We start from the raw sequence: 71,486 nt of genomic DNA, 5'->3' as shown, positions 1-71,486 counted from the left end.
GGTTTGCTAGTTGACTTTGAATAATATACCGATGTCTGACCAAAACGTACATGCATTAACTATCCTTAAATGAATTTTAAGTAAAATCGACCAGTCAAGAAACAATTACAGCCAATAGTTGAATTTTGTTCATTTAATAACAACACTTCCAGGACTGAAAATACTTTACATATAACAAAACATACATTTTGCCGATCACAAATTCTAAATAATTATTATGCCGGTTGATTTGTTTCGTGTCCAATATTAAATTATTATAAATAAAATATACTTTAGACATGTTATGGTTATTTGATGACAGAGATATGTACTGAACCCTCAACTGAAGTGTGCAATTGTTTGTATAATTTGCCAAAATGTACAACGCAACACAACAATCCACGACTTAATAGAAATACTTGAGGTTAGGCCTGATATCCACATACTTTTTATCAACATAGTTACACTCAAATATACATAAGAAGCAATACAGTATGTAGACACACCAATTATCGCTAGTTTAAACTAAAACTTTAACGGAAATCGGTCGGGAGATACGACAGCTATTTGATACAATTCGATATTTACTTCACATGATCCCGAGTACTCGGGTACTGTGTGATTAATTGCTGTATTAAAGAAAATCATATAAATACAATAGCTCATTGTTGGCGTTCTCCCGTTACGCGGTGATGGATTTTTAAATTCTATTTTGATAACATAATGGCTAGGAAACAGATGTGTAGAACAAAATGACGATGAAACAGATGTGTAGTTCAAATATACAGTATTAAAATGGTGCACATGCTTATAAACGTTCACATGTAACAATAGGCACAATTGTTAGTGTTGAAGATGTGAGAGCCTCAGATTAACTAAAGTTATTATTGAAAAACTAATAAACGTTCATTCTGTCCATACCCTTCATGACAATAGCGTAACCTTGACACCACAAAGAAGCTCTCTCTACAATATTTACTCTGGTGATTCACATTATAATAGACAAGCATGCTTCACTCACGGCCATGTTCACATGCTTCAGACAAAGATATTATTTCTCTTGTTCAACAAGGTCGTCAATTACACTCTATTAATAAATACTCGACGCTGACAGCACATAGTACGTATACCCGTGTATTGCGAAATCTTGAAGGCCAGTATTTAAAGTGGGATATCAATTCAATGATCACTATTAAATGCATTTCGAAATATCCCTAGGTGGTGTGCAATGAATTAAACATGGTTCATAATTGAAGAAAATATTAAATGAGTTATGAAACATATATCTAGACATAGTATTCTTTTCATATATTTTAGGGGTATTTTCTCATCAACTTTGTAATGATTTAAAATGTTTCTAAATGACATTTGCAAATTTGCTGCTTGTGGGAAGTAACAGTCGTTTTGCTGCTCGACTGCTTAAATGTAAGAGGTGGATAACTTTAGAATCTGATCGATTTTTAGTCCTCCTGTCTGCCTTTACATCCTCATATCTGGTCTCGCTTTTTCTCTTCTGAGGAAAGTTCAAAATTTGGTACATTATGAGATGATTGACTGAAAAGCTCTGCCATCTGTGAAGACCATAGATACCATAGGAAAATAGTTTTATACTTAATATATTAACATCATTAACTCATATTGGGGGTCTCCGCACTATTTTTTTTCAAATAAGACGAGGAAAACCGTTTATCAACGACGATTTAATCCACAAGATGGATCAGCCATTGTGACGGCGAAAAGTTGACGTACATGCCAACATTAGTGACGTTATAATGGTCACGTTTTGGGTGTCAGTTATACCGCATTCGACTTCACTTTTCCTTTATTAGTTATGTGGTAAAGTGGCGAGTGAATCGTAATATTTGGGGCCGCGGTGGCCGAGTGGTTAAGATGTCCCGACATATTACCACAAGCCCTCCACCTCTGGGATGCGGGTTCGAATCCCATGTGGGGCAGTTGCCAGGTACTGACCGCTGGTCGGTGGTTTTTCTCCGGGTACTCCGGCTTTCCTCCACCAACAAACCTGGCACGTCCTTACATGACCCTGGCTGTTAATAGGACGTAAAAATAAATAAACCAAACCAAAGAATCGCAATATGTATCTTTATGTGGAAATATTCATGCAGAAATCACTCTTCAATTACAATTATTAATAACACAGTCAAAATGTGAAATAAAACTGTAAACCACAACATGACTTTATTGTCACACCGAATGTACCCAATCCACTGCACTTTCAGCTCTTATTTGTACCTCTTTGATACATATCCGTAGCACCTTTTATTGAATTGTATTACATACACATTCTAATTTGCTGCAGTCATGTACTTATGACGTAAGATGACTCACAATGAATTAAGAATGTTAAAATATAGAACGTCTGTGAGCGATCATTCCAGCCAATGGGTGATTAACCATTAGTTTTCAAAACACTCTTTATATTTGTATTGGTTCACTCAAAATCGAAACACATTTTTAGCCTGAACATACGGCAGCATAAAATGGTAATTAATTGATAAATCATGTTCTGGGGTAATTCTAATTAAGTTGTATAAAGTATGGTTATCGATTATTAGTTATTGCAATAGGTTTCTAAACACTGCATTCATCATATTCAAGTCCATATTGATTTTAAAGCCTTAGTCTGTATACCCAGTACCTAGAATATGTAAACAAATTGACCAATGTCTACACTAGAAACCTATAAAATGTAAACATTCAACCCGGTTCGTCGAATGGTGTCCGGGGTGTTAAAGCAACACCGCCTGGTATATAGATCGAGGTCCGTTAGATTTCACGTTACCAGCAAGTACGGAAACCGCGTAGTGTCATCAGCATGATTTAATTACAAACATATACCGTATTTCACCAGTGTCAATTTCATAATGTTACAAACTAATCCAAACTGTGTCCATGGTTTTATTATTATCATTTTAGTTTTACCGTTTCTTTGTCGGAATTGAGTTTGCTGAGCTGGGCTTTTGACTTGTATTTGTTTTACAGCTATTGTAAAACAAACTTATCAACGATAAGGCACTTGTCCAGAGCTTCAATACTGAAGTGGTAAGAAATTCAGCTAGATGATCATCACACAGAGTTTTTACATGCTATTACTACAGATTAAACGATCGAGCATTATTGTCTATATCTAAAAGGTAAATCGGTAAACTATCTTCAACATGATGGTAGATTAGTTAAGAAGAGAAGATATAGATAGAGAGAAATATTCAAATAAAGATATAATTTCTTTGTAATTATATTAAAGCTAATCGAAAATACATGTATTTAAAGGTACACATGTTATTAGTGATTTATATTGCGTATGTTCACTCTTCATAAGATTTCAGCACAACTTGTCTTAATAGCCTAAGTAATTACACTCACTAAAGAGGTGCACTAGCACCTTACATTATCTACATGTATGTTTAATATAACGACATCGCTTTAACCCTCTCAACATACCAACTTGCTGTAAATACGTCCATACCTTCATTACATGCTCTCTAAGTATAAATATCATAAAGTATAGGCAATCTGATATCATCACCATTATCATCATCATTTCTTCAATGTATTAAATTAAAACATGTCTTCTTTAAATGCATTTAATAGCCAAGAATTGATAGATAGATAATCATATATGTAATTATACTTGTACTGTAAACGTGCCCACATTGCCGCAAATTTTGAGTTTGTGTGATAATTTTACGCTTTCGTTATAATAGCTATCCTTACAGTAGATAATAAACTAAACACAATCATTGTTAGCGTAAGAAGCCCAGCGCGAAATGTGCCTAACTCTGATTACCGCTAAAATATATCATTTACAATGGGTATCACATAATCCGCCTGATATCCAGTGATTTCGCCGGTGTAATATTTTGGCAGATGTCACTAGTGTAATATGACCTGAATAATTTTTCATTGGCTGGAAATTCATTGTTACGTCAAGATGAAAATAACAAAATATCGTGACGTCAGGATTTCGAGAATGGGTGAACAAAATGACGGCTTCCACTAGATTTTCAATATTGTTCGAAATGTGTATTGTTGTAGTTATGTGATAAAAAGAACATTAAAGTTGCGTTCATTTCATATGAAATTTTATGAAACTTGCTAAGGCTATAAAAAAATCTCATGAAGCACCCAATGTTATGATTGAAAAGTAAATTGATTCAAATATCTAATCCAGTTGATAAAACAGGAATTATTACACTCCTTTGAACACTTTGAAAGGTATATACAGTTGAGCACCTCGAGTGATTAAATGTATCTAGCGAAAAACCCACAATCTGTAGTTCTACTGAAATTTCTCTATCTCTTGTTGTTTATAGGCTACGGTAATCAGGTAATTAAACACTGGTAATCAGGTAATAAGCATAGGTAATAATGTTATAAACACCGGTAATCAGGTAATAAACATCGGTAATCAAGAAATAAGAATCGGTAATCAGGTAATAAACATAGGTATTCACGTAATAAACATCGGTTATCAAGTATGTAATAAACATCCGTAATCAGGTAATAAGAATAGGTAATCAGGTAATAAGCATCGGTGATCAGATTATAAACATAGGTAATCAGGTAATAAACATCGGTAATCTGGAAATGAGCATAGGTAATCAGGTAATAAGCATAGGTAATCAGGTAATAAACATCGGTCATCAGGTAATAAGAATAGGTAATCAGGAATTAAACGTTTTTAATCAGGTAATAAGTAGCGGTAATAAGGTAATAAACATTTGATAAGCATTGCGGTTAAACCCGAAGACCCAGGTCACTTCGCGGCTGCCTTAGTTTTGGTGCGTCACAATTAAATACGAGTATATTAGGTATAATAATCAAACTCATCGTCAACTCTCTCAGTGCGTCGTTAGCCCTTACACCTTCAACATGCCTGCCGACGATATCATTGGAACATGGAAAGCAACCGGGCCTGCTGGAAAAGCAACTGGGTTCGACGGTTTCGTCAAGGAGATGGGTATGTATATATACCGTTACCATCATTGTGAACGGATAGTTATATTCTTTTCATTAGAGTTATTTGTTTTTTAATCCGGATTCGAGAGCGGCACACAAACTGTTCACAATATTAGTGTTTTATGATTTTTGGTTTGGTTTGTTTAGTTTTACGTCCTATTAACAACCAGGGTCATGTAAGGACTTGCCAGGTTTGTTGGTGGAGGAAAGCCGGAGTACCCGGAGAAAAACCACCAATCAGCGGTCAGTACCTGGCAACTGCCCCACATGGGATTCGAACCCGCATCCCAGTGTTTTATGATAAATGAATCATCGTTGCATTAATCAGAGACAATTTTTGTAACAGTTTGCTATAATTAGCATAAAATGAATAATTAAACACATTGTAATATTATTATTAGTGTACATGGAACGGGTGTGGTTTAGACTAAGCAATAAAAAAGATAGCTTTCTGATTGTGGAGAATGCTTCTTTATAAATTGGCAAAGTCGGCTTTTGTTTCATCAGGATACCAGGACTCGATTCTTGGTCGCGGATCGGTCGACATTTGCATTTTCCCAATTTTTCTTTATTGGCGCCCAACTTTATACCAACGTCGAAAGGAGGATTGGGAGTTATCCGGATTGAAATTTAGGATCGCCTATTTCCTTTGTTCTTGTGTGTTTGATAGTAAGATTTTATGATTCATCTGTAGTGGTTCCAAGTGAGTTTAGGACTAGGTTCTATATTGACGCTTTTCGTTCTAATGTCTAAGGTATATTGATGAAAGGATGGCACCTATAAAATATGTTTATAACAATAAAGTATCCATTTGTTACGCAATGTGACATAATAGACGTTTTCTAATGTAGTTGCTGTGGTAATCATATGAATTAAACATATTGAATTAAGCAAATGAACAGTGTGTCATTTTTTACATATTTAAAAAAAGTTTTTGTCTCAGAAAGAGTAAAGGATAAAAACAAGACATTGTGTTTTGCAGTAAGTTAATTTTAGCTTCAGAAATTATCAGCTATAAATAAACCTACTGTTAACCCACCGTTAGGGGCGTAAAAGTAGACGTAAAACTTAATACTTTGCGAACACTACATGGCGACAAGTGTTATTGTTAAACTGAGAACTGACGTAGTTAGATATAAATTGGAATCCTTTCATAAACTGGTCGCTTTTGCAATATACATTGTAATGGAGTGCGATAGTTTATTATATAAATCTAAGCTATATGATCACTGCAATTTAAACGAAAAGATAGATTTCAAATTATTGTTGAGTGCTCCTGTGATAGTAATACCTATCGGATTATAAGACTTTTTTATATGAGGGTATGGATGAGAGGTGTATTCCATCCGAGGGTTTTACCTCCCTTAGTGATTCTGAAGGTGAAAAATCCCTAACACTGATACCCACAATATCATATTACTTATGGAAATAGTTTACTCTCATTATTACTTCTACTGCCTCCTAGTTCCCCATTGTATTTACGTCACACTGTATGAAGATTATATAACGTTTTTTGACGTCATAATTAGGATTTCATACCTAGGCGCTTATGCAGTAAACATAACCTGGCTCGGCCAATTTATTCCTGAACATACAAATAAAATGAGTTTCGTCTGATGAAACATATGTCTGAGGTTTCCCCGATATGAAACTATAAATCGTGTTAATCATCTGATGTTACAAACTCGGCGTCCGATTCAAACCGCCTGCGTCAAGGTGTGGCGAACAGAGAGTTTCTTTGTAATGACTTAAGTTTTACTTTTATCAGTTTACTTTAGAATTGTTTGAATGCATGGATGTTATATTGTAAACATGTCATCATTTCCGGATTTTGGAGGTTTTCTATTGAATAGTTCGTCGGTCGAGGTCCATGCAAAAATACAGGTAGGCACACTATACTGTAAACCTTATAGGTTGCCGCTCTCTAAATATTAGCATATATTTGCATGGTTGTTTCAATCAGGTCAATGCATTCCACACATATCGATTATATCGTCAACGCTACTGTAACAATACTAGGTATCAGTTCCATTAATACTTCGAGCCATCCAAATTTGTGTAGGGCCTAGTCTCCGGTGATCACGGTAGATCAGGAGTTGCTTTATCAGTACCCAGAGTTGAATACAATGCATTGCCGTGCGACTAGCATCAAGCGTCGTTTTGGTTAAAGCATATCTCAATCAAAGATTGTTGTTGTCCTTGCATAAATTAACCGTTTGTATGCAACGAAAATGTTATAAATGCAACGAAAATGTTACAAACACAAATAGGATGTGTACATGGTGTAGCGAACACATGTAAACATTGCGGCGTCATCGGAATGTGCAAAACTGAGCATTGTACAACTTTGTAGATTCATCATACGCACGGATGTATTGCCCAAATAGATACGGTAGTAACATTAGCAACGTAACGTTGCTACATTTGTATTTACACTCGTGTATATATATTTATATATATATATATATGTGTGTGTGTGTGTGTGTGTTTTAACCTAATTTGATATATGTCCATATGCAGATGAGGACCATCATTTAGTCATCCGCACGCCTCCTAATTGCGCGTGACTCACCCAATCTATCGAGAAATAAAGTTGATTATTAGCCTTTTTTAAATCAACGGGTTTATACTATCGTTTCACCACTGACTGTTAATATCCAATTTTTGTTTGTTGTTTTCCCTGGTAAACAAACGGAAACATGTATAAATTTGCTATCACAATATTGTTTTACAGAGGTTGAACCGAACTTCATTGATCAATACAAGGAAACAGTCTTTGGGGCAATATACTCAAAAGAGGGTGACACGTGGAAGGCATCCGTAACAGCTAACGGAAACGTCATTAAAACAGTAACGTTTACATCAGGTGTTGAATTTGAGATGGATGGAATGGACGGAAAAAAATATAAGGTATATATAAGAATACATATCGAAATGGCATATTTATTATGGAACTGTCGTATCTGGATATAAGATTAACGTAATAAAAGACAAAGCCAAGTAAAGAAAGGACCGGTGAGAAGGCAGGGGTAGAATACAGCCTTCAGATTTTAAAGAACAATAACTCTTGTATCAACTGGAGGTTTGAACTGAGTAGCCATATGTACACTTAAACACCAATCATTATGTAATATTCCAGAAATTGTCTCCGTAGAAATAATATTTTAAAAAAAATTCCCGAGGGATGATTCTGATGCGGAAACTGTATTTCGCTGTTTTGTGTGCATTCAAATGTAAATTAGTTTGTTAAGTAGTCTGAAAAAAATCACTATGTAAGCATTGATGCGGCCATGTGTTAGTTTCAGCAGGTTTTGTAGCAAAAGCTGTTTTCAATATTTTTTTTGCCATACCACTATGAAATTATCAAGTATTGTGAAATAAATGCGTGCAATCATTTTTTATTCCTTGACTAAAGAATAAACAAAGCTATCTAATGTACAGAGAATAGCTAAATTAGTTTCTCGGAAATAAATAAGTTCATATGTATGCAATTGAGAACAACAGTAAGTGCTACTTCTCATTGCATTATATTATAATGCCGATCTGCTTTCTTGGTTGCTTACTTTCATTTTCGTTTCCCTTTCACTAAGGTAAAGGCCATAATAGATGGTAACGAAAACACAGAAGTATCTGTACCCTTAGACAAACCCGGTGCACAAGGAACAACGACTACCCGCACTATAAATGGTGATGAAATGAAAGTTGTAAGTATAGATAGTATAACACCAAAACAAAAATATCACACAGATCAACTTATGATTTATTTTCGGTGAGACTTAATACGGTAATTACTGTAAGTGGCACAAAAGAACGTGCTGATGAACAATGGGTCGTATAGGAAGGTCAGAGTATCGAACCTACCAATTCAAATCAGAGACATTGGTAGTAATTCAACATTCTATGGTCAATCAGACAAAACAAAAATACAAAAAAACGAAACAGTAATTCTCAGCCTATATAACATGTATACTAAAAAAGGAATATTCGATAATAAATGCCCTTATGAGATTTGCATGTAATGATTTTTATTTTCTATAAAATATATCTCACATGATGTGTTCTCTTTTGCTGATACTATATTTATCACATTGCAGACTGTGAAGTCCAATAAAAACACAAATATCGAAATGAAGTACACAATGAAGAAGCAGTAGAGCTGGTTTAGAATGAGATCAATGTCGTTGACCATTGTTGTGCCAATATGAAGGAGTTCCAAGTGACATCATCATATATGAACTGGTCGCTCATCATTTTAAAATGTTACTGGTTGCTTTTGAAATTGGTGTACTCCGGCATTATGTAAAGAGATAAGCTGCTTATAAATCAATTCAATTTTGTTTGACTCTTTTCATGCAATAAAAAGTGTTTTGCTACAGAAAATAAGATTCATTCTCTGTTTTATCCGCAGAACTTGTAAATATATCAACGTTTCCCAGGCGTTGTCGTTCTTTATTAACATTAAAAAAAGATTTGAAATAGCTTCCAGCAAATGTTCAATTATGTAATTCCTCTAAAAAACTAATTGGAATAATACACTAGGCATAAATCCAGGATATGGCTCGGCTAGTGAGAGGACTTTCTACCACAAAAGGCAATGTTATTCAACTCTCATGACATTGAATAAACACTGCAGCTGTTGATTAACAATTTGTCAATACCATTCGCGGTATAAACTCTGTACGCATTCTGATTGGCTGAAATGGTGACCTTTGACTGAACTACATTGAGTCACATCATCATTGTCAACGTCATCAATAATCAAATGACGTCATTCTATGTTGTGATCGCCGCTTGACGTCCAAAACTGCTGGTGGAAAGCGTATGCATTGTGGTCGTTGTGTCAAAATATGTGACGTTAAATTGACCTTTATTACTATTAATACATCTTGACGGTTAAGAATTTCACTGATGAGTTTCGTAGATTTAACGTGTATGAAACGAACTTGATCTTAATGGAAATGGCTTGATGATTATCTCGCGAGAAGTAGAGGATGCCGTGTCATGCGAATGCTTTTACATGTTTACATGTAGTTCAACATTGCATTTTATTTTCTGGAAGCAACAAGATTCTTACTCAAAAAGACCTAAAATGATTATTATTTAACCCTAAAAGATGTTCTCAATTACAAGAATTTGATATCGGTGGATTCTTTATCAAACGATGACTTTTGAATACTAATAAGTGTCTTTTTGCTTATGAAAATATTACTACACCTCATTTGCATATATCGGTAAATACACGTTACCGTATCCCTGCCGTATTTCTATCGGCTTAAAACGAATATGATTGTGGTAGAAACCGGTCACACTACTCGTGGTGGTTGAATATTTGATTTATCTACACTCGTAAGTAATTTTCAAAAGTTACAAAAGACACTCGCTAAAGCTCGTGTATTTTGAAACTTTTAAAAAATAACTCGCTCGTGTGGAATAAATTCAGTATTCAACAACCACTCATTGTGTATCACATGATTCGCGGCCAGTCTAATATCAATGTATCATCGAAAGTCCTCAGTAAAATAATGATATATATATATGTACTAAATGCTTTATAAACTATTTTACAAGACTTCTAACATACTGAAATGGCGTTAAGAGCTCATTGATATGTAAAAGACCAAGTTCTTGTTAAAAGCTAACACAAAGATAAATCAAATCTCTTATTTTCGTAACTGTAATTATTAAAGCAGATGAGTAAAGATACATTGTAAAAGTGACCTCAGGTGAAAACACATGTTCATGAGGAAAAAAATGACAAGTCTGTTTAGGGTTACCCGGCCGACCCTAATATTTTAACCTCGACCTTACAAAAAATGATAATAACTAAAAGTCGGGATTTCGATCTCAGAGTCCGGTTTCGGCCATTACTTTAGAGTGAAAGATAAAAAAAAAATAAAAAAAATCGCGACCTACCGATCCTATTTTTTGCCAATGTAACCATTAACAGACATATATATATATTTTGACCTAATTAACCTTTAAATTTAAGGGTTCTGCTGACTTGAAGTATTTGCACTAATGATACACAAAACTGTCTTCTTTGGTTTTTTATGTTTATGTATACATGTATACAGTCCTCATCATTAATCGTCAGTTCGATGCAATAATTTAAGCCTACTTAAGTAAAAAGATTAAGAGAAATAAAGCATCAAGTGATCTGAAAATAGTAATGGCCAAAGCTGAACCTAATGACTAGTTTTACACGGAAACCTGTACTTTGATAGATGCAGTCTCTGTTAAGTAAGTGGCTCAGACTCAGTGAAGTGAGTGGTTCAGACTCATAATTAGAAAAGTGAGTGGTTCAGACTCAAACTCAGACAAGTGACTGGCACAAACTCAGACTCAGGCTCAGACCCAGTCAAGTCAGTTGTTCAGACTCGAACTCAGTCAAGTGAGTGTTTAAGACTCAGACTCAGTCAAGTGAGTTGTTCAGACTCAGACAAGTGATTGGTATAGACTCATGCTCAGACAAGTGAGTGGTTCAAACATGAGCTAACTCTCACTTTCGCAATGTCCATTTTTCATAGCAAACCTGAATGCTGTTCAAGAGGACATAATTGACCAATCAGATGCCTGTCAATGCTTCCTTTGAAGTTTAACAGAGATCGACGCTCACATTCAAAGCCATATAATGCACCGCTATTCGATTCTATCAAATTCTTTGTACTTTCCTTTTTTGGATTCATATATACATCAGCTGCACTAAAGTGGTACAACTGGGTATTTTTTAGGCATAACACTTTTATATAATATGGAGGATATAAAATGCATTCGAGTTTGAAGACAGATTGAAAGTGACAAAATAATAGTACAGTTCATTGAAATTATAAGGTTACTGATAAAGATTATTAAAAGCATATCTCGCATGTAAGGCCGTCGTTATCATCATTCCATTACACTGTAAAGGATTTACATGCAACAAATACTAATGTCATGAAGAAAGGCAGACGAATCGTGCGTCTTCAACAATTGAGGCTTAAAATGATTTGAAAACCAAATAATCAGGTTGTGGTTCTGTTACCATCTCCCTCGGCATGAACATCTGATGATGCCGCAGTTTGGTTTGATCTTATCAATACTGTCTCATCGGTTTACACGCGTCTACTACTGGTTTCGAAAACAAAATATAATAGCCACTTCATTATCATTGTGACGCCCCAATTATCGTGCCAACGATCACAGAAAACGCTGTTCAAATGGATGTTCCATCCTTGACGATAACGAATGATAAATCCATTATAGATGCAATATATCCCATGGGATTTCATCATAAAATGTAACCAAATGTAAATACAAGCATTAAACGTCTTTCAGCTGGCATTCATAGCCAATATGAATATCAACTACACAGAGGTAAATTCAATATGAAAGGCTAGCGCGCTTTATGGAATTTGCCTCTGTCTAGTTGGCATTCATTTTGGCAATGAATGTCAACTGAAAGACGTTCAATGCTTAAATGAACAAGATAAAACACTGGAAAACGCTCCAATTCACTTTGAAATTAGACCAATGTTGACGAAAATGTTGAGTGTCCGCTCGCAACATCAACGTACCTTCCTAGTTCTCTTTTTGAAATGCATGTCAGGTTTTTGTAGCGAAATTACCTTTTTATTCATAAGAGATAATTTCTCCATATAGCGGACGATGCATAAACTCTGGAACGGAAGTTGACCTTTCAATGGAGCAGTTTTGCAATGAGCAATTGGATTGGTCAATTAAATTAGTAAGTATCTAATTGACCAATGGGATTGATTGTTGCAAAGCTGTTAGCTTGAATGGTCAACTTCCTTTCCACAGTTGATGCATCGGAGTGTATCACCTTGTTTATATAGTAGGGGAAGGATTTTTTTCCAAACCAAGTCTCGACTTTTAACCTCCCGCTGACGTGTTTTGTTTTCAGGGCCTCGCCTAAACCTACTTCAGAACGTGCCTCTGCCTCTTATTGGCCAATATCAAATAATTGTTCATGGGTAACAGTACTACAAAATATCAATCAGATGATTGCATCAAAAGTGTATTATAAGGTACATGTTCTTAGATGTTTATACTACTTATCACGTTTTAGTTAGTAAATTCTGCTGTAATACATCCTACCTATACTGAAAACCACAAAACTTAATGTTCATTATACATTGATAATGTTCATTACACATTGATAAATCGGGATGCAAATGTGGTTTTCACCAAAATTATTTGTTGTAGTTCCCGGGTTCAACTATTCACAATATCCATTGGTGTGCTACATGATTTCAACGCTGAAGAAAATTGATATTTTATGAATATTTTGTTTCTGGAGCCATTTATTTCATTGTACAAGAACCGCAACAACGATTTCGTATTATCTAATGTTACGCTTTTATTCTCGACAATCGGAAATCAATGAAAGCAATGGTTGCCATATTTTTGACATTAGCGCGCTATATATGCTAGAACAATGTATGTTACACACTAATGCATGTCTAAAATATGACAACCAATGCTAATATTTACATTTATATAGTCATTCCCTTTATAAAAAGAAGAAGGGTGAAAAATAAAGTATGAAAATAAAAGTTATACGTTTTTTTTTGTAAACGTATAGTGAAAAATATAATTTGAAAGAAACCCAGCCAATTATTTGGCGAGAAAGAGTTTTGAGTTCTTGCAACATCCGGTATGTTGTCACGGACAACCGACTAAACAATAACAGTAGATGGAATAGTCCCATCAATAAAACAGTATATACAACGAGAAGTACAATATTTTAATCGATTTCATATAATTTAATAAAAAATTATTTCCATATTTATCAGTGTTCAAAATATGTTATATTCTTCAGTGAATTATCATACTGACGTAAAACCCAGTCATTTCTTGACCTTTTGAACTCTGATTGTGGTATAATTACGCCAGAGCCTAACTGCCAAAGGTGATACTGGAAAACATCATACACTGGTCTTAGTTGCAACATATAGCTACTATGCAGTGGTAATGTAAATAATATTAATATCGAGGAAGAAGTAGACCAAAGTATTACGGAAACCTTCTTGGATTGCTTAAACTGGACTGGCAGCACTAACCATGAAGTTGAAGTATATATCAGGCGTGAAAGCAAATCCACCAATATCAACTTAGTATATTCAACTATAACAACTGCATCATTGCTTATTGTTTCAATTGTTTAAGTAGGGCTCTAAAATGTCATAATTAATTTTGCCTTTAGTGCATGCGCAATCAGTACTTAATTCCATATAGGATAGAGTGCCATGGAATTTTTTCGGGATTCAATTAATTATTTTTTGTAACTTAAACTTGAAGTAAAATTAGAAGCTCAAACTTTTCAATGGTGGTAATGGTGTAAAGCAAGTAACTTTTGTAACTGAAGAGAAATACTAAATCGTCTGCTCGTGTTTTTGATAGTGAAAAAATACCATTTGTCAGCGGTGGAGCATTTTTAAGTAGGGCACTAAAATGTCAACTTTACACTTGTATATGTCCCCATTACATATTCCGATATTTTCCCATTGAAATTGACTTTTTCAGTAATAGGTAAGAACGGATTTTTAAATCATATCGTTTAATTCTAACGTAAGACATAAAAGGCAAAAACATATGATACTCGCCTGTAGAAAACATGTTGATAATACCAAAGGAGTAAGATTGTTTAAGGGGTATCTGAAGGACAGGCATGCCAGTGTTTGGTAGCTAAGAATCTTACCATGAAGGTGTGAAGACCTTGTTTCATACTGATGGAGTAAATGTTGTTCTCTCTCAACTTCAGAGCTTGATCTTGGTAACATAAATTACCATGTTATCTTCACAAGCGGTGTTTATGTATCTGACCATGTAGTTTAATTTTATAAGACTCTTACATACATGTATGTGGATATGAAGAATAGGATATTCTATCCGAGGGACACAAAATGTTGCAAAACCCGAGGCTTGAGGGTTTTACAACATTTTGTGATCCTGAGGGTAGAATATCCCTATCCTTCATATCCAGGTATGAGAGAGTATTTTTCTCTCATACCTCGACTTTTTATCGCAGTTTTACTACTATTTTTGAAATAAATTAAAAAAAAAACAACGCAACTGCAAGTCAATTTTCCATACATAAAAAATTGCATGATATTTTCAACGCAAATTCCGTTGTTTGCATGTTGTTGAGTTTGTTTGTTTGTTTGATTTATTAACGTCCTATTAACAGCTATGGTCATGTAAGGACGGCCTCCCATGTATGCGGTGTGTTGCGTGTATGTTGTGCGAGGTGAGTGTACTGGGAGACTGCGGTTTAATAAATCCTAGTTTCTGAAAAAAATGTTAAAATTGTACCTAAAAAATAGTAATTTTGTTGACGCTGTGACGTCACGAGGCTTTATTACAGCCTCAGAACACATGAGCATATTGCCCTAGACCAGCCAGTATTACACGTGTATGTATGAGAGAAAAAAAGATATATCATTATGAAGGAGGCATTGAATATATATCTTGTTGTTTTAAATATAGCAATCACAAGCGGATAATTATCTATCTATAGTTGGTAAACATAATATTTCCCTGTAAATTACAATAAACTTACCATGACAGTAATATTTCGGTGTTCGGAGTTCATTAAAACAATTCACATAAGTGGAGATAAGTTTTATTTTATTTTTGAGATGCAGAGTGAACAAAACTTAATGAAATGATTATTATGAGTTTGATGACCCGAGCTGGTTTCCGATTCACTCATATTTTCTTTTCATCATTACAATCTTCGTTCCGTCCCCGAATCAGTCGTCGGAAAATGGTGCTTTTAATTCCTGTATCGAGGACGTTTTCCAGATGTCCATCTGTGGAAGTCATTCATACCATTCAAAGCAGCGTTACTGCTTTTTCATGATATACGTCATAGAACAATCTGGGTGCTCATTCGGTACCGTTGTCTGAAAAAATGTATTACAAAAAAGGGTTGAAAATATACTTATTTCGTATCAAAACACGGGATCGAATTATAGATTCGCTGAATATTATGATATTAAAACGCTCATCTGCTTGTAACACAGCTCAAATATTAATGGAAAATATTTAGTTGAAAATTGAAATTAGATTGAGAAATTTGCATTGCAAATGTTCAATATTGTTAGTCAATTTTAAGGGTAAAACATGAAGGAAACAAAATATTAAAGCTTACTAACATTGGTTTAGCACAGATTGAACAATACCTCGTTAATCAACCTTATTAAGAATCGATACAAAACGAGATTACTTAAATCTTTAATAAAATTGCCAAAATTACATTAAGAATAAATGATTCGTCTTCTTTAATGGCAGTAGAGAAGGAGAATCATGAAATAGTACAGTCTATTACATTTAATAACGGTGATTACGACACAACAAGAAACCGAATTGTCCTATTTTAGTGAGACGTAAGAGTACACATACTCAAAAGTATACTCTCGTTTTTCCTACGAAGAATCGAAAAAGTTTTTTTTTTTTTAAATCTTAAAATAGTTTTCATAAAGAAATAGTTAGGTAATATGTAAAATAATGTATTTACTCTCCAGTGAAGGCTTAAAGCATTTCAAATACATGTAATAACTCATATCAAATAGCTACATTATCAATTATATATTTTGTTCTATTGAATACTATTTCAGATAAAATACCGCATACATCATACCGGTCTAAGATGCATGCTGAAATATATAGGACTTTAAGGGAGTGTTAAATATATTTATTGTATAACATCATCTGTATATGATAATTTTGCATATATGTTTTTTTATTTTTTATTTTTTCAAGACTTTTGACATAGATATTCTGAAAATTGAAGGTTGTTGAGGTTACGCAATGCAAAGTATAGCATTTGTTTATTTGTTTGGAAGTGTATTTGTATACATGTTGTCCCGGACCTTTAATATGCTTCCGGAATAAATAATGTTAAAACTTTTTTCATGAATATCATATAATTTCTCCATGATACTCTCTCGTTTGTTTTGCTATTCACTACTTACAGCTGTCATTTCCCCGTCCTTGACCAGTCTAGTGGTTATTGTTCCCTTAGTACTGCCATCAACTGGCACCGTGGATTCCGTGATTTTACAGCCATCGATTGTGATAGTCGTCTTAAAAAAGAGTAGAAATAGTATTATAATGTTAATAGTAATATTCCATGTCGCGTCTAGACCATAATTCATAATTAGAAACCGGGACTATATCGTTCTGAGTACTTAAAAAAATGATGATATAACAAAGTTAAAACAGAACCTATGAATCTCTAAAGATGATGATCATAAGCAACATTTTAAGGTAAGCATACCGTTATTTTGATCCAATTATTGTTTTTTCTAGAGATATCAGAGACATTGACGTTGCGCAGTGATATGGAAAATAATCCTTTGGAAAATTAAAGGAATCGTACGTAATTTTGTTTGCAAATTTCATTGAGAATCCGCTACGCGAATTCCAAGTTTGTACACAATATTTATTTGATATTCCGAAAAAAATAGTAACATCATTGTTTGAAAATAGTCTTCAAATTAATGATAAACATTGATAGACTTATTTCTAATTTCATAAAAAATAATATTTGCAAACTTTTGTGCTACGCAAAAAGAAAATTGTTTTCCATACCTCGATGAATTTAAAAAACCAGCAAATAAATAATGTAAGACTTTTTCTTAATCACATTCAAATAAAATTTAAAACATGTATTTCATATTACGCTCTTTTTGCGAAAACGCATAAGCAATATTATCTTTGAAAGCGTTATCCAAAACTAGATTTTGAAACATTCGTAATACATTCTGTACGTAACTGTGACTCGTTATATAGATTGTTGTCAACAAGAACAAGTTATATTCTTCTGACGATTTCAATATACGAATTTTCCACATTGCCTTTATTTTATAATTAAGTTTATTTATGTTGACCATAAGAGAAGTAATTTGACCCCCATTCCCCCTCACACACACACACACACACATACACACCCTCTCACACACACACACACACACATACACACCCTCTCACACTAAATCTCACATCAAACGTTTTTGATTTTACGTAGAATGCAGCATTATGATATTATTTTTTTAACGTTACAAAATGGGCTTACCTTATATGCCTTTTGATCAAGGCCTTTGGACTCGAATTCTTTCCCTGATTCAAATGAAGTTGATTTTACTGATTTTCCGCTGACTAGAGATTCCACGGTCCATTTATCACCTTCATTTGAATATGTTACTCCGAAGATCACGCTTCCATACTGCTGAAGCATTTCCTCTTTAATATCTAGGAATTATATTCAGGAGATTAATTTCAGTTCAAGAGAAAATGCATGTGTGAATAAGCATTACCATTTTGCATAGCAACATTCTTTTAAAAAATGTCTTTTTATCGGCTCTCAGGAATATTTTCAATAAACATTCACGAAACAGTCAGCATTTCCAATGACTTATTATGTGTGACCAATTATTTAGGCGGGATTTTACGAAGTCAAATATATACAATATTATTTTTAAAATTGTGTCAATCGGAGGTATATAAGACCACAAGAGTCTATATACCGAAATTAAATCATCGTGAATAAGTCGTTCGGCGATAATACGTTGGTATATAGTATGCCACATACGACCATTATAATTATAACTACAGTAAACATTTAACTCAGATTAAATTAATTCTTAATTTAAGTCAGCGAGAGCATGGGAAACAATTCGAATGATAGAGTTCATTATGTTTGATATATAGTGAAAAAAAAACACTTTAATTGGACCAACGCATCGTTCTAAATTAACAGCAAATTAGAGTTTTACCCGTATGAGGAAGGAAACCAGATGTATTACGTGATATGAAAATATATGCATAGTTCAATCGTCAACTTGTATCTAACCTTCGTAATGCGAGTGACACAGAAGATAAGTATGATAAAATAAACCAGTATCTAGATACCACCCACCGTATACACACTTTACTACAACATTAACATGTCTTAAAACATGAATGATGCAGTGATTTGTTTCACACAGTATTACCTTGATTTTGTGAATGGAGCAGCTTATCATTGACACAAAAGAATTATTCAGTATCTCATAGAGCTTCTAATACTTAACGCTATAGGAAACATGATACAATTCTGTATAACGCACCTGGTACACGGTAATCATACCCTGTACAAACGGGTATAAAGGTGGGTGGGTACTAGTGCATCAAATAGTTTCGATAGTTAGACAAGCAACATCCTAGTATATATCAGTAGAGGAAGATATTATCAAGCTTTTTTTCACAATTTATAATATTATTTAATAGATCCCAGAATTAGTAGAAAAGCGATAGATCTTGCGACATTTTAACAATTAGTGTTATAATAATGATTAAATATCGGCAGTATGAAATTCAGAAAAATAATAAAATATAATTTATACATACTCATTGCTTTGGAAAATTTGACGAATCCATCTGTTTCGCTAGCCGGCTTGGTAGCCATCCATGTGCCGATGAATTCGTTAGCCATGCTGATTTTTAGAGTTGCCGTCGAGTTGACTACAGCAAGGTGAATGAGGTAGAGTGTGTTTCGACGTGTAGTTTTATCAAGGTAGACGTGACGCACACGTACAAACTCTGATAAGTGATATGAAGCATGACTAAATAGAACGAGCTTAAGCATGAATCAATTATTGAGGTAGGCCCTCCCTTTTATTCTAATTTAACATTTGGGCCTTTCATTGGTTATGTTTAATGCTATATAGCATTGTCGGACAGTTTTAACTAATCCGAGAGAGAGTGTTGTGCGACTAGCAAATACTTATAATAATAGCGTTATCACAACGTATGTATATATGTATATCTAAATTAAAATCATTAATACATAATTACATAAAAATATTTTTTATCGAGTTAAGGTCGATTTACATACTTAACGTTTTGCGATATTGATAATTTGATAATTAAAGCTATCCTCACTTTTAGGGTAAAACACTAAGGATAGCGCGGCGAGATATTTTGAATGGAATAATTCTGTTGTTAAGCATTTCGATTATTAAATAGAGAAAGTTTAGATTATCATATAATGCTCTCGCCTAAGAAATAATATTATTGTATCACTTCAAGTCCTTTAGTTGTCCGTTAGAACTAGTGCAGTGTAGTGCTACCGTGATAGGTCGGAGCCGCACATGACAGTATTCTACAGTTAATTAACGACCATCGTGGGCAAACTCTATCCAAACAAAAGACATGTCCAAATGGCAGTTCAAGGGCATAGGGACATCTATGAGGCATTAAGATTTAGCTAACACTTTTGTCGTATCTTGATCTCGGGTGATCAGGCTAGGGACAATTTAGAGATTATAAAGGAGAGAAACGAAGAGATAAAGTCTTATTTTCACAATTTGTCTTGAATCATTATATTAATTGTGTTGTCGTCTACGTTATTGGGTACCTCATACTTTAAAATCTACCAAGCCAACCTAGCAAGAAAGTATTTGACATCTGGAGTGACAGGTCATCTTGGTTGTCCTTCACGATGGTTTTTTTCAGATGTAATGATTATGAAATACATTCGATGTTAACTTTATATAAAGTTTATATAAAGTATCCTCACTTTTGGCCTTGAGTTGAGCGTTCGCCCCTGTGAGGAAGGCTCTGGGTTCTGTCCCCTGGCCGAGACACACCAAAGTCTATAAAAGTGGTAGTTTCTGCTCCTGCTTGGCGTTCAGCATACAGGGAGTGGGACGACTGGTTCGCCCGTTGTCAGTATAATGTGACCGGGTGTGGTGTGTTGCTTGGTGTCTTCGGTGGCATGCTTCAGTGATAAAGCACTATAAAAAGGGCAACAGTTCCACTATACAAGAAGACACAACACGAACATACCGCAGTCTCCCAGTACACTCACCTTGCACAACATACACGCAACTCATCGCATACATGGGAGGCCGCCTTACATGACCATAGCTGTTAATAGGACGTTAATAAATCAAACAAACAAACAAATGTGTAGCATGTCACGGCATCAACAAAGTGAAAGGTTATACATGTGTTTTCATTCTGCTTGTATCTCAATGACGTCTTTACAGTTGGTAGAAGTGAAAATATGAAAGGAGATGATACTTCCTTTCGACGTTTTAATCTCCATCTTTATAAAGAATACCTTCAATATGTTTAAATACATATACAAATATTTTGAATATTTTCTTCAAAATCCTATATTACACCCTTTCCGAAGCCCGGGAAGGATGCTACTGATGCCGATAACTATCGTCCTATTTCATTGATGAGCTGCATTTGTAAATTTTAGAAGGTAAGATAAATACTAGATTAGTTTGGTTCCTGGAATCAAACAATATTAAAAGATCCTTTGCAAAGCGGCTTTAGAAACCGCAGGGGAACGATAGACCACTTAGTTAGACTAGAAACATTTATACGAGAAGCCTTTGCTAAGAAAGAACATCTTCTGGCCGTATTCTTTGACCTTGAAAAGGCACACGACAGATCTTGGCAATATGGAATCATGAACGATCTCCATGATATCGGTATACGTGGTAATTTGCCAAAGTTTATTTCAAAGTTTATATCTGACAGGCATTTCAAAGTTAGAACGGGTTCGACTTATTCAGAAAAAGAAACACATGAGATGGGTGTCCCTCAGGGTAGTATCCTATCTGTCACACCTTTTGGATTAAAAAGTAACAGCCTAACCAAATGTCTTGGTCAATCTTCGGAATGGTCTCTATTTGTGGATAATTTCTTGATCTGTTACAGATAAAAAAAAACATGCACACTATAGAAGGACAACTACAACAATGCTTAGGCAAATTACAAAATTGGAATGACGAAAATGGCTTTAGATTCTCAAGATAAAAAACTGTCTGTATGCACTTCTGTCAAAAACGAAAACAACACAATGATCCAGACATCACACTCAATGGAATTAAAATTCCAATAGATGAACAAACTAAATCTTTTGGACTAATATTTGATTCGAAACTGTCCTTTATTCAACATATCAAACATCTGAAGGATAAGTGTTCGAAGGCGCTGCACATTCTAGGTGTTCTTTCCCACTCTGATTGGGGTGCAGACCGTAAAATGCTTCTACGTATCTACCGGGCACTTCTTAGATCTAAACTTGAATACGGCTCGATTATCTATGGATCGGCTCACACCTCCTATCTACAGGTGCCTGACCCTATCCAGAATCATGGACTGCGTCTCGCACTTGGAGCTTTTCGAACACCTGTGAAGAGTATTCATGTGGAAGCTAATGAGCCATCTCTAGACGATCGACGATAGAAATTATCCTTACAGTATGTTGCTCAACTGAAATCCAATCACAAAAATCCCGCAGTTTACCTTGTATTTAATACACAACATCAACAAATATTTACACAAAATCAAAAGCTCATACCAACATTTGGTATCAGAATTTCATTTTTTTTTGCAGGAACTAAATATAAATTTCGACACCATTGACGAGTACATAGTATCGGATGTACCACCATGGCTCATTCAAACACCTGATATCAATTTATCTCTACATTACGCAAAATTCAGTGCATTACCCGAACAACACAAATCCTCCTTTCGGGAATGCATTAGAGCTTCCTCTAACCATGTTCAGATCTACACTGACGGCTCAAAAGAATGGTGATAATGTTGCGGCAGCATGCTGTACATCTAATCACTGCTCCTCTCTCCGACTTCCGGTTGTTGCCTCCATTTTCTCTGCGGAAGCATGTGCTATCGGTCTGGCGCTTGACCATATCGAAGAACACCGCATTGAAAAGGCAATCATCTGTTTCGACTCTCTTTCGGTTCTTCAGGCTTTGAAATCAAGAAACCCTAGAAACACACTAATTCAAAATCTTTCGATCTTAACATTTCGAATATCTTCTAAAACTCAAATTACTTATCTCTGGATTCCCAGTCAAGTGGGTATAAAGGAGAATGAAAAGGCCGATATAGCAGCTAAGACTGCTCTTCGCCTAGCACTAACAGATTTGAAACTATCTTACACCGGCATCAAACCTTCAATTCAATCAGCCATTAAACACCATTGGCAACAAAGGTGGTCTACCGAAACAAACAATTAACTGTTTAAAATATAACCTTCACTTAATCCGAAACTGTCCAGTCGGAGAGACCGCAGAGGAAGTTGTTCTCTCTCGTTTCCGAACTGGACACACATATTTTACACATTCCTATCTATTAAGAGGGGAGGATCCTCCTACATGCCATGCATGTGATTCTCCTCTCACAGTGGAACATATTTTATTGCATTGTATTGATTTTAAACATATACGAGATAATTATAACGATGTCTCCGACATGTACACATTGTTCCATGTCGTGAGACATAATCGTATTTTCAACTGTTTCAAGGGATCGGCATTTTTAACAAAATTTGAACGTTTTCTCATCTTATAATCATATAAACGCAACACTCATCGTTTCATCAACATAGTGCATGAATTTTCTCATGTTTTACCCAAAACTATTTGATCCTATGCAACTCTTTTCATTAAATCAACATTTTCAATTTGTGTTTTAGTTTTTACTGGCCTTTTTCTTACCCTGATATGTTAAATACAGTCCTTGTTTATATCCTAATACTAATGCCTGCCTTGTAGTTTGGCCCTAAATGACCTTAGTTGTCGATGGGCCGTAAAAACTCAACAAACAAATGTATGAATACATTGTATATGCTTTATATGGTCATAGTGGGCAATAGTTGGACACCCAAACACACCAAGATGTCCGGTGCGAAGTGTGTCGTAAAAGGTGTTACGTATTCAATTTGATTTTAGGATTAATATAACTCCCAGAACATTCGTGTTTAATTGAAACGTGTATTAAAGTAGGGCATCAAATTTGTCACGTTTGTCTGACCAGTGCACGTGTCGAGCTGAGGACGTACATGGATAAATGAACATGAATAAGAGATCTCAGAACAATTCTAAATCTAAAAATAGAATCATTATATGACGCGTACATCAACCCCTAAGATATGGTATAAAACAATGGGTGATCAGAAATTTGAAATATGAATAAACATATCTCATGCTATCTCGGCTACCGTAATAATTTGGTATTACGTTATCTCTTTATAACCCCACGAGCGAATACACGCTTTCTCGTCTTATTCAACTCGTCTGTAGCTCCCAACAGTTAAACATGGCAAGTGAGTTCATTGGAACATGGAAAGCAACCAAGCCTGCTGGCGAAGCAGAGGGATTCGACAAATTCTTCAAAGAGATGAGTATGTTTGTGAAGTATTATCATCCAGCAGATTCATGAATAAATAATCGATAATGTGCTATGTGGTTAAAATAAATATTGTCGTGTATGTCCGCACCTCATCATCATCATCTGCAAATAACAAAGGGAAAATGTTAAAATTATTTTTAAGCGGCTACGGAAGAAGCACACCTGAAATACCGATTTCTGGTGTTTGGTGATTTGCTAACAAAATAAAACAAAATTTCTTATTTTTGGGTATGACGATTTTGATTGGTATCAAACGTTAACTATAACGGAAGAATCGTATTTTGCTAAGTTGCAGTAAATACAAATCACACATATTGCCTTTATTATATATCTTTTCTGTCTAGGACATTTGATTTTTCTTTAAAGTGTATCATGTGTTGTGCATTGTTTGTTTTATCTTACTTTTTCTTCAACATATCCGACGTGTCATGTAGCCCTGCAGTGTAGGTGTCATGGTGATAGAACCATGTGAACACTTAAAAAATGCAATCTCATCAAACCGAATCACAGTTAAATTCTACCGTATCTACCGTATTTAAAATTTAAAAATATTTCGTGGTTATTTGTATGACATTCTTTCATTTTTGAGGAAGCTAGAAGAAAACAAACCTAAAAATATAGATATCGTAAACAAAAGCGTAGACAACGACAACAAGTAAAACATAATATTCAATAACAATATTTTTATGATCAGCTCTAGTGGAAATATGAACGAAGATTATGTATATATATTCTTTTTATTTTATACGTCGACAATTTCCGCTGTATAAATATATTGCATTATTTGTCAACAATTAAACTACCCAATGCCATTGGTAACCAATATGCAACATTTACAAACTATCAACAGTTAGTCCCCTTGAACTGGTGCACTGCCCATATACTCTTCTATCTAGCAACTGTGTCCAAATGTGTTCTTCAAGCTCTCTATAAGGTTTTTACGACAAGGCGGAAATCGAAAGGCATATTTTTTCTACTTTACTTAGACCTGCCAAATGGTAAATGCTTATTTCCTAGTAGTGTGTTATACCTGTATAAATGTGTAACTTTGAAGTTTGACAATCAAACGGGCGGTATTGTTAATGCTTAAAACTGTAAATGAATTCTTTAATCATCATTTTGCCCATAAAATTAGATATGAGGTCTTCTATTTTTCGTAAACACGAAGAGAGTAATATAAATTGAATCGAAACCTCCAAAGACATCTTTATACACTAAAATTCATATTTCAGGAAATACATTAAATTACTTTAATTTTCTAACGAGCATATTTCGCTTCTCATGCGTACAATCATAATATGTACATATTGCGTTATTGATCTACGTTTGTTTGTTTGTTTGTACTATTTTGCTGTAGAAGTGGAAGAGGGGATGATTGAGCATTTCAAAAACATCATTTTTGGATCATCGCTCTCCTTGGAGAAAGGTATATGGACATTGGATCTTTTAGCCGACGGCCAAGTAGTCAAATCAACAACTTTTGAATCTGGGAAGGAATACGAAACGAAAGGTTTCGACGAGAAAATGCACAGGGTAGGTATTTGGTTTTCTACGATACTTTGTAAGAAATGCTAGGATAAAGTGAGTCATAAGAATTCCATTTTTACAGCTATATGAATAATGTACCATTAAATATGGTCATTACGATATCTTTCTTCTACCCTCTGCCTAAGACCCATCCAAGCCCATGTGTATGTGGTACTCAGCATATGTGAGGTTTTAAAGTTGTGTGTGCCGTAAATTTCGTACTCGTGAATCAAGAAGTCTTAGAGCTTTTGATATTTTATTCACTACCACAAATTGCTAATATTTTTAGCATTGTAATACTTACGATACTTTTTTTTAATTTAAATTTAATTCAACAAATTTAAAAAGAGTTGAAAATTATGTTTGGAAGTAATGTCAAACATAATTATTAATATAATTATGGCACATGGCAGTGAAATGAATATTTACGGTTAGGCTATGATTCAAAATGCTGATCTACAATTTCATTATAAATTTGTATTTGCATGTATGTTTTCATCTAACTTTAAGGCATAAAAAATAATTTTACACTGCATCGATTTTGTGTTGTAACTAATGTTTATAAGGCATCATAATGTTTGTCAGTGCTTTTGAATCACTTTTACATCTAAATCATCAAACGTTATAGTTTCGATTAGATCATTAAAGAAAAAATAACGTGTCGTTGATTGCCCAATTATAGCATATATAACTTTAACATAATTTGATCGACCGAACATCGTGTGCTGATTGGTTGTTTCGGTGGTATGCTTCATCGATATAGCAACAGAAAATAAAGAAAAGATGGTGGCATCATGTTTGAGAACACAACATTTTTATACCACAGTCTCTCAAAACACACACTAAACCACACACAACATACCGAAATGACGTTCAGCGATATAAAAAAATATCCATTTTCTTTCCAGATGACTATAACAGTTGACGGCTGTAAAAGCGTTGAAAAGTCGGCTCCAGTCGATGGAAGTACAAAAGGAACATCGACTACCCGAGTTGTAAAGGACGGTGTTATGACAGTTGTAAGTCTTGTATAGCGAGCCAAGTTACCCTACTAGTGTGCAAAGTGTAATGTTTTGTAGATGATCTCGTATCATGTATTTATATACTTTTTAATTTAATATACAGAATGCAATTCATATAGCAAAAAATGTAACGATTACGTTTCAGTTTCATTAAAGCTTTAGGCAAATGATAAGTTAGCGCCGTAATGTATCGTTACGGTATTAGTATTTTGTTAACTTGTATATTATTCGTCTATATATATTTTATGCAAAGTCACTATATGCCTTCAGGAACTTTTGTATGATACATGCTATTACAACAACAATTGCTTTAATTAAGTTTTGTAAGAACAAGAATAAAGATAATTGAATTTCGAAATCACGAATTCACTGACAGGAAAAAATTGTTGAAATGTTGTAAAACTTAAAAAAAGGATTTCCACGCGAACTGCCTTCATATGTTACACAATTGGTAGTGACGTCATTATCAGATGACTTGTGAAGAAAGATGATACCTTCTTGTACCACGTACTTATACAGGAAGAGTATACTATTTTCTAGGTACAACCAAATTACACAGAAATGCAATGCTATGTTTTAATTTCTATGATTTGATTTGATACAATAGTTCCTGGTTTGAATTTCATTTCATATTAAAAAAAATTATAGAATTCAATCGTCGAATCAAACTGAATTATTGTACAAAATACAATCAATTACATTTCTACTTTTTCATTATTTTCAGACGAGTTTGTCTATTGAGAATCCGGCATGTTCTATGACGTATACAATGAAAAAGCAGTAAAGCTGTTTTGAATCGCATTGATGAACAATTTGACAACTGTTCAGTATCACATGGACTACACTGGACAACAACGGACGAAGAGATCAAACGTCACGAGGACGATTCACGACCTACCGCACGTCAGTAACAGTTCGAATGAGAATGTTTTATTGTCTGAATAGTAATTAACTTTTACAACTGGAATTCAGACGATGAACAGTTCAACCATTGACCTAGTTACGAAGGCGTTCAGTTTATTTCATTACTAAAATTAAATTAACAGATTTGCTTCTTTGATTTTGTTTTTATTGTTTATAATATATGAAATGAGAGCACGATATATTTATGTATACCACATTAAAATACTGTCTGGTATTTCATTTAATTATCACATGTTAGGAAGTCATCATTTTAGATAGACACATGCTTTATTGAATAGCCCCTCTTCTAACACATAGAGCAAACACATCATTTCAAATCTGCAGTTTGTATCGGCCAAGGGACAAACAGTACAGGGGAATTTCCTACTACAAAAAGAAAAGATGATACACACAATTTTATACAATACATCTTACATGTACGGCTGAATAGGTTTTTTTATTATTAAATTCACGTACTATTACCAGTCATGTAAGGACGACTTCAGAATAGAATCTTACTTTCGAACTATTTATCTACTGCTTATGGTAGGTGAAACAGCAATTGAGAATTGTAACACCCAGATCGGACCGATTCTCAAATCATTAAAACTCTTTCTCCTATAGAATACTTTTATTTACGACAATAGCTTCGGAACTCGGGTATCAGTTTGTTCAGCATAGGTCCGTTGTTTAGATCGGGGGTTGACAGACTCGTCTAAATATTATTTTATGTAAATATTTGTTTGTTTGATTTATTAACGTTCTATTAACAGCTATGGTCATGTAAGGACGTCCTCCCATGCATGCGGTGTGTTGCATGTATGTTGTGCGAGGTGTGTGTTTTGGGAGACTGCGGTATATTCATGTTGTGTCTTCTTGTATAGTGGAACTGTTGCCCTTTTTATAGTGCTATATCACTGAAGCATGCCGCCGAAGACACCAAGCAACACACTCCACCTGGTCACATTATACTGACAACGGGCGAACCAGTCGTCCCACTCCCTGTATGCTGAACGCTTAGCAGGAGCAGAAACTACCACTTTTATAGACTTTGGTGTGTCTCGGCCAGGGGACAGAACCCAGATCCTTCCTAACAGGGGCGAACGCTCTACTCAAGGCCAAAAGTGAGGCATTAGGAAAGATAAAGTCAGTTAGGAAGAAGAGAAAATATAAGATCCTAAATTTAGTCGCCTTTTACGATCATGCAATAGGGGCAGCAGGTACAATTCTAAAGCCCTATGTAAATAAAATACAGTCAAACTGTAATTTGAATCGCAACAATTAAGTAACATCCAAAAGGAGGTTCAACACATCCGACTATCTGATCGTCAATTCACGTACAGAACCATTTAAATCGCTTCCTTCCATCGCAGCTGTCACATATCACCGAGCAAGGTTACCTTATATCCTTTCCTGTCGTAGACGCCTGAATTTAATAATGTCGAACGGATTTATAGGAACGTGGATAGGAACAAAAAAATGTGGAGAATCCGAAGGGTTCGATGACTATTGCAAAGAAATGAGTAAGTATTCATCGTATTGGTGATTTATTATTACTTTGTGTTCCACAGACCTGGGGTTAAGCCAGGCTAAATCTGGCATATTTTACTAGTGCAAAAAGGCTAGCAATGGTAGACTGTAAAGCATTGATAATAAAGGTCCATTGCTTTACCTTACAGCATTTATACACAGCCAAATATACTGTTAACAATTCACCCATTGCACAAATTTAGTGTAAAGAAGAAATATGTATGAAAGGGGTGAAAATATAGACCGCCCGTATACTTGTGTGCTACCCTGTATCGCCAGACATATAACGTATTAGATTACAGCACTAAACAAATATATCTTGTAACGAGGTTTTTTACGGTGATGTCGTATCGCCTCTTTAAACAAGATTTCTTGATTACAGAAACGCTCCTTTAAGTCATTTGGTCATTCACGTATTACGCAAGAACTACAGCTGAGTAATTCCGGATTGGTTTGGTTTGTTTTGTCTAACGTCCTATTAACACTCAGGGTCCGTTAAGGACATACCAATTTTAGAGGTGAAGTAGAGCCGGACTACACGTTGAAAAAACAAATGACGAGCCTACGATTAACCTTAATTTTGTTGTTGTTTTACTTAAAATGCAATGTATCATATATTGTACCAACACTATTCGAATTGATATGCCTATAAGATTAGCAAGTCTGGGATTTTGTCGGTTTGTTTATTTGTTTGAATTATTTTAACGTCCTATTACCAGCCAGGGTTATTTAAGGACCCATACATGTATATGCAGTGTGTAGCGTGTGTGAAGTGTGAGGTGCGTGTTTTGGGAGACTGTGGTATGTTCGTGTTGTGTCTTCTTGTATAGTGGAACTGTTGTCCATTTTAGTGTTATATCACTTCAGCATGCCACCGAAGACACCAAGCAACACATCCCACCCGGTCACATTATACTGAAAACGGGCGAACCAGTCACCCCACTCCCTGTTTGCTGAGCGCTAAGCAGGAGCAGAAACTACCACTATTATAGACTTTGGTGTGTCTCAGCCAGGGGACAGAACCCAGAGCCTTCCTCACAGGGGCGAACGCTCAACTCAAGGCACAAAGTGAGGCGATGTCAATGACAAAGTCAGTTAGGAAGAAGAGAAAATACAATATCCTTAATTTAGTCGCCTTTTACGATCATGCAATGGCGTATATCGGATATTGTCTACTCAATCTGATTAAAATACTGATCCTTATAACCACTCCGTTAAATAGAGGATCTGAGAACATCCCATAAAGGATCACGTTCGGATGAACTTTTTACCACGTGTACTACAGATCACATATTTTCTACACATTGCTATGTCAATAAATAATGACATTTCGTCCCAGTATCCATATGCATTCAGCTTTGTTTTGCTTTTTGGGCGAGATGACTACGTACACGAAAATAATTCGGATAGCTTTTTCCCACTATTTCGTCTCCAGTCAAGATTCTTGCAGTGCCAATTTGATTGGCAATTTCAAAAAGGTCATCTGGACGTGACCCCTAATGGGATGTTGTCAGATCCTCTTATCCAACTTAGTGATAATAAGAATCTGTGTTTAAATCAGATTGTTGTCTACTTAGCGTCAAAATGGAAATGAAAATCATTGATATACCTTATTCTACAATTATGACGAAAACTTTATAATATGCAAGTTGTATACCGCGTGGTCGGTGGCCAAGTGGTTCAGATGTCCTGACCTATTACCACAAGCCATCCACCACTGGGTCACGAGTTTGAATCCCATATAGGAGACTGTTACGAGGTACTGACCGTGGTTGGTGTTTTTTCTCCCAGTACACTATTTTGCTTCCACCAACAAACCTGGCACGTCCTTAAAAAAAAAAAAACAATGTGGAGGAAAAGGGGAAAGAATGCCCTGAAGCAGTTAATACAATAACTCGAAGAAAAGTACGAAAATAATACTTCCCCCCCCCTCCTAAAGTCTGCATTTGCTATAAAGATATACAGCGAGATAAACACTACAGTAAATCACGGTTAAAAAACGGACCTCTGGGGACAAACAAAAATTCGTTATAAGAATAGTTCGTTATACAAATGTAACAGAGACATCGTATACTACGTTAGATCTATGGATTCGTTCTAAGCGCGTTCGTTCTAAACGTGTTCACTGTATACACAGGACACATGACTCTGATGGTAACAGGTCAAGGTTAAAGCTTGGAGTACATATGTAGTTAAACAAGTAACTAGAATCTAAAAATATAAACCTAGATCTCATCAGTGAAATGGTACAATTACAATATTTATTACCGTATGTGCTGGCATAGCTACTCCCTATTAACACCAGTAAAGACTGACGATCTTATTGAAGTGAGTGGGTCTCAATTGGCCAATTTCAATACAATTACTGCAATTTTGTATCAAAAAGACCACTTAGATATAAAAACAAAAATGGATTGTTTTACAGGTGTATTTGACTCTGTGTCAGCACTTTAAACGAAATAGTCGATCTACAGTAAACACTTTAACATTACTCTACTTCAACTGATAATTATTTCGATAATACATTTTGCAGAAACAGCAACCGATATAGTAGATGGTTTCAGGGCGGTGACACTTGGACTGACGTATACCCAAATGGATGATGGCCAAATTGAGATATGTGTGTTGAGTGATGGAAATAATGTTAAGACAACGGTCTTCCGGCCAGGGGTAGAATATGACTCTGAAGGGTTTGATGGAAAGATGTATAAGGTGACATATTTACAAAAATAATAATTTCCACGTTGCTATCATATATGCGTACATCATTGATCTTTCTTTCGAGAGAAACATCCAATCACCTACCATTAGATTTCAAGTGATCAATTGTTTGATCAGAAACAAAGAGAAAGAAAGCATATCATTGTGAACTAACAAACTTTATAAAAAAAGATATTACTAAAAATATTACTTATTCGTTCAGCAATTTCACGTTACTCTCCCAATGATTTCTCCATATCGGTGACATTTATTTGATATGTGAATACAATAGACTAACAGTATGTTTAACTGTGCTACCAATATTTTCTTGTTTTGCAAAGGGAAGCTAATGATTAGGGTAAAGACATAATGTAAGTAATCATGTTAAGGTCTGCGTTAAAACCAAAAACTCAGGAAGTGTGATTTCCATCGTTACAGGAAATAACATACACTGGGTTAGATAAATATTATTATGCACCGTACAACTGACATGCAAATATCAAAAATCGATTTTTTTTTAGATACTTACAACAATCGACGGTAACACATCTAAAGAAAACTCGATCCCAGTAGAGAAATTTCACCAGGGAACAACGACAATGCGAACTATAGAAAATGGTACCATGCACGTGGTGAGTAGTTCATCCTCGATGGTTCCGATCACTTCCTATCTCTATACCACTAGACTATCTCATAATAAAACTGGAGGAAATATAACAGAACAAATATTTTAGCCCTTTGATGCACACCTAAAGAGTCGTATAACGGAACACTGTGTTGCTTTAACGTTGGGCGTCGCTCTCTCTGCAGTCTTCAAAGTTTTTGCTGGCCTGTGATTGGTTCAGATTTTTTTCCTCTGAGCTGCCTTCAGTCCAGGGGTGTAGAGATCGTGAGTGATCGGTACCCCTAGAGTATCGAAGATGTGAGTAGTATCATGTGACCAGTTCTTATTCTGTCAATTTTCTATTCTTCTCAGCGTCTTGTTTAACAATGCCTCAATTTTGATCTTGAATAAAGCGTTCACCCACGAGGGGAAGGCTTTGGATCCTTTCTCTCCCCTACTTTCGAGACATACAATAGTCGACAAAAGGGCAGTGAATGTTCTTCCCTAACTTTTGCACAGTGGAAACAAAATAAATGATTTGCCCTTTATCAATTTCATGTTAAGTGTTTTAGCAGCATACATCAGTAAGATGGTACTTTAAACTGAGTAAGAACTTACAATATGGGAAATAGGACATAGAGCCAAATCGTTATCGAAATCGGGTAATTTCTTCTCAACATTTCTCAAGGACCAAATATGTTTCCATTTCTCCCCTGTAGAACACTATAAAACTAATAGAGTAAAAATAAATATATATTGTTTTTATGGTGAATCCTCTTTTTAGTCTTAGGAAGCGTCATTTACATAATAGGTTATGATATATCAAACCATGATTTTTTTTTAAATATTTCACGAGGTTCTAACTTTCACAAATATGGATGTATGCGCGAATTTAGTTAATTAAAATCCCGTGAATAGTGCCAACTATACGGTAATAGTATCTGTGTGTTCTGGATTGTAATGCTAAAATCAGTTACTTTTGTTTCAGGAATCCTCGTCGAATGCCAACCCATCCATTACAATGAAATATACAATGGACAGGAAGTAACACTGTTTATAGCTTAAGAATCGCTATTGTATATGGACGGTTAAAATGATATTAGCAGGGATCAATTTATTCTAAATTATGAACTATCAGTTTCATGATTGTCAATTTAAAAGATATGGAGAAAGTGAGATAAGTCAGGGTCATAATTTGGTTTATTCTCTTAATTATCGTTGTTCAATGAGATATTTTGCAGATGTATAATCTATTTTTTTAGCTCACCTGGCCCGAAGGGCTGGTGAGCTTATGTCATGGCGCGGCGTCCGTCCGTCCGTCCGTCAACAATTCCTTTAAATCGCTACTAGTCATAGAGTTTAGCATGGATTGCAACCAACTTTGGCCTCAAACATCCTTGGGGGAAGGGGAACAGAACTTGTATAAATTTTGGCTCTGACTCCCCGGGGGCAGGAGGGGCGGGGCCCTATAGGGGAAATAGAGGTAAATCCTATAAATAGCTACTTGTCCTAGAGTTCTGCACGGATTGTAACCAAATTTGGCCCCAAACATCCTTGGGGGAAGGGGAACAGCTCTTTAATAAATTTTGGCTCTGACTCCCCGGGGGCAGGAGGGGCGGGGCCCTATAGGGGAAATAGAGGTTAATTCTATCTATAAATTGCTACTTGTCTTAGAGTTCTGCACGGATTGTAACCAAATTTGGCCACAAACATCCTTTGGAAAGGGAACCAGAACTTGTATAAATTTTGGCTCTGACTCCCCGGGGGCAGGAGGGGCGGGGCCCTATAGGGGAAATAGAGGTTAATTCTATCTATAAATTGCTACTTGTCTTAGAGTTCTTCACGGATTGTAACCAAATTTGGCCACAAACATCTTTTGGGGAAGGGGAATAGACCTTGTATAAATTTTGGCTCTGACTCCCCGGGGGAAGGAGGGGCGGGGCCCTATAGGGGAAATAGAGGTAAATTCTATAAATCGCTACTTGTCCTAGAGTTCTGCACGGATTGTAACCTAATTTGGCCACAAACATCCTTGGGGGAAGGGGAACAGAACTTGTATAAATTTTGGCTCTGACTCCCCGGGGGCAGGAGGGGTGTGGCCCAATAGGGGAAATAGAGGTAAATCCTATAAATCGCTACTTGTCCTAGAGGTCTCCACGGATTGTAACCAAATTTGGCCACAAACATCCTTTGGGGAAGGGGAACAGAACTTGTATAAATTTTGGCTCTGACTTCCCGGGGGCAGGAGGGGCGGGGCCCTATAGGGGAAATAGAGGTTAATTCTATCTATAAATTGCTACAATTCCTAGAGTTCTGAACGGATTGTAACCAAATTTGGCCACAAACTTTCTTGGGGGATGGGGACCAAAAGTTGTATAAATTTTGGCTCTGACTCCCTGGGGGCAGGAGGGGCGGGGCCCAATAGGGGAAATAGAGGTAAATCTTAAAAATCGCTACTTGTCCTAGAGTTCTGCACGGATTGTAACCAAATTTGGCCACAAACATCCTTGGGGAAAGGTGAAGAGAACTTGTGTAAATTTTGGCTCTGGCTCCCCGGGGGCAGGAGGGGCGGGGCTCAATAGGGGAAATAGAGGTAAATTCTATAAATTGCTACATGTCCTAGAGTTCTGCATGGATTATAACCAAATTTGGCCACAAACATCCTTAGGAGAAGGGGAACAGAATTTGTATAAATTTTGGGTCTGACCCTCTGGGGCAGAAGGGGCGGGGCTCAATAGGGAAAAGAAATAAATCCTATGAATCGCTAAATTTCCTAGTGTTCTGAATGGATTGTGACCAAATTTGGCCAGAAACAACGTTTGGGGAAGGGGAACAGAACTTGTATAAATTTTGGCTCTGATCCCCCCGGTGGCATCAGGGGCGGGGCCCTATAGGGGAAATAGAGGTAAATCCTATAAATCGCTACATGTCCTAGAGTTCTGCATGGATTAAAACCAAATTTGGCCACAAACATCCTTAGGAGAAGGGGAACAGAACTTGTGTAAATTTTGGCTCTGGCTCCCCGGGGCCCAATAGGGGAAATAGAGGTAAATTCTATAAATTGCTACATGTCCTAGAGTTCTGCATGGATTATAACCAAATTTGACCACAAACATCCTTAGGAGAAGGGGAACAGAATTTGTATAAATTTTGGGTCTGACCCTCTGGGAGCAGAAGGGGCGGGGCTCAATAGGGGAAAAAGATGTAAATTCTATACATCGCTAATTGTGCTAGTGTTCTGTATGGATTGTGACCAAATTTGGCCACAAACTTCCTTGGGGGAAGAGGAACAGAACCTGTATAAATTTTTGCTCTGACCCCAAGGGGGCTGGAGGGGTAGGGTCCAATAGTGGAATTAGAGGTCAATATTCAAATTCCTTCAGAAAAGAAACAATGAACCTGTATTCAGAACATTACTTGGCATTACAAACCAGGTGAGCGATACAGGCCCTCTGGGCCTCTTGTTTATTTCTGGAACTCTTTTGAATTGAGGTCTCACAGCTGATTCTAAATATGAAGTTTTAGCTATATCACTACATACTAATTCACTCCTACATGTTCTTTGCGGCGCCTGGTGCCTTTAGTTTATCAGCAACAGTGAGCGTACAATATATATATAGTCATATTTTTTGTATATATAATTAATATAAAATCCTGACCACGTGGATAATTTGCCATATAATCATAAATTCTGTATGTTGACAAGCATGTGTTTAGGTAACCATAACCCCGACAGAATTAACCATTTAAAAGCAAATAATTTCATACTATATACACTTTTATGGTAGCGAGTGACTGGAAAATTGTGTTGCAGTTTAATTGTTACTAATAACAATTCTATAGGAAACATGATCACAAACGCCAATTTTGTATTGAAATAAAAACAGAATTATTGTTTAAGAAGTATTGCATTATCTGTTGACGATCGATCGGTAACAAACAGTATACCACACATTGACCTGGTCAGGTTGATTATCATTTTACAACTACACCGATATCTTAAATATATGATGTTTGATATTCCACTAGCGGAACAAGTCTTTTGATTGATAGAGATTTCAATTTTTGATCTGAACGACTTTTTTTCTCATTGTCATGTCACAAATTGTCAACGTCATCAAAAATCGAATGACGACATGTTGCTGTACTCCGATCGCTCGCATACTTGTATGTAAAGGTGTCGAAATAGTTTTTCCCATTCATTGCATACCTATCAAATATATCATTTGTTCAGTGGTATATCTTGCCCAACGATGATCCTGGGGGGATTTCGGTAGAAGTAACGCACCTAGGACGGACTTTAAACCAATGTTTATGTATTATTTTTACGGGCTCTTGATAAAATGAAATAAGTTAAACTTTGGTTTGGTTTTATTAGGTTAACGTCATATTAACAGTCAGTGTCATTTAAGGACGTGCCAGAGATGTTGGTGGAGGAAAGCCGGAGAACTCGGAGAAAAGCTACCAACCAGTGGTCATACCACAACCGCGGCCCCGCGTTGAAACGTACGAGTCTATTCATTTAAAAAGTGGTTATTTCCCAAATTAATATGCAACGTCAATATATTTATGGTGACGTCAAGATAACGCCATTCTTAGAAGAAAAAGAATGGACCAATGAGAAAGTATGATTTAGTATAAAAACAGAAGTAATATTCGACCCCATCAAACAGAGATATCTGCTTTTCCGGTGAGGGAAATATTTCTCTGTCTTACTAACAGCAAGCCAGCCTTCACGCGTAGAACATATTCACGTGAAAAACCGGAAGTTACACTACTGTAGAAAACGTCATATCCAAATACCAATTATCATGTGAAGTCAAATAGGACAATCAATATTTCATTCGAACTCGAGCTCGTGCTTCAAGCGCGTGGTGAACTTAGACCTAATGATTATTGCAATTGAGAGAGTAGGACAGGGAAATATCTCGGTAAACCTCGGGTGAGACAGTCGTGTAACTTCTCCTCGGGGTCCTTCCCTCAATGTAGGTAAATATCATATAAATTATTACACATTGTCATATAACGTCTTTAAAAAATGTAAAAAAGAAACTTAAGTTTTTGACAAAAACATATGTACTGCTAAGACGCTTATTAATTTGATACGCCGCACTTGAAAGTTATATGTACCATAACTTAACGATCATTCTGGCATGTTTTTCTTCTTTAATAATCTATTGAAAAAACATCAGGGTTGATGAACTACGTTATGAAAATGATTGTTTTTATGCCTTATGCATGTTCAGATGGAAACATACCTGCAGAAATCAATAAACAATTACTAATAACACTTTAAAAATGTTAAATGATAGTATAGACCACATATTGGCTTCATCCACAATAAGTCATTATTCTTACAAAGCGTTATGAAAGTCATTGCACTAAACTACATTCGATATGCTATTAAAGAATCTTCTAGTAGACTATATCATTGTGGTTTCTGGTTTAGCCTTAGGATACGCTATTAAATAATAGATATGAAAAAATGACAACATTTGTTCATAGATGAAAATAAGATGATCTATATTTATGCACAGAAAAGCATAGGAGTGCATACACAGCAATGCTCATTCCCAACAGGCGGTGACATTTCATGTCGAGAGCCTCGAGCTGTATATACACGCTAGCTGTGATTATCATTTAATGACTATACAAACTAAATAAACTGTTTTACATTTTCCAAAACCGACCAACACGGCTTTAAGATTATTTTCCCTTTTCGTGATATTTTCGAAATCAAAGCCGAGGCTCTAAAACCATCTTCACCTTAAGGGAATGGTGCGCCATATTAGACAATTTTTCATTCCCAGTGTGATGCCCAACTGGTCTACCTAACACATATAGCTGTAATACAGGTACAATGGTGTCGTGTTTTTACGAGAGCACAGTAGACTGGTACGTATATTCGTTCTACCTAACATAGTATACAGTGTGTTATTTGATTAAGAAATACAATTAATACCTAGATCTGTATGAGGGATAAGTGATCAATTTTAGCTCCTGTGTATAACTTCAGTTCATTTTGGTGTAATCATTTATAGTTTCAGAATACACAAATAGCGTGTCAGTGTTTTAAATAGGCAAATCAGCTTAGCCCAGGTACAAGTGCATGTGTAAGTTTACATTTAAATATACAACTAATTAATCTCCCTACCGTATAAACTTAGTGATATTGGGAATATCGACATTTTTTCACGTCGTAAGGTATTTGTTTGACTTGTACAATAATGGCAGATAAATTTATTGGAAATTGGATATGCGAAATACCATATGGAGACCTAGAGGGATTTGAAGCTTTTAATGCAGCGCTAGGTAGGTTTTCAGTACTATGCTATTCTAATTAACTTTAAATAATTGACATTACTTTGGTTTTAATCAACGTTGTCTACTAAAGACTGTGGCCGTTTTATGGTAACGGTTTGCGCATATGATAGCTTTAATTTTGTTTTCGTTGGAAACAATAGAACGATTAATTATCGTGTGTGCATATTAATGTTTTGCTGCACACATCCAAATTAGAATGGAAAAAAAGTATTACCAATAAAAACAATAGTCAGAAATTGCTAGATTTTATTTTTTGATATTTATACATTAGTACATTTCCTTTAATACTTACAGTAGGAATGTATTGTATTGAGTGTCACAATACAATATTAGAGGTTATTTCTGATACATACCTAACTCTGAATGATATATGAACACAATATGTATGAATGAAAATGGTCAGTAAATGTATTAACAATCAAATTGTTTTTTTAATTTATTTTACTATCCAGCTCATAGGTTCGTAAGTATTGTTTATGATCATTGGTATTTAATAATTCACTACCTGATGTAGGTACAGACCCAGCTTTGATAGAGAAATATAAAGGGGCGAAGGCTTCCTACCAGTACTCTAGAGATGGCGATACGTGGACCAGTGTAGTCACGATGAATGGAAGCGCTATGAAATCGTATTCGTTTAAATTCAACACAGAACAAGAAAGCGACGGCATGGATGGCAAAACATACAAGGTATTTATAAAAGTTGAAAGTGAAAGTGAAAATGAAGATCATTCGGTTATAAAATTTGGCAAAAGCACATAACGGAAAATTGAAATCAAACATGCACACCTACTGTACACTGTTTACACAAACAAACAGTCCATTAATGTTCATTATGTGACAACGTTTAGGCTCTAACCTAGAGAATCAATCAGACTTACTAAAATGCTACAATAACTGCATAATTATGTATAATTTCTATTATTATGTAGAGTTTTTATAAAATGGAAGGAGACGTCTGGGTTGAAACGTCCGTACCAAAAGATGGTAGCAATAAGGGTATAACTGCGAAGAGGACTATCAACGGGGATGTACTTACCAGTGTGAGTAAGGAAGTTGACCGTAATACTAAGGTCTAACCACCTTTAGATATAACGCTTGCACTGTGTGGTTTGTGAGTGAGGAAGTCATGCTATGTATTTTACACGTAATATTTTATCGGATTTCATAGTATAATTTTTTTCGAGACAGAAAAGGATATTGGTTGAAAAAGTGTATTTCATTTTCTCTATATCATGTGTAAAGCATTACTAAAAAAGCATGAAATATTTGATGTAGTTTATACATGAACTTTTCTTTTTTTCCAGGTAACAACTGTTAACGGTTCTAACCCTCCGATCTCAATAACAATCCCACGGAAACGACAGTAGGACAATACGATTGAATGCCTGATTCTTAGTGTCGGAATGTTTAAAATTAAATGCAGAAACTTTAAACTTAAACAATATCAAAGAAAGGAGATTAAAACGTTTGCCTAAAATACAGAGTGTTTCAGAAAATACGTCCCGAACGTTTTGCTTAATGTAATTCAAACCCAAACAGGTCCAGCTATTAGTTGTAGGCGATACAAACATGGATGTTTAGATGCAGTTTAACACATTCAGTTCATATGCTACACATAACCAGCTTTTGTAATGTGAAGTTTTCGGAAATGACAGTTTTATGAGTAACGTCATATGGACATTAGTCAATTATTTGCAGGAATGTCTGTTATATTGAGAATTATCATTGTAAAAACAAATCAAACTGTAAATTTGATGTAGGAAAAACAATTTTCTCGTTTCTGTATAATATTTAGATACATTTACCTATTCAAAATGAACCTCTGATGCACTTTTCATCGTTGAAATAAAGATTTTATAACACTAATCTTTACGATCGAATGTAACTTTAAGTTGGTAAAACTAAATCACTAGCTCAGCTAGGGGTATTATCCGAGACCTCTGCCGTATTAGGCAAAGATAAATACTCCCATGCCATGAAGCTGGAGTTGAAAATAATTATCGATAAGAGCCCATGAGTATGTTAAATTGTAATTCCTACGGTATGGCGGCAAATATTTGACAGGGTGCTATAACAACCGTCCAATTGTGTTGTGAATGTAAATAATAATGCTAGAACGAATTAAAACTCGTACATGTATATACATTGTACTATCCTATACTCAAACTATAGAAGTATGAAATTTAAATGACACTTGTACCTATAAATGAAAGAGCACAAAGAGTTAGCCAAGCTTCTTAACTGGAATATATATACACCGCACTACTCTTGCAGCCTGGGCAAATGTTGGGTCACCAAAAGCTGTCACACTACTGCTTAATCTTGGAAGTATATGAAGTATTTTACCTTGGTTGCGTTCGTGAGCTGTGATTGGAAAAAAAGGTTAATAGTCATACTACTTAAACAATATTAGCTCAACAGAATGTTGGTGACGATGATAATCACACCTGTCAGGTAACGAGTTGTCTTTGATGGATAACATAATATATATAGCATTGACATTATATCAATATTAGCTTAACCAAAGCTAATATCGGTTGAATAATAATAATAATAATTTCAGACGGCATCAGAATTCAAATAAAATTATCTTTTTTCAACACAAGTATTTATTCTCAATTATCCGTTCAACTGAAACTTGCCTGAAATGATCATGACATGGTCCCGTCCAAGTGTTCAGAAATCCCAGATGGCTGCTATAGCCGCCATCTTAAAAACGCATTTTGAACTTTTCAAGAATGCAACCTCTATTTTAAAACTATATGAGAACAAGTATATTTTATGTTCGGAAGCGCTATTTTTCACTGTTTCCAATTACTTTTTTTCAATTTCTATATCTAGGTATGATATTACTCATTTTGTAAAGATATTTGCATTTTATCCTTGTCAAGTGTATAGTTGACAATGCCTCAAACAGATTGGACATTATATCATAGAACAACATATATAACATTATCTGAAGTACATATCTCCAAAACAACCACAGATGTCTATCAAAGGTTATTTGTCACATTTTAACCATTTTAATCAGAAGTGCGGGGCCATTGGCCCAACGACAGTGCACACAGGCAAGTATTTGCTTCTACTCAATTCAATTTCACAGCATCGCAGTGATTATGAAAGTGTTATACAGTATACCAGTAATTTACCTGATTTCGAGTATATCAGTTCATGTTTTGTCCGCGATGTCGTCGACTTTAGGAAATATCTGACTAAATCTTCGTATTCACATGATTTTGTAAATTAAAACGGTGCGTGTATCAATTATACACAGATGTATGGTTATTGTGCAAATCGGTCGTCAGATGCACAAATATAGAAATATATAAATATATATTGTGAGAATGGTTTGATGTCAGATATGTCGTTTACATTTTTAACGGTAAAATTTGAAAACACTGATAAAAACCATAGCGAAAGATTTTATATGTTGTACAGAATGATGCTTAAGGTTTTAAATAACCGATCAAGTGATTCGATGCCAAATACTTAGTTTGCATAATAAGCCCCTCCCATCGTAAGATACCTTATGTACCCAGATGATGTCATTGCCTACCTACGTGTCAGCGCATGACTCTCATTTGGTATTTACCAAGACTCTTCACAGTATTTACGATATATCCATGCTCTAGACCTAGCGAGCAAACACTTCAACAGCTATGGACAAGTTTCATAGTTAGACTAGATTTATCGAGGTGTCCGCAGACTACCAAGTATTGAACTAAATACATACCTAATGATTATGTAACACAACACAGATTGACTTACGTTATAGATTTTTTCTTTGCATTTTGTTGTCAGTTTTTGTCCACCTTTATGCGGGAAAGATTTGAGTTATGTTCTCTATCTTGAAATCACCCCATAATTGTCATTTTATATGGTTGTGTAGCTCGAGAACAGACGAAGTGTCCTTTTGTTGATCTTTGATAATATACTCACTAGCATCCACAAATGTCAAGTATGTTGATAAATTGTGATTCGTTTTATAAAACTCTTGTTAACACCAAACAAATAAGTTTGCTAAATAATCTTTTATTAACTAGACATAAATTAAAATCCCGTTCCTAAAATAATGCAATGATACCCTCTGTCGATTATAAGATTATTTCCTGTGAGGGTGTGAAAGATTCTAATGTAGATAATCCGAGAGGTGGGATGTCCCTATCATTCTTGACCACCATATGAAAGAGTATTTTTCCTCGTGCCACATAATTGATCAGAACGTATTTGATGACGATATCACGTTTTCTTCGTTTGGGTTTGGTTTTGAAGGACACTATTGATAATGACGTAGTAATGCATAAAACGCCATATAACCACTGGCGTCAAAATAAGGTAACGTTACCCAGGCGATTGTGCAATAAACATTATCTTGAACAGGCCCTAGGTCAGGCTATTCTGACGCAAGATGACAGAGGAAAAACATAATAATATATTTCTTTTTAACAGGGAAAAAATCTCACAATGTCGCCTACATTTTGAAAGCCTTTATGAAGCTTACAATATTGACTACTTGGTAGTTTTTACCATTAGTTGTTTATGAAGGATTTTTACCTACTACAAACAGTTTATAAAAATACTACCATACTAGCTGGCAATTTTAAATGACAGCTCGCTTTAAGCTGCTATTCGAAAATGTAAATATTTACTCAAACGTATTGATATTCATTATCATTCACGGACACAATATGTAGTTAAAACTCGTCTCTATGACTAAAAAGTTTCATTTAGAGTTACAGTAATTGTGTATTTATCAAAGGATCCTTTGAACGCCAAACATGCTTATTGAGAGGTCTAGGATAGGAATACATACGAAAATTTGCTATTGTCAGAGCTAGCATTGATAAAGCGACAATCGTATCACAGTTAAATAATTTGTTGACTGATTTGGTAGTTTTGGTTCGTTTCGATTTACGTCCTGTTACATGTAACAGCCAGGGTCATTTAAGGACGTGTCAGGTTTGATGTTGGAGGAGGACTAATGTAAAACCACCAACCAGCGGTCAGTACCTGGCAGCTGACCCACATGGAATTCGAACTCGCGACCCAGAGTAGTAATGTGTCGAAATGTCTTAAACCATGGGATCCAGATTTGGCGGATAGCCCTGTTAACAGTTAATAATTGTTTAAAGACGACCTCTCATGTATAACATCCGATCAACAGCTAAGGCCACGTAAGGACGTCCTAGCCTGTATGATCTCATAATCTCATGATTATGATGAGAATAGATAACCAAAAATAACCATGATGTCAATATAGCGTTCGTGTGGTACTACAGCAACATAAAACCGTGGCAGGCTATTTAGAGACACATACATACAGCAGAGAGGTACCTGAACACACGATGGAGGCTTTCGAGGGACTTTGGGAGGACGATTGTATAGCAGGGTACTCGATACTCTACGTTACGCTTGTATTGAAGCGTAACGTAGAGTATCGTAGTGGGAGCGGAATTACAAGTCTAATTTTAATTAGATTGGGGATTGTGAAGGCTTCGCAGAATTTGTTAAAGGACTGGGTACGTTTATGTACTTATGTTCACAATATTGCAAAATATTAAAATAATAAAATATTTTTGTCTTGAATTGTTTGTTTGTTTGTTTGATTAATTAACGTCCTGTTAACAGCTATGGTCATGTAAGGACGGCCTCCCATGTATGCGATGTGTTGCGTGTATGTTGTGCGAGGTGCGTGTTTCGGGAGACTGCGGTATATTCATGTTGTGTCTTCTTGTATAGTGGAACTTTTGCCCTTTTTAAAGTGCTATATCACTGGAGCATGCCGCCGAAGACACCAAGCCAACACACCCCCACCCGGTCACATTATACTGACAACGGGCGAACCAGTCGTCCAACTCCCTTTTTGCTGAGCGCTAAGCAGGAGCAGAAACTACCACTTTTACAGACTTTGGTGTGTCTCGGCCAGGGGACAGAACCCAGAGCCTTCCTCACAGGGGCGAACGCTCAACTCAAGGCCAAAAGTGAGGCGGTGCCAAGGGAGGCATTAGGAAGGATAAAGTCAGTTAGGAAGAATAGAAAAGATAAGATCCTTAATTTAGTCGCCTTTTACGATCATGCAATAGGGGCAGCAGGTACAATTCTAACGCCCTACCTGCAGGGCCATTTTGTCTTGAAACAACGATACTTTGCAATAATAAAATGTGTATTGCTCATCATTAAAATTATCTTTTTATAGTTCATACAATGTCAGATAATCAATTCAAAACCGAACGATTAGTACTCCGATTATACTGTATTTATATCAAACACACCAAGTTACAAATCAATGACGAATATGTAAGATTGATATTAAAGTGCGTGTTAACGTGGAAGAGCGTCGGTTGGTACTACAGGAAATGACAACGGAAAATATTGATTACAAACAATGATGATATTTATTTACAATGAATGATTAGTATTGGAAATAGCATATATTCACAAAACAACTATTCACTCTCACTAACTCTCTCATTCTCATACTAATTACCCTAAAATGTCAGTGTAGCTTCAGGCAAATAACAAATAAAGAAACCAATGGGAAACCAGAGTTCTTGTACAACATCCGCACTCCACAGAGTCAGCTCAATCCAGAGCCACAGCCCAATTTATGTCGCTCTAATGGTAGATCAATCCAGAAATCCAGAGCCAAAATCGTTCACGCAGGCAAGAACCTGTCTAAAGATACCACACATAATGGCTTCAAAGGTGCCCAATATCGACAGCACTGCCAATGTATTCCCGTAGGAAAAGGGTTGATGCAATCTACAGCCGCCAACCTGTTGCTGAACAAACCCCAAGAACTATCGCTGACCTAACCCTGTCGGATGAGGGTGGGTGTAGTATCCGGGTCGGTCCTGATGCTAATAATGTAGATGGGTGTCCTTATACTGGTCCTGGCTGAATCATGATCCCTGGGCTTTAAATCCCGTCATGCGAAGCACAGTCTGTAATCTTTGCCTGAATCACACGGCGTAATATGTCGGCAAATCCATACCGGGTACACGACAACAAAGAAACATGTCTACCGCCGTTCACAGCTGTGACGCGTTTCCGCCCAGCAATACCTGACCGTTAAAGATACTTACGTCGGTAAGACAAAATAATTTCAAAACATACATTACAAACTCCAGCGTATACATGCTTGCGTGACAGTGCGACAATGCTTAAATGCTGGACAGAACGAAATGACTAATTTGCATATCCGTAGTATGTTTTTTTATATTCTGCAATATTCACAGCAGACATATTTAGACTCTAACTTGAAGCTAGTTTGTAGTAGTAATACATACTAGCCATCAACCAGCCGCTTGATTTGCTAAGGCCGCTGTGGCTGACTAGATAAGATGTCACCTCTGGGTTCCCATATCGAATCCCATTTATTATTAGGGTGAAGACCTTATCAATAATCAGAGTCATTTAAGAACGGCCTCCCATGAATGCAGTGTGTGGATGTATGTATGTTTCGGGAGACTGTGGTATATAAGACAACACGAAAAGTAAGAGAAAGTAAAAATACCGCTAAATAATCTGCAACTTATAATGTTGTATATCAGCAGTGTTTACTTTTAGAACATGCACAAAGAACAGAGAACAACATTGATATTGTTGATAAAGGAATGTGGTTTACAATTGGTTATAAGTGGTTTACAATTAAACTACTAACGATAACTAATGAGATTAAAACAAAATTACATGCACCAAACATTAATATTGTTTTTAGCTCACCTGAGGGGCGGAGTCAAATGGGTCAATTTGGCTATTTCCATACAACGACTTCTTCTCTGAAACTAAGCAAGAGATACCACTCATAATGCAATGGTAGTATCGTTATAGGGTGGGGATTCAAAATTGTACAAATGATGGGGCTGACCTCCCGGGGGCCTGAGGGGCGGGGTCAGAAGGGGTCAATTTGGCTTTTTCCATATAAATGACTTCTTCTCTGCAACTAAGCGTGGTATAGCACCCATAATGCAATGGTAGCATCCTTATAGGGTGGGGATTCCAAATTGTGCAAATGATGGGGCTGACCCCCCGGGGGCCTGAGGGGCGGGGTCAAAAGGGGCCAATTTGGCTATTTCCATATAAACGACTTCTTCTCTGAAACTAAGCATGGTATAGCACCCATAATACAATGGTAGCATCCTTATTGTGTGGGGATTCAAAATTGTGCAAATGATAGGGCTGACCCCCCGGGGGCCTGAGGGGCGGGGTCAAAAGGGGTCAATTTGGCTATTTCCACATAAATGACTTCTTCTCTGCAACTAAGCATGGTATAGCACCCATAATGCAATGATAGCATCCTTATAGGGTGGGGATTCCAAATAGTGCAAATGATAGGGCTGACCCCCGGGGGCCTGAGGGGCGGGGTCAAAAGTGGTCAATTTCCATTTCCATATAAATGACTTCTTCTCTGCAACTAAGCATGGTATAGCACCCATAATGCAATGGTAGCATCCTTATAGGGTTTGGATTCAAAATTGTGCAAATGATGGGGCTGACCCCCCGGGGGCCTGAAGGGTGGGGTCAAAAGGGGTTAATTTAGCTATTTCCATATAAACAACTTCTTCTCTGCAACTAAGAATGGAAGAGCACTTATATTGCAATGGTAGCATCCTTATAGGGTTGGGATTTGAAATTGTACAAATGATGGGGCTGACCCCCGGGGCCTTAGAAGGCAATAGATGCGAGGTCAAAAAGGTCAGTTAGGCTACTACTTTCATATAAATTACTTTGTCTCTGAACCTATGTATTGGATAGCATATTTGTATGGTATCAATAGCTTCATTGTATGGTTGTGATTCAAAATTAAATTTTGGGAGTCGATTTTGCTTATTTTTCTAATTGTCAGAGTCTTGTGATAATTACTAACAAAAAACCAGGTGAGCGATACAGGCCCTCTGGGCCTCTTGTTGAAATATTAAAATTGATATTTTCGAGAGCGCAGCTAATTCAATGGTAGATATGTCTCGGTAACGTTAATCTATATTAATCATCCATATATGTAGAGCTTGAAAATTTCTCGTAAACAGTAAACGGAAATCGCAACAAGATCAAGCAATGCGCAAGACAGTGTTTGACGTCATTTTAATTCTATTGGTTCTGTCACGACGTCACAATGATTTTTTAGACAATCAAAATATCTTCAGGTCATATCACACTATTGACATATGCAAAATATATGATATACACGGGCAAAATCTCTTGGTATCCGGCGGATTATGTACACTGTCGCGTACATACTTTGAAAAAAAAATTAAAATTAAAACATCAGTGAAATATAAACCTTTTGATTTTATTCTTAACTGAATCTAACATTCACAATTTTTTCCTGAATTTTAACTTTAAAGCTGTTTTACGTGACCTTTTGCTACTTTTGCATAAAGTGGAAGTAGAAATGTTAAATATCTTTTTTCTTGTTATACACTATATGCCAATAATACAACACGGCTGTGATTCGTAAAATTGTTTCTAACAGTACAGTATATATAAATGCTTATATCATATGAGATTTATATTTGATTTCAAGGCAAGCAAAAATAAAAAAAAATCGAAACGAGTTTCAAAACATGAAATGATTACAAACATCAGATACATTTTTATTAAATAACTACAACAACCTACATTGCGAAGAAGCTCACGTCAAAACATACCGCGAAAATGTAGCGGGGCAGCCATTTTGTCCCGCCATCTCTGAAATTCTGACATCACGACATTTTTCTTGACGTCATTTTAATTCTATTGGTTCTGTCACGACGTCACAATGAATTTTTAGCTAATGAAAATATCTTCAGGTCATATTACACTCTTGACATATGCAAAATATTACACGGGCTAAATCTCTGGGTATCCGGTGGATTTTGTGATAAATGATCAATGTGTTCTTTCAGTATTAACACCAGAAGAAATCAAAGAGTATAAAAATCATATTGGAAAACAGGAGGTGACAGTGAATGGTGAAAACTTTACCTACCAATCTGACTTTGCTAGGCACAAAGCTATAAACCACTTTAAGCTCGGTATTAAAAACCCAACTGACCAGGACATTGAAGGCTATGAATTTCAGGTGAGGCCATTTAAGTATTGAAACAAGATTTCTGTAGGAAATCACAACTTGACATTCCAGGCAAATATGATTTAAACACTGGAACCAACCAAAAGTAGCATAGACTAAAGGGCAGTGAAATAATGCTCAGATAGCAGAATGTTAATTCCATACAAATGCTTACTACGTATACCTTACTATTTCACAAACCGCCGTCAATTTTGAGACTTTCAAGTATAGTTAACCCATCAGAAACTGGTAGTTTTGAAGATATGTACTGAATACACCCGATTCGCTCTATTCTATTTCCACCCTATTGTTCAAAACATATTTTATTTGTCTGAATATTATACAATTATGGATTTTTGTGCTGATGCATATGTTGTGATATGAACTGGCAAAAATTATTGTAATCGACACGGTTCATGGGTCATCATATCTACCATCAGAAAAGTCTATAACTGTTATACGATATGGTCAGAGAAGTAAATTAAAACAAAACTAGATATTCTTTATTTATTCAACTTTTAAAAAACCAGCTGTTAAAATATGCATTATTAGTAGGTATTGCGTTCTCTATATCCTTGTCGTCATATAGGTTCCTACTTTTTGAAAAAAGGACACTCGTTTGACAAATACAAGGACCCATCATGATCAAATGCTAAATAATAAACGTTGTGTGCTTATATTACAATAGCCTTCATATATTTTCAGTCTACCCCGACGCTAATCAATGAAAGAAAAATGAAGGAGGGTTTTGAAACACAAAGGCCGAATGGATTAGTCACCACTGAACTGATAAGGATAATCGTTGGAAATGGAGACAAGCAGCTAATTGTAAATATATTTAACATAAGGTTTGTTTGATTAATTAACGTCCTATTAACAGCTATGGTCATGCAAGGACGGCCTCCCATGTATGTGGTGTGTTGTGTGTATGTTGTGCGAGGTGCGTGTCTTGGGAGACTGTGGTATATTCATGTTGTGTCTTCTTGTATAGTGGAACTATTGCCCTTTTTATAGTGCTATATCACTGAAGCATGCCGCCGAAGACACCAAGCAACACACCTCACCGGTCACATTATACTGACAACGGGTGAACCAGTCGTCCCACTCCCGTTATGCTGAGCGCTAAGCAGGAGTAGAAACTACCACTTTTATAGACTTTGGTGTGTCTCGGCCAGGGGACAGAACCCAGAGCCTTTCTCACAGGGGCGAACGCTCAACTCAAGGCCAAAAGTGAGGCGGTGCCAAGGGAGGCATTAGGAAAGATAAAGTCATTAAGGAAGAAGAGAAAAGATAAGATCCTAAATTAAGTCGCCTTTTACGATCATGCAATAGGGGCAGCAGGTACAATTCTAACGCCCTACCTGCAGGGCCATAAGGATGAGTACAATGCTTTATTATGGTCATTGGCCGGATGATGCCACATTTTATAAATATTTGTAGGGATTCCTTTCAAGCATTTTAATTGATGTCACTATTTTTTTTTAAATTTTATCGGGGTATGAAGAAATTGTGTTTGCAATCTGTTTGGATTCGAATAGCAAACAAAATTTACTTCATAACCCGGTGGAATTAAAAAAAAAAAACAGTGGCATCAATGCCAATAATTAATATCTTGAAGAAATAAATACATTTAAACATATGATTTCAATGAGGTATGAAGAAAAAGAATTAACCGATTACAAAATCAGATTTAGCATGGAAACAACGAAAACGGTATTACATGTATTTTATACGTTTTATCTTATACAGTCCATTAAGCATATAGAGACAGGGGCCAAAATGAAAGTATGCATGCACAAAGTACAGAGGAAAGCCTAAGACAAGAGATGAAGACTGACTTTATCAGACACATTTGTTGATTATCCATCAGAAGAAGGCATTGCTTAGTCTTCCTGGTTTCCACATACAAGCTAAATTCAATGTATGGCACATATTAATATTTTTATAGAATCGTTGTATAAAGTAAAACATCGGTACAGATTGGGATGGTATTTTATTGTTATACTCAAATATGGTAATAAATACGTTCACAGAACCTATTTCTAATGAATTTATTTATTTTATTTATTGTGCGGCTGTTTATAGGTTTCAGATAGAATAGACGTAAATTGTTACGAGTGTTGACTGGGTAGAACATAGGCGACTTGGTAGCATAATCCGTAGAGCATCTGGTTAGTATTCGGAGGTCTCGGGTGCGAACTCTGGTCTTGTGAGGAGCATATCGAATCGGATGATTTGTAACGTTGTTGACAATCCACGTAATAAATTTAACCTTGTGATCTCATTAAGATACCCTAATGCACCTTAACATGATACCAGACTTACATATCGATACATTACATTTAAAGCAGAAGTGATAAACAAATTAATCAATTGACTTGCGATGTTTTACAACCCCTCGCATGTGTTAAAACGGGTTTGTAGATACATCTACTTGTCTCACAAATATCTCGTTAGATTTTCATCTTTGTATCTCAGAGAATTTAAGTATATATATTAAGAAAAGCAACGGTAAAATAAAACTTGTGCCGTTGTAAACATATACAAAAGCATACTTTAGTCTCTGAAATAATTTGGGAAGACATAGTATAGGTGCTTGAGATTTTCTAGTTGATAAATTCTCATGAAATCGACACTTGAAAGACAGAACCTGGTCAGGCTGTAAAAAACTTAATTGAGATTGACACAGCTCAAATTGCAGTGCCTGAAGAACCTCTGCTTTTAATCTCCTGCTTCGGCTCGCCATTCGACCATTGTGGTATGTCTCTACTATTTGTATTTATATATTGCATTGCAACGGATACCAAGCGGTTCCATCTTTCTGTTATATAGTCGAGTGTGTTTTGAAGGAAGTTAATGCATTTATTATAAATGTTAGTGAGTTGCTCGTATTGGCGGTGTGGAAAAAGATATACTGTTAAGGTTGTACTCATCAGTGAATTCTCCTATCTATCGGGAATGTAACCAAATATACATTGGCTATTGAATTAAAACCCGCGTTGTTAACACCTTCAACCTGTAACCCCCTGCTCGATTCGTTCTGAAAAACGGCTACCGGCGTAAGCCGGTCACGTGACCGGGCGATCTGGCAAAACAAGCATAACCGGCGTATTCCATTATTGCGGACATTTCTTCAGAGCTTTAGTAACGTTTTGATTTTTGAAAATTTATTGTGTTGAAGTTTCTTATGAAATAGAAAACATATATGGTGGCCTATTTCGGCCATGGCGCATTATCGCTCCTAACAAAATCGCTCCCCGCGTTCCTGTTGTAATGCACATTTGATGTAATGCATGGTGCATTGCAATTTGTATTGTAGGATTATATAATATAATATGAGATAATTTTCTAGCATTATAGCTTGGAATTTAATTACACATCACAAGACAATACGCGAAGTAAAATTGAGATAATGCGCGGATTGACACTGCAACAAAAATATACTGTCGGTGCGACAAATTTTATTTTCTCGCTTATGCGACAGAGCGATATGTTTGTTTTATCGCACAGTCACGTGAGATCGGCAGGGTATTTTTGTGCTCCAAGCACTGTCGCTCCTAGCTACTGTTGTAGCGGAAAAGATATCACCTTCTGACTGACTTTTTTTTTAAAGTCAGTCAGAAGGTGATATTTTTTCCGCTACAACAGTAGCTATGTCGCTCCATGCATTGTTGCAATGTGCCACACGCCAATTATCATTTGTTCTAACTAAAATTAAAGAGATCGCTGAAGCACTGATTAGTAAAACATGAGTTATATTAATAAATATATACCCTGAATTGATACCCTGGTATGGTAATGTTGTAAGTTTATGTAAACTATTATATTAATTTATATCTTACAACATGCCACCAGTAGAATTCTTCTTCTCATGTCTTGACCTACAAATGTAGGAATTAACAGAATGCCCTGACAATCATATTCACTTTTTAGCATTATTTCTGAATTATGTATTTACGATGTACATGTAGGTATGATACTGTATAAATAAATCTATTTTCTTATGTTTCACTCTGAATTACATGTCATTGTGCTTGACGAAAACGATTCATTAAAACTTTAAATGTGTTGCTTTCGAAAGTGTAAAATCTTGAAATAAACCTTAAAATATATTTTTATTGTTATTGATAAACAGTCCTAAAGAAGTCAATAAAATTTCATATACTTGGAATAAAACATTCAATTTTTATATACATGACTTAAACAAATTTTATTGTAATCAGACTATCAGAATGTACATGCGCATGCAGGCATTCGGTTCTATAAAATGCTATGACACCTTACATATTACATTATAAAGTTATAAAGAGAAAAAAAATATCTATAGAGCCAAATGCCTGGGGTACATATATCTTAGTCTATACATCACATCTTTTTCGATGTATCAAAAGATGTTTCAATTCCTGTCCGTTAATGAATACAACAAGAAAATCATAATGTTTGGAGAATTTATGTCTGAACGGAATGAGTTTTGCTTAGAGAGAGTTTCGTCAACAAATATCTAACTTTTATTCCGCCATCTTGCGCCGGTATTAGCCGGTGAATCAAAACCGGCTGATCCGGCGTACGCCGATCGCGCAACCGGCGCACTTTTTCTTTGAATCGAGCGACTTAGCCGCCTCGCCGGGTCGCCGGCGGGCGCCCGCTGTTGACGAATCGAGCAGGGGTTATGATTATCTGGGTCACAAAACGAGACAAAAATAGCTCAGCCTCACTGTCAACACCGCGTTAAGCCAATACATAGGTCAGAGTCAGGTAGGAAAGCTACACTCGGACAGCAAATACAAAACTAGATTGACCATGGCGGCCTTCGCAGGTGTGTGGGTGGACGACTTAGCAGCAGGGAAGTGTGAAGGGTTCGATGAATTTGTTAAAGGAATGGGTAAGTATGTCGAATCGAGTTATCTGTACAAAATCGGCTTACGAATTGTTATCTCTACTTTTTAGGACTTAAATACTAAACACTCCTGAATGAGTCAGACTCACATTCAAAGTACAGTACTGTAGTTGTTAAGTTGTTGATGTCATATTTTATCATTAAGCAACGTCTTATGTATAGTTAAAGTTACACGGCAATACATTATTTAAAGAAAATTAAAAATGTTCCATTGCGTGTTCAAAAATAATATCTGTTTCACGATGGCTTGCATTTAACCAAGAGTTCTCGAAACGAATTAAGTAGAAAATGGACTTAAGTTGAAATGTTAAGCATAAGTAACATTTACGGTTGTGACTGCTTTTTCTTTCGATAAGAAGGGGGTTTGACTTTTTTCCTGTTTTTGAAGTAGGCATCTTTTCAGGTTTGTTGAGTATGTATCCGTGACTGTGCGAGTTGAACAAGATCCTATTCATATAAGTTATCATGGTGTATCACGATCAATGATATGAAATAAATTAATGCATGATTGGCTTCGGTATTACGTTATACTATTAGTTATATAGTCAGTTACTGACCCCTATAAAGGCATAGAGGGTCAGTAAGATTTATAGGGGGCGAGGGCGAGCCTCCTATACTTCTAACTGACCCTCTATGCCTTTATAGGGGTCAGTAACTGACTATATAACGAATTTATCGCATTGAGGACCATTAAACTGTTTCATTAATTCTTTGTTTCCTATTGCAAAGTATTTGTTTGGTCAATAATATGAAATCAAACTTAAATCATACTGGCGAATGATAACAAACAATCGACACTTTTAAAATAATTGGCCTACTTCAGTAGGCTATACATTTATTTATTCATTTATTAATTTCAAGAATTTTCAAATACTTTGTATAAGGAACCTGCAGAATAATACTGAATAATTCATAAATCAACAATAAGTTCGACATTCCTATGTACACAGTAGGCCTACCTCAATACTACAACAGACCGTCTGTATATTGAAAGCATCACAAACAAGAGTGACACAAACATCCATCTAACATTTTAAGCACAATCTCCTTGATCATCTGTGCATTCTTGCTGAGATAATCACTGAAAAGTTATGCCGATAAATTGGTTGTAGAGTGAGGATTGGTCTGTGGGTCCGAACACCTCCATTTGTTTATAATCACAGTCTAGAAAACGCTTGGATTGCTACGTTTGACTTTCGCCGCGTCATCAGCTTTCAAACTGGCGTAGGGGAAGTAACTCGTATTTAAAAAAATGGATTTCATTTAATTAGAAGTATTAAAACGATTGAAATTATTTTTACAGAAAAATTAACAAGTATATATATAGTTTTACGGTAATGAAGTGGTATATAGTTGACGAGAATGTGTTTAAATTTTGAAGCGAGGGCGACAGCCGCCATATTGCACCATAATAAAAATTTACTGACCCCCTATAAAGTGTTAGGGGGTCACCACGTGACGGCTCTCCGCCAATCATTTGGGGATATTTCTGTCCGAGGTGCGATAAATATGCATGTATTTTATTGTTTCTCTAATGATAAGGCTATTTTCTCTTAATGTTATATGTTTCACCACTGGACGAAAATTTTGTCTTAAATTTACCTTTGGTGGTACTTTGTGTGGTGACTTAACGTTCTTGATTCGTCAGTATGAAAATTACAGCACATTGATCAGTCCAAACTTGACCAGCGTGTGTTAGTTCAATCATAAGCCCCGAATATTTACATTGGACCCTTTCGAAATCAATGTAGCCTATTCAAATCTGCTGAGTGGACGCGAGCTGTTGTTAACGGTCCATACAGGTCAAGTCAATATTTTCATATGTTTACCGACATCTTTATGCATACATTTCTACCCAAGTTCTTTCGATAGCCGCTTTTCGATAGCCGCTTGGTCGTTTATATTATATACACGACTGATTAGTCCTTCCATGTATTGCATCAATATTACTCTCAATATAAACTGTGTTCATAATGACGCTTTTATGCTATATAATGTGTATGTATAACTATATATAAGGAACCTTAAAGCGATGCTTTTGTAACAATATTGACAATACGTCATAGAATACGCCAACAATATACGAAAGCTATACTAAAATTGCATACACAGGTCAGAAGAATAATTCAAAAAACTAATTGCTGCAAAAAAATCGCAGGTTGAAATCTTTATGAGGAATTATCTATTGCAATGTCAAAATCACCGTCTATAGATCTATACGGGAGCGTATTTTTACACGATATTAGAGGAAAACAAAATAGATCATTCACACTCTAAAATAACGTAATAATTGAGCCTCTTGATCTCTTGCAACACATCTGACTATCTACCAAGTTTTTAATCAAATTTATTGTAATTCCAGTATCAGGGTTTCGAGATAGCGAACCGACGTGGGTAGTGTACGATAAACCGTGCCATCTTTCGAAAATTGTGACGTAAAAAATCATGGCGTCACAATCATCAAAAAGTGAGACTAATCAACTGTAATTTACACACGTCGTTTTGGTTTCTCGAAATCGACATATTAATTTGGAAATTTGTTAATGTGGCTGAAACGTAAAACAAAAATTATCTTGACTACATATAGAACATGTGTCCGTTATAATCCAATTGGATTAAGACTTGAACAAAAGAGTCGCTTATAAAATTTAAAAACGTTTTCCCATCTAAACCTTTATTAAAATATAAAACCGTAATTAAGGAAATGGTTTTTCATCCTCAAAGTCTCTTTGGAGACGTAGTGCTGACCAAAGTGTATTTGCACTCCGTACCTAAACATATAGTTTCGATAATGTGTTTCAGGATACTCCGCGGAGCAAATCGAAGGGTATAGAGGACATATTGGAAAACAAGAGGTCATAGTAGATGGCAACGACTGGACCTACATTTCTGACTTCGCTGGACAAAAATCCACAAACAAGTTTAAGCTCGACATCAAGAACCCACCCGACACGGACCTGGAAGGGAATAAGTTCCAAGTGAGAACAGTTATAGATAGTACTTTTGTAAAATAAAGATTTCGATAGATAAGAACAAAACACCAACCCAAGCTATAAATATATATATTTACATCTCAAACTACCACATGAACAGTACATTCATAAATATTATGAAAGTACATGTATTGTTTAGAGAGATTTATTGCAGATTTTCGGCTTAATATATGCTGTGTATCTATCAATCAGTATTGCTTTGTACTGTCTGGCTGCTGGTGGTGTTTTTTTTCAATCAGTCCAAACACACATCACAAAAGCTGATGAACAACTCATCGGATCTTAATATAAAATTGTTTTTTCTTGCAAAAAGTAACAATTTACCAATAGAACTATGTACTAGACATTTAAGCTGGCATTGTGATTTGAATACATGAATACGTTATAAATGGGTTATGAAAAAGTGATGGAAGCGGTAGTTAGATATGATACATACACATCATTACGTTGATATATAAATATGATTGTTTTCTTTGTTTATGATCATCTACTTATTCTATTTAAGTTAATTTGAATCATATTCCATTAATTTGCAGACGACTCCTAAACTGGTTAACGACAAACATATGATTGAAGTTATTGAAACAATGAGGCCGAATGGACTGGTCACGACGACAATGGAAAGAAAAATCATAGGGGATGGGAGCAAACAACATATTGTAAGTCTTCTATTTATACGTGTTTATTCAATAAGAATGGTATTTTCTGCATAGCTGAAGGATAAATCAATACAGAATTTCTAAATAAGCTTGACTAATTAGCCAATATTAATTGTTTAAGTGACTGTTATGATAATATCATTAAAAGTGTAACTACGTTGAATGTATTACCCTCATAATTAGGAAAACAATAACATCGAATGACGCAAAGATTATAAAACCACATTCCATTAAGATATTTCAATATATTTTTTACAGGTGATTTCTCATAAAGAGTCTGGTGCAAAAATGAGTGTGTATATGCATAAGGAATGAGGGGAATCCCTATCGGAACAGTGCGGAAACTACCGTCACTCGATTAATTATCAAACTACGAAGTGTATGTACTATCTATAATGGGCAGATTGGTATATCCAATTGTATCCTACGCATTCATAATATATACAAACATTAAAGAATAAACCAAATCCTCAAATTTTATTCTCTAGTGGAACTTGTCTACTCATACTCGATTAACACAATAAAAGAAAGTGATTTAACGTTTCTGTTGTTGTTTTGTTTGTTTGTTTATTGTTTTGTTAGGGAGTACATGTATGTTGATAGTGTTGTAGGATATTCGATATCAATCTTTATCATGTACATTTTCACTTATTAAACATGTACATGTATCAGTGAGCAAAATGAAAAAAAGATAAACCCTTATGAAATAAACAGAAGTTAAAAGAAAAAGGTTATAGAGAGATACTGTGGTAAATTCTTAAACTTTGATTTATAAACATGAAAATCAAAGCGTGCAAAAAGAATTCGGTTTTGTACTGATTTAGTATAGGCGGGTCGTTGTTCTATAGTATGTTGCTAAGTTAACGAATGACATTTTAGCACAGAGAAATGTTTTTATATTTGGTTACCTTTATGCCAATACATATTACCATTGTGTCTTCTAACGTTGCTATCAATACCGTTCAAGACAACAACCCTGGATATTGATTGAAACTTATTTATGTTAATCTTCAATAATGTTACAAAGCTAGCATGTTTGAAGATGCCTTCATATACCTTACGTATGAACCAGAACTCTGTACAGGAAAGCTGAAGACCACCACTCTGTTACGTGATATATTATACATATATTATTTGAATGATTTTTTTACAAAGTTATGAAATATATTTGTCCTTTCCCTAATTTACTGTTATTGTTTATTATGTATATTTAGTTGAGCGCTCGCCCCTGTGAGAAAGGCTCTGGGTTCTGTCCCCTGGCCGAGACACACCAAAGTCTATAAAAGTGGTAGTTTCTGCTCCTGCTTAGCGCTTAGCATAACGGGAGTGGGACGACTGGTTCGCCCGTTGTCAGTATAATGTGACCGGGTTGGGTGTGTTGCTTGGTGCTTCGGCGGCATGCTCCAGTGATATAGCACTATAAAAAGGGCAACAGTTCCACTATCCGAGATAGCGAACCGACGTGGGTAGTGTACGATAAACCGTGCCATCTTTCGAAAATTGTGACGTAAAAAATCATGGCGTCACAATCATCAAAAAGTGAGACTAATCAACTGTAATTTACACACGTCGTTTTGGTTTCTCGAAATCGACATATTAATATGGAAATTTGTTAATGTGGCTGAAACGTAAAACAAAAATTATCTTGACTACATATAGAACATGTGTCCGTTATAATCCAATTGGATTAAGACTTGAATAAAAGAGTCGCTTATAAAATTTAAAAAAAACGTTTTCCCATCTAAACCTTTATTAAAATATAAAACCGTAATTAAGGAAATGGTTTTTCATCCTCAAAGTCTCTTTGGAGACGTAGTGCTGACCAAAGTGTATTTGCACTCCGTACCTAAACATATAGTTTCGATAATGTGTTTCAGGATACTCCGCGGAGCAAATCGAAGGGTATAGAGGACATATTGGAAAACAAGAGGTCATAGTTGATGGCAACGACTGGACCTACATTTCTGACTTCGCTGGACAAAAATCCACAAACAAGTTTAAGCTCGACATCAAGAACCCACCCGACACGGACCTGGAAGGGAATAAGTTCCAAGTGAGAACAGTTATAGATAGTACTTTTGTAAAATAAAGATTTCGATACATAAGAACAAAACACCAACCCAAGCTATAAATATATATATTTACATCTCAAACTACCACATGAACAGTACATTCATAAATATTATGAAAGTACATGTATTGTTTAAAGAGATTTATTGCAGATTTTCGGCTTAATATATGCTGTGTATCTATCAATCAGTATTGCTTTGTACTGTCTGACTGTTGGTGGTTTTTTTTATTTCAATCAGTCCAAACACACATCACAAAAGCTGATGAACAACTCATCGGATCTTAATATAAAATTGTTTTTTTCTTGCAAAAAGTAACAATTTACCAATAGAACTATGTACTAGACATTTAAGCTGGCATTGTGATTTGAATACATGAATACGTTATAAATGCGTTATGAAAAAGTGAAGGAAGCGGTAGTTAAATATGATACATACACATCATTACGTTGATATATAAATATGATTGTTTTCTTTGTTTATGATCATCTACTTATTCTATTTAAGTTAATTTGAATCATATTCCATTAATTTGCAGACGACTCCTAAACTGGTTAACGACAAACATATGATTGAAGTTATTGAAACAAAGAGGCCGAATGGACTGGTCACGACGACAATGGAAAGAAAAATCATAGGGGATGGGAGCAAACAACATATTGTAAGTCTTCTATTTATACGTGTTTATTCAATAAGAATGGTATTTTCTGCATAGCTGAAGGATAAATCAATACAGAATTTCTAAATAAGCTTGACTAATTAGCCAATATTAATTGTTTAAGTGACTATTATGATAATATCATTAAAAGTGTAACTACGTTGAATGTATTACCCTCATAATTAGGAAAACAATAACATCGAATGACGCAAAGATTATAAAACCACATTCCATTAAGATATTTCAATATATTTTTTACAGGTGATTTCTCATAAAGAGTCTGGTGCAAAAATGAGTGTGTATATGCATAAGGAATGAGGGGAATCCCTATCGGAACAGTGCGGAAACTACCGTCACTCGATTAATTATCAAACTACGAAGTGTATGTACTATCTATAATGGGCAGATTGGTATATCCAATTGTATCCTACGCATTCATTAAAGAATAAACCAAATCCTCAAATTTTATTCTCTAGTTGAACTTGTCTACTCATACTCGATTAACACAATAAAAGAAAGTGATTTAACGTTTCTGTTGTTGTTTTGTTTGTTTGTTTATTGTTTTGTTAGGGAGTACATGTATGTTGATAGTGTTGTAGGATATTCGATATCAATCTTTATCATGTACATTTTCACTTATTAAACATGTACATGTATCAGTGAGCAAAATGAAAAAAAGATAAACCCTTATGAAATAAACAGAAGTTAAAAGAAAAAGGTTATAGAGAGATACTGTGGTAAATTCTTAAACTTTGGTTTATAAACATAAAAATCAAAGCGTGCAAAAAGAATTCGGTTTTGTACTGATTTAGTATAGGCGGGTCGTTGCTCTATAGTATGTTGCTAAGTTAACGAATGACATTTTAGCACAGAGAAATGTTTTATATTTGGTTACCTTTATGCCAATACATATAACCATTGTGTCTTCTAACGTTGCTATCAATACCGTTCAAGACAACAACCCTGGATATTGATTGAAACTTATTTATGTTAATCTTCAATAATGTTACAAAGCTAGCATGTTTGAAGATGCCTTCATATACCTTACGTATGAACCAGAACTCTGTACAGGAAAGCTGAAGACCACACTGTTACGTGATATATTATATATATTATATTGAATGATTTTTTTACAAAGTTATGAAATATATTTGTCCTTTCCCTAATTTACTGTTATTGTTTATTATGTATATTTAGTTGAGCGCTCGCCCCTGTGAGGAAGGCTCTGGGTTCTGTCCCCTGGCCGAGACACACCAAAGTCTATAAAAGTGGTAGTTTCTGCTCCTGCTTAGCGCTCAGCATAACGGGAGTGGGACGACTGGTTCGCCCGTTGTCAGTATAATGTGACCGGGTGGGGTGTGTTGCTTGGTGCTTCGGCGGCATGCTCCAGTGATATAGCACTATAAAAATGGCAACAGTTCCACTATACAAGAAGACTTAACACGAATATACCACAGTCTCCCAAAACACGCACCTCGCACAACATACACACAAGCACTGCATACTGTAGACAAACTTACCAAACATTGCTGATACGATGTAGCACATTTAACAGGTCAGATTACAATAGATAGTATACATATCAGGCTCAATATACAAGTAAACATTCTTTAATAATCCACTTCGTAAGTAATCTTAGCAGGCTATAAATAAAGATTATATCACGGTAGTATTTCAATGCATTATTAAAAAGATTAGCTATACCTATAAAGGAACATAAAGTCAGCACGTGCTAGCAAGTGCATTAAAAGTGAAAATCCAAAAGATATTATCTTAATTGAAAATAACAGTTTATAATGATAAACGACGAAATGTATTTAAAACATTGATACATTTGTAAATCTCTTCAATATTATTTCTACCAAGCCAATATATGATACAAGATATGTTTAATGGTGGGGATAAACAAACTCTTTTTATAAAAAATTAGGTTTACTGGGACATAGTGTAAACATACTCTATGCAAAGCCCTAAGGTACACCGTGACGATTAATTCACAAACATTGATTTGACCTGCCCCATAGTGAACATTTAATTCACAAACATTGATTTGACCTGCCCCATAGTGAATGGACTGTCTTATCACGTCACACTTCCGTTATTGCATATTACAGAGTTTGCTCCCTTGCGGGTAGGTATCGATTGTTACACTCCAAAACGCATGACGTCAAAATCAATACCCACCAACAAGGGCAGATAACTCTGTAATATGTTAATACAGAATAACAAGAGGCCCAAGGGCCTTAACGGTCATCTGACTACCTTGGCAATAGCTGTATAGGAAATTAATTAGATATGATGTCATGGTTGAAAAATAAAAACACTTGGTCATGACCATGTAAGGATCATTTAATGCAAGTTTCAGTCAAACTGCATGGGTAGAACTTCAAGAAGTTCAAAATGTGTTTTCAAGATGGCGGTTTTGGTGGTCATCTTGGTTTTCGGGTCAACCCGACAAATAACAACACTTTGTTAGGGCAATGTCAGTATCCTTAAAATTATTCAGACAAGTTCGAGCAAAATCCCACTGGTAGAACTTGAGAATAAAGTCAAACTATATTTAAGATGGCGGGAGTGGTGTCCATCTTGAATTTCAGATCAACATAAGATATAAAAACAGTTGGTCACGACCATGACAAGGATCATTCATGCAAGTATCAGCTAAATCACACTGGCAGAAGTTGAGAAGAAGTTCAAAATTCAAGATTTTAGAATATTTGACCCCCCTGACCTTGATATTTGGTCAATGTCATTTATTTCAATAACTTTGGTAACCCTTCATCCCAGCATGGCACAGGCCAAATATGAGTACCCTGGACCTTTTGGTTATTTAGAAGAAGTCATTCAAAGATTTTAGCCTATTTGACCCCTGTGACCTTGCAAGTAGGTCAAGGTCATTATTTTTCACAACTTTGGTTGCCAGTCATCCCCGCATACTACAGGCCAAATATGGGTACTCTGGGCCTTATGGTTATTGAGAAGAAGTCATTCAAAGATTTCAACCTATTTGATCCTTGTGATCTTGACAGCTGGTCAAGGTCATTCATTTTCATAACTTTGGTAGCCCTTTTCCCCCGCTTGTTACAGGCCAAATATGAGTACTCTGGGCCTTATGGTTATTGAGGAGAAGTCGTTGAAAGATTTTAGCCTATTTGTCCCCTGTGACCTTGAAAGTAAATCAAGGTCATTTATTTTCACAACTTTGATAGCCCTTCATTCCCGCATGCAACAGGCCAAATATGAGTACTCTGGGCCTTAAGGTGATTGAGAAGAAGTCGTTCAAAAATTTTAGCCTATTTGACCCCTGTGACCTTGAAAGTAGTTCAAGGTAATTTATTTTAACAACTTTGGTAGTCCTTCATCCCCGCATGCTACAGGCCAAATATGAGTACTCTGGGCTACATTTATATGGTTATTGAGAAGAAGTCGTTCAAAAATTTCAGCCTATTTGATCCCTGTGACCTTGAAAGAAGGTCAAGGTCATATATTTTCACAACTTTGGTAGCCCTTCATCCCAACATGCAATAGGCAAAATATGAGTACTCTAGGCTATATGATTTTTGAGAAGTCGTTCAAAGATTTTAGCCTATTTGACCCCTGTGACCTTGAGATAAGGTCAAGGTCATTTATTTTCACAACTTTGGTAGCCCTTCATCCCAGCATGCTACAGGCCAAATATGAGTACTCTGGGCCTTATGGTTATTCAGAAGAGGTTGTTGAAAGATTTTAGCCTATTTGTCCCCTGTGACCTTGAAAGTAGGTCAAGGTCATTTATTTTTACAACTTTGATAGCCTTTTATCTCCGCATGCAACAGGTCAAATATGAGTACTCTAGGCCTTATGGTTATTGAGAAGAAGTCATTCAAAGATTTTAGCCTATTTGACCCCTGTGACCTTGAAATAAAGTCAAGGTCATTTATGTTCACAATTTTGGTAGCCCTTCATATCAGCATGCTACAGGCCAAATATGAGTACTCTGGGCCTTATGGTTATTGAGAAGAAGTCGTTCAAAGATTTCAGCCTATTTGACCCCTGTGACCTTGAAAGTAGGTCAAGGTAATTAATTTTCACAACTTTGGTAGCCCTCCATCCCAGCATGCCACAGGCTAAATATGAGTACTCTGGGCGTAATGGTTATTGCGAAGAAGTCGTTTAAATGAAAAGTTTACGGACGGCGGACGCCGACGGACGGTGCATGATGACCCTTCGGGTCAGATGACCTAAAAATACTCCAGTATTGGGAGTGAATCGTTGGGGGACTATACAACACTAGAATACAAACTAAAGTCATTGACTGGGTATTATGATCACCAGACCAACACTACAAGAAATATAACGTTTAATATATCATACGGTATCATTAATTAATTGTTATAACATTTGAAAGAGTGTAAGTGTCGAGTGTCGTGTTTAAAGAATTAACGCCATATACATGTATATATGTGTAGTGGTCAGTCTGGTGATATTAGAGTGAAGAATGAGTAACTGAAACACCCATAAATACAGGTGTACACATGCTACACCATTGACTACATACCGCGTGGTATATATAGAAGGACAATAAAAATGCTAAGCTAAATTGTTAATATATAATCCTAGGTTTAAAACTTTGAACATGTTTGGGAGATTCGGTTGTGTAGGCTCTCAAACGAGGTCGCAAAACGGGACGAACAAAGGCGTACCTAGCTGAATTGTCAATAAAGCATTCAGGATACTACATAGTGACGTGTAAGGAGATCAGGCGACACTTGCATTACGAACACCAAACAGAGCTAACGATGGCGGCGTTCGCAGGGGAATGGGTTGACGCTTGTAAAGCAGGAGAATGCAAAGGCTTCGATAAATTTTGTAAAGCATATGGCAAGTAGTTCTTCTCTTAGTGATATTTGACAATTGTGGTCCTTATTTTTTACTTTCCTTTTTTATGAAACTGGTACCAGGAAATAGAAACTATTCGGTAGATAATAAATATTTATAAGCTCTAAATACAAGCATTCACCTTTAAATTACAAACATGTACTAACTTTTTCCATCAAAAAACTTCCGAAGGATTCAGCGATTATTTTTACTGTGTTCCATTATGAGAAATACGTAAAAAGTACGTCTAGTGTTGGATTACAGAGAGAAAATCTACAGGCTATGCCGTAAACCACGAAATATGCTCGGTCTTATAATGGCAAGGTAAAAAACGGTCATCTGCATTGTCGAAGTAGAAAATCTATTCAAAAGTTCCTTATAGTGGAGCGGCAAGGCATAAAAATCGTTCAAATTTTGAAGAAAGCATGAAACTTTGCATATGGCTTCTATGGGACATGAAGTTTTAGGAATATTCTGGTAGTGTTAAACGTCGTGTAGAAGGACCGCCTTTATGTATTTCAAGATGACCGATGACTGCAACTATTTAATGGATGATACCACACCACTATCCCTTATCACAGCGAAATCACTTCGGCAGGCATTCGAGAGATACCGGCCTGGCAATATTATCTATCATTACCATTTATATAAGGACAAAAAAATTCTTTTCGATAAAATAGGGTACCGGTAGCAAAGACAAAATGTATCTTTCAGGATAATTTGTCAATATATATCCATATTGATGGAATGAAGGACTACCAAGGTTGTTCAAATAAATGACCTCGGCCTTCAATCAGCGGTCAAATGGAATGAACGCCTTAAATGACCTCAAAATGTGGTATTTTTCCTAACCTTAAGAAATATTGGTCCCGCTTAAGAGTAACACCAAATTTATCTCCATTTTCTCTTCTCTTCATTTCATCCGCGACATTACTTCAGGTGTCGCCCACTAGTATATAAACGAAATCAATTTGTCAGGCATCAGAGAGATGTGTGATTAAGATTCACCTTAACACAGACCTGCAAACAGAAGTACTAAATGCAAGGATAGCATGAGATGGCCGCACTTACATTGCATAACCACGTTCATGTCCGGCCGTCAACCGCGTCTCAGGAAATTGTATGTGGATTTAGGGAAAGAAATTCCCTCTATTGTTAATAATCAGATAAACTATCAGTGAAAATGGTTTGATGCAATCCTGAACGACTCCAACAACATTAACAGACTCTACTTATGGAAGTACTTCGACTAAGTTTATAGCAAGTTTTTGCCGCCAAAGCTTACCTCCTCTTATATGACCTCTTGTGTTACGTCTATTGATTCGACAGTAGTGGCACTAAAATTAACAACAAACACGTACTTTCGAAGATAGTCAAGATTACCTCTATGTCAAAGCTTTACAAATGTTAGCTGAGCCTCCAAGCTAGTCCTCCTAATCTCATTACAGGCTTAGGAGATAAAGGCAAGACCGATGATAGTGTTGCATTAAGAACAGAGATGAAGCGCTATGCATATGGTACCAAGGACTGGGTGAAAATAAATTTCAGCGATGAAGTGTTATACGGAAACGACTTGGAACAGCTCGGCCATCTTGGATCAAAATGGCGGTTATTTTGAAATTAAAAATAACATCAAATCATTTATGTATCAAACACTACAAAAGTATGAATACTCTCACTATATTTGCAGGTGTTCATTTCTTATAAAGTCAGCTTAGCCAATTAGATGTTTTATATACAGATATAGCCCGCAAAGGTGGCGGCCATCTTGAAATGCAAAATGGCGGTCCTTCTACATAAATTTAAACACTATCGGAATGTTCCTAGTTTGAACCTACCTGGTATAGAACGTAAGATATGGTTAGCAAAAGGTGGTTTTTGGAGGCCATTTTTAAAACCATTATGGCGGCCGTCAGGGGCCGTATTTTTTGGGGTCCATTTTTTCCTGAAAATCTTATGTCCTAAAGAAGCCATAAGCAAAGTTTCATGCTTTCTTCAAACTTCGAACGATTTTGCCATAACATCGACCTTGGCTGCTCCATAATTAATATAAAATATTAACTGTATCAAATAAGGACTTTTTAGCATCGATATATTGGTATGTACAAAATTATTAATTTAGCTATCCTACATCATCAATGTAGTTGTAGTCGTTTTATTCTCATACAAATACGTCCAAACGTGAGCAAAGCAGACTAGATTGTCATCATTAAAATTCGACCCAATAGATACATGTACTATGAGGATAATTCTGTTAGCGTGCTGAAAATATCACACATATTTCCTGATTTCTGCACTTTATTCTTCCATAAATACATGAATAACTGTGAAAAAGGTACCTTTTCTCACCCTGAAGCTGGTCTCTTACTAATGGAAACTAGATTTTGCAGAGCCTTACTAAATCTCACGATTTCCGTGTTAGGATACTGCAAATTAACGAAGTAAAGGTTATATTGAAATGTCACTGTAAAACAGATAAATAAACGATGACAAAAGAAAGTTTGTGTGTATTGTATTGGACCCGTATATCACATCTTACTAATACAAAGCAATACCACGTAACAAATACAGTTGGTAGGTTTTCAAAGTATTCGTATGATAATGATACAACTGGGTTTATTTGCATACATACCACCATGCAGACTATGGGTAATAAATATCTTCCCATACAAAGGTTTGTCTAAATACGCCTACATATTGATAGCTCAGAAAATATATTATAAGTGGTGTTTGTCTTGAACTTAAATTGAATCCTTGGCGGTCAAAGGTACACTGATACGACAAGATGAAAAAAAGACAAGACTAGGTTCGTCTTCAATGACTTTCTCAACAATGGGTTGAATTTATGGTGTCTTACTCTAGCTCCGATGGGTTACAGCGATGTATAATTATAATTCCTTAATTATTTGTTGACCTGTAAAGAAATTTAGCTCCCCTTGAATTCATTACGTATCAATGAACTGCTATCATTTCTATGGTGCTTCACGATTTAGGTTAAAACCAACGATGGTTCATTGTCACAAGCACGTGTCCTTACCTATGTGAGCCAAAAAAGTTCCTTTATTGTTCCAGGAATGAGTGATGAAGAAATTAAAGGATATAAGGAGCATGTGGGGAGACAGACGGTTATAGTGGACGGCGAGGACTGGACCTACATTACAAGCTTTGGTGACTATAAAGCCACTAACAAGTTTAAGATTGGACGTAAAAACGCGCCCGACAGGGATATAGAAGGTAACCTATTCGAGGTGAGAATAAAACTGTGTTTTAAAAACCAATTTATTCCTTGTTATAATGTTGAATCAGAAAACTTTTTCATATGCACTATTTTCTATATAATTAAAACCTGTTTTGATTCCAAGCAAACTTCAAGAGTATTAGGCTGTGTATGTTGTCTGAATGCTACTTTAACGGACGCCATTCCATGGCTTAGTAAAAATAAAGATATTGCCGTGTTCCTTAAAAGGAATATAAAGATTGCCAAAACAAGAGTACCACTTTCGAAATTACAATGGTAATGACACAAAGGCTTCTGATTGCTCAAACGTTTTCACATCATCTGCTTCTAATGTACATGTAAGTTTTTGATGATTATAAGGCCATCCGGACACAAGTGTACCGATTTCGAAACACTTGTATTACCATGGTAAAGAAACAATGGCTTCCGATTGCTAGCAATTTAAATCTTCGATTTCAGTATAATTGGAATATAAGGGTTGTGGTCAGGGGACTTTCATCATATTTACAATTAGCTCGTATCTACTTTATTCTCTTTTAAAGGATAAATCAAGTTGCCTTTTGTAATGTCGCTTCTGACTTCTACAATTTGTTTGTTAGTTAGGAAGAAGAGAAAAGATAAGATTCTAAGTTTAGTCTCCTTTTACGATCACGCAATAGGGGCAGCAGGTGCAATACTAACGTCCTTCCTGCATGGCAGTTGACAAATACAACGCAATGAAGTAATTTTATAGAAAAAAGAGCTTGAGTTACCCAATTTTGGAATTTAAATGTCTATACTAGATAGAGTTTGAAGGCCAGGACGACTTTCGTTGACATTGTAAAAGCTTAACACTATCCAGGTTAGATAAAGATTTAATGTTCATTAACGCAAATTTAGAAGATAATTTCAAACATCTGAGAATTAAAACATTTAAAGATCTACTATTTTTAGATAGGGACTGCCATATTGTTTTACGATTACGCACCCAAACTTCTGTTCCAAAGGGCTTCTGCAGTTTCTGAAAATAAAATACAAATGGTAAATATGCAACTTTAGATAATATTTAAATATGCGAAAGAGAGGCGGAAATATCATGACATTAAAACACTTTTGATTCTTTACACTAAATAATGCTATTTTAATTCCATTTATTGAGTAAGCAAATATTAGATCACCTTCTGAATTGTTGCAGTCAACACCAACTCTAATCAACGACAAAGAGATGAAGGAAGTGATTGAAACACAGAGGCCGGGTGGAACAGTGACCACAATCGTTAAGAGAAAAATCGTAGCTGAAGGAAAACAGGAAGTTGTAAGTCTTCAGGTTATCTATACAACTATACACATCCGTATCTTGTTTCTTAAGTCAATTCCATCCTGAAGTATAATTGCAATCATTTTTGTTTCACAAAGTCTTGTTGGTAAACTTAATCTGCATAGGGATATTATGTTCTCCTCAACAAGTGAATTTCTAAACCTCAAGTTTTGTTCAAAAGTATAACTGTGTTTCCCTTTCCTGTCAATATCAATACGGCAAAATGATATGTTATAGGTACTAAGTTAAGATAATAACATATATATGTAGACTTAATTAATCCACAAACCTGTGTGTTGTGTAAATAATAATATCATCACGTGTAAATGTTTGTCTTACAGACCATGATTCATGAAGCTTCAAACACAGAGATGATTTCTTATGCGCTCAAGCAATAAACAAAATCCACACAGGAAAGATATGGCCATGAGACTGACCATGGGACTGACCATGAGAATGACCATGCCCATTCCATCAACATAGACATTCAAGTCAAGTATCAAAGAGGAAAGTAGTTGAACCGAACCTGTTTTAGTTTTAAGGACTGAATAAGCTTTAAAAAGGATCACATCCATTATTGGTTTTCGTAGTGCAATGTACAGGAATATTCTGTTGCATTAATTAAATTATAAAACACTAATTGATTGTATGTTTTTCTTTTGTTCTTGTTTTTTTTTTATTTTCAACTTACCAAATGAGGCAGACATTTAGTAATCGACAGTCCACCATTAAATGTATGAAATTTAATAACAATATTAATCAGGTAACTAATATAAATAGACTTAATCAGATATAGATTTAAAAAACTTGGAATTACCGGATATTCCATCAATTTTTCCAAGGACGCGGTTACCCAGTTTGGATATGTATTATACACTGACCAATGAAGATGACCCCTAGTTAGCAAATATGGAACAAAAATATTCTGATGTACATAACTGTATTTTATTTTTGAAAAAACCATCAGTATGAATTTTGAATTGCATCAGTTATCATTTATAATGTTTATATGCTAAGAAATATAACTTATAGCAGACGTGTACAATATGTACATAAAAAAAATGATAACAGTCTTTTAAGTTAGGCAACTTTACTTGGTACAGACGATATTCCTCAAGTCAATACCAGGAGTGGGTTTTCATTCATATTCAGTCTCCACTGGTGACAATATAGATGTCAAATATAAGATACTGGTGAGATATTATAACTCATTCAAATTAAATTAATTCGGAAAAAGTACTCACGATTGTCTCTTTGGTGCTGATTCTCTGAGAGCTTTGTTCAAAACCTCAATTATAAGTTAACTTCCCGTAATGCACATATATGATCATTTTAAATCAATTTTTTAACATGTATTGTTGAGGGCATTGTTTACAATTAGCATTTGATATGTTCAAAGAATGAAGAACATTTTATAAAAAGATACATTATTAGATCAGGCAAGACAAGATAATCTCTCCAGCTCTTCAAAAAGGGAAGCAACTTTTTGTATCACATCTGAATATATTTCTTTGAATAGGACCTTGATATAAACACAAACCAGAAACTGAGCCCGTCGCAGCATGTTTGAATGAATTATTTTGTCTTGTTAGTTCTACCTTACCGTTAAAGTCCCATTATGTTTTTTTTTTTTTTTTTTTTTTTTTTTTTGGGGGGGGGGGGGGGGGGGTAAAAGTATCGTCATAAAGTACCAAACTTTGCTGAATGATAAAAAAATAAATATTATACAAAATGCCCAACGTTTCCATGTTTTTCAAGAACAACAGTAAAACCTTCGTATAAGAGGGTGTTTCCAGACTCCTTTCCACAGAGCATAAACATAGCTACAAAATGTAAACATATCGAGTTCGCATGTGAGGACAGAAAAAAGTGGAATTTCCAAAAACCATCTTTGTAGATGAAGTACACGTGTGCGATCAATTTAAAAAAGTTGCTCTATCTCTGGTAAGCACCTTTATTCGACTAGACCTT

At 35.7% G+C, this 71,486-nt stretch overlaps 7 protein-coding genes and 1 long non-coding RNA gene across 10 annotated transcripts; 7 read left to right on the top strand and 1 right to left on the bottom strand.

Annotated features, from left to right (window-relative positions):
* Positions 1-4,800: 4,800 nt before the first annotated feature.
* LOC138329455 (fatty acid-binding protein 1-like) lies at positions 4,801-9,342 on the top strand. Its single transcript, XM_069276471.1, has 4 exons — positions 4,801-4,960; positions 7,694-7,869; positions 8,550-8,663; positions 9,054-9,342. The coding sequence occupies exons 1-4, from the start codon at positions 4,873-4,875 to the stop codon at positions 9,111-9,113; spliced, it is 438 nt and encodes a 145-aa protein (XP_069132572.1). The 5' UTR covers positions 4,801-4,872; the 3' UTR covers positions 9,114-9,342.
* Positions 9,343-15,572: 6,230 nt separating this feature from the next.
* On the bottom strand, positions 15,573-19,508 carry LOC138329454 (fatty acid-binding protein, brain-like). The gene is made up of 4 exons (XM_069276470.1): positions 19,351-19,508; positions 18,038-18,213; positions 16,935-17,045; positions 15,573-15,863 (listed from the first exon to the last, which is right to left on the bottom strand). Exons 1-4 carry the CDS (start codon positions 19,433-19,435, stop codon positions 15,804-15,806), a joined length of 432 nt encoding a protein of 143 aa, XP_069132571.1. The 5' UTR covers positions 19,436-19,508; the 3' UTR covers positions 15,573-15,803.
* A 4,507-nt stretch (positions 19,509-24,015) lies between these two features.
* Positions 24,016-27,792, top strand: LOC138328794 (uncharacterized). The gene is made up of 4 exons (XM_069275531.1): positions 24,016-24,175; positions 25,541-25,716; positions 26,619-26,729; positions 27,457-27,792. Exons 1-4 carry the CDS (start codon positions 24,091-24,093, stop codon positions 27,514-27,516), a joined length of 432 nt encoding a protein of 143 aa, XP_069131632.1. The 5' UTR covers positions 24,016-24,090; the 3' UTR covers positions 27,517-27,792.
* A 1,148-nt stretch (positions 27,793-28,940) lies between these two features.
* On the top strand, positions 28,941-37,819 carry LOC138329452 (fatty acid-binding protein, heart-like). Its single transcript, XM_069276467.1, has 4 exons — positions 28,941-29,158; positions 31,699-31,877; positions 32,387-32,497; positions 33,458-37,819. The coding sequence occupies exons 1-4, from the start codon at positions 29,074-29,076 to the stop codon at positions 33,515-33,517; spliced, it is 435 nt and encodes a 144-aa protein (XP_069132568.1). The 5' UTR covers positions 28,941-29,073; the 3' UTR covers positions 33,518-37,819.
* A 607-nt stretch (positions 37,820-38,426) lies between these two features.
* LOC138329453 (fatty acid-binding protein, liver-like) lies at positions 38,427-41,391 on the top strand. Of its 2 annotated transcripts, none has more exons than XM_069276469.1 (4): positions 38,427-38,582; positions 39,308-39,483; positions 39,726-39,836; positions 40,101-41,391. In XM_069276469.1, the coding sequence occupies exons 1-4, from the start codon at positions 38,579-38,581 to the stop codon at positions 40,161-40,163; spliced, it is 354 nt and encodes a 117-aa protein (XP_069132570.1). In that variant the 5' UTR covers positions 38,427-38,578; the 3' UTR covers positions 40,164-41,391. The 2 variants fall into 2 exon arrangements, with proteins under 2 accessions (XP_069132570.1, XP_069132569.1); XM_069276468.1 differs by lacking the exon at positions 38,427-38,582 and adding an exon at positions 38,589-38,781.
* A 7,288-nt stretch (positions 41,392-48,679) lies between these two features.
* Positions 48,680-51,046, top strand: LOC138328793 (uncharacterized). The gene is made up of 3 exons (XR_011209357.1): positions 48,680-48,859; positions 49,553-49,675; positions 50,597-51,046. It is a non-coding gene; the product is annotated as an uncharacterized lncRNA (long non-coding RNA).
* Positions 51,047-53,512: 2,466 nt separating this feature from the next.
* LOC138329451 (uncharacterized) lies at positions 53,513-60,656 on the top strand. 2 transcript variants are annotated; one of them, XM_069276465.1, is made up of 4 exons: positions 53,513-53,729; positions 59,274-59,449; positions 60,004-60,126; positions 60,385-60,656. In XM_069276465.1, exons 1-4 carry the CDS (start codon positions 53,648-53,650, stop codon positions 60,439-60,441), a joined length of 438 nt encoding a protein of 145 aa, XP_069132566.1. In that variant the 5' UTR covers positions 53,513-53,647; the 3' UTR covers positions 60,442-60,656. The 2 variants fall into 2 exon arrangements, with proteins under 2 accessions (XP_069132566.1, XP_069132565.1); XM_069276464.1 differs by lacking the exons at positions 59,274-59,449; positions 60,004-60,126; positions 60,385-60,656 and adding exons at positions 56,547-56,722; positions 57,274-57,396; positions 57,655-57,935 and having other exon boundaries at positions 53,539-53,729.
* A 4,136-nt stretch (positions 60,657-64,792) lies between these two features.
* LOC138329450 (uncharacterized) lies at positions 64,793-70,155 on the top strand. Its single transcript, XM_069276463.1, has 4 exons — positions 64,793-64,983; positions 68,053-68,228; positions 69,393-69,512; positions 69,857-70,155. Exons 1-4 carry the CDS (start codon positions 64,902-64,904, stop codon positions 69,911-69,913), a joined length of 435 nt encoding a protein of 144 aa, XP_069132564.1. The 5' UTR covers positions 64,793-64,901; the 3' UTR covers positions 69,914-70,155.
* The last annotated feature ends 1,331 nt before the right edge of the window (positions 70,156-71,486 follow it).

This window comes from Argopecten irradians, chromosome 8 (genome assembly GCF_041381155.1).
Source record: "Argopecten irradians isolate NY chromosome 8, Ai_NY, whole genome shotgun sequence".
NCBI lineage: Eukaryota > Metazoa > Mollusca > Bivalvia > Pectinida > Pectinidae > Argopecten > Argopecten irradians.
Note: the sequence above shows the minus strand (reverse complement) of the source record. Positions and strands in the feature narration are given on the sequence as shown.

Excerpts from the sequence above, each read along its gene's own strand:
- LOC138328794 (XM_069275531.1), top strand. The coding sequence starts at position 24,091 with ATGGCAAGTGAGTTCATTGGAACATGGAAAGCAACCAAGCCTGCTGGC. Across the intron at positions 24,176-25,540 it reads CAAATTCTTCAAAGAGATGA|AAGTGGAAGAGGGGATGATT; the intron begins GTATGTTTGTGA and ends ATTTTGCTGTAG. Across the intron at positions 25,717-26,618 it reads TCGACGAGAAAATGCACAGG|ATGACTATAACAGTTGACGG; the intron begins GTAGGTATTTGG and ends TTTTCTTTCCAG.
- LOC138329452 (XM_069276467.1), top strand. The coding sequence starts at position 29,074 with ATGTCGAACGGATTTATAGGAACGTGGATAGGAACAAAAAAATGTGGA. Across the intron at positions 31,878-32,386 it reads TTGATGGAAAGATGTATAAG|ATACTTACAACAATCGACGG; the intron begins GTGACATATTTA and ends ATTTTTTTTTAG. Across the intron at positions 32,498-33,457 it reads AAAATGGTACCATGCACGTG|GAATCCTCGTCGAATGCCAA; the intron begins GTGAGTAGTTCA and ends CTTTTGTTTCAG.
- LOC138329451 (XM_069276465.1), top strand. The coding sequence starts at position 53,648 with ATGGCGGCCTTCGCAGGTGTGTGGGTGGACGACTTAGCAGCAGGGAAG. Across the intron at positions 53,730-59,273 it reads TGAATTTGTTAAAGGAATGG|GATACTCCGCGGAGCAAATC; the intron begins GTAAGTATGTCG and ends AATGTGTTTCAG. Across the intron at positions 59,450-60,003 it reads TGGAAGGGAATAAGTTCCAA|ACGACTCCTAAACTGGTTAA; the intron begins GTGAGAACAGTT and ends ATTAATTTGCAG.
- LOC138329454 (XM_069276470.1), bottom strand. The coding sequence starts at position 19,435 with ATGGCTAACGAATTCATCGGCACATGGATGGCTACCAAGCCGGCTAGC. Across the intron at positions 17,046-18,037 it reads TTGATCAAAAGGCATATAAG|ACGACTATCACAATCGATGG; the intron begins GTAAGCCCATTT and ends CTCTTTTTTAAG. Across the intron at positions 15,864-16,934 it reads AGGACGGGGAAATGACAGCT|ACAACGGTACCGAATGAGCA; the intron begins GTAAGTAGTGAA and ends ACATTTTTTCAG.
- LOC138329453 (XM_069276468.1), top strand. The coding sequence starts at position 38,697 with ATGGCAGATAAATTTATTGGAAATTGGATATGCGAAATACCATATGGA. Across the intron at positions 38,782-39,307 it reads AGCTTTTAATGCAGCGCTAG|GTACAGACCCAGCTTTGATA; the intron begins GTAGGTTTTCAG and ends TACCTGATGTAG. Across the intron at positions 39,484-39,725 it reads TGGATGGCAAAACATACAAG|AGTTTTTATAAAATGGAAGG; the intron begins GTATTTATAAAA and ends ATTATTATGTAG.
- LOC138329450 (XM_069276463.1), top strand. The coding sequence starts at position 64,902 with ATGGCGGCGTTCGCAGGGGAATGGGTTGACGCTTGTAAAGCAGGAGAA. Across the intron at positions 64,984-68,052 it reads TAAATTTTGTAAAGCATATG|GAATGAGTGATGAAGAAATT; the intron begins GCAAGTAGTTCT and ends TTATTGTTCCAG. Across the intron at positions 68,229-69,392 it reads TAGAAGGTAACCTATTCGAG|TCAACACCAACTCTAATCAA; the intron begins GTGAGAATAAAA and ends GAATTGTTGCAG.
- LOC138329455 (XM_069276471.1), top strand. The coding sequence starts at position 4,873 with ATGCCTGCCGACGATATCATTGGAACATGGAAAGCAACCGGGCCTGCT. Across the intron at positions 4,961-7,693 it reads CGGTTTCGTCAAGGAGATGG|AGGTTGAACCGAACTTCATT; the intron begins GTATGTATATAT and ends ATTGTTTTACAG. Across the intron at positions 8,664-9,053 it reads ATGGTGATGAAATGAAAGTT|ACTGTGAAGTCCAATAAAAA; the intron begins GTAAGTATAGAT and ends ATCACATTGCAG.